Below are 60,948 nucleotides of genomic sequence, written 5' to 3'. Positions count from 1 at the left end.
AAAACCAGCGAATATGAGAGGCTGCTGTGCTGTTCTGACGGGATTCCTGACTGTGTGGTTTCCTTCCTGCACATAATTAAGTGTATTTTAATGAGACTCGCATCAGTGTCGCCGTGGAGCAGCAGTCCCCGAGCTGAACTGAATTGTGATTTGTGGCCACTTGGGCACTTATTAGACCTGTGTGCTATGAATAAATACAAGGCAAGGCAGGGCAAGACAAGTGGTTTGTAGATTCAGTCTGGAACTAGGTTTATTACAGCTACTTCAGGACGTTGTCGTTGTCGCGGTGGTGGCCGTCTTCAGGCGCTCCTTCTTCGATTTGCTTCGCTTGGCTTGTTGCGGCTGCGGTTTCTGCTCTACGGGCTTATCCTTCTCGTCCATAATGCGCTGGAAAAGCATCGCACTGCTCTGCCCATCCAACTGATGACTCCTACTGTTGCTGCTGCTGATGTTGCTGCTGGAGTCCCTTCTGGCAAAGTTCTCGTTCAAACAATCCCAACCGCGCTGGGACGCCGGCACGCTGAGCTTATCGAGCAGCCGTGTGGCCAGCTGAGGAATTATGGGCTGGAGCACAATGCCGCAGAGCCGCAGCGTGTCCATTGTCATGGCGATTATGGTCGCCAGTCGAGGCTCGTTGGCGCCTTCCTTGCCGCCCTTCAGCTCCCAGGGCTTGGCACTCTCAAAGAAATTGTTGGCCGCATGCAGAGCAGCCATCGTCGTGTCGGCCACCAAGTGGAAGTGATTGCACTCATAATGCGCCTCGCATCGTTCTGCAAAAGCGAACAGAGTACAGAATATAGAATCAGGAATACAATATACAAAATGATGGCTCCACTTTGAGCTCTCTTTGGCTGGCTTCGCCACACTCTCGAGTGCACTTGCCGCTTAGTGATTGGCCGGAAGAGAGAGCCCCACAAGCAGATGCGGATGCGGATGCAAATGCAGATTATAAAGCATCTTCAGGCAGGCACTTCAGCAGGCAACTTCAGCTCGAGGACACAGGTAGGATGGTGACTGCTTAAATATTAAAATGACAAGGAAGCTGTCTTGGTTTACCTGACAGCTGCAGCAGCGAGTCCCGCAGTCGCTTGGCCGCATCCACGCTCTGGAGCAGATCCGCCAAGTGCTCGGCATGCGGCTGGGGATACACTTGACAGGGATTCAGCGACTTGGCACAGGCACGCGATAACAAATTGCCCAAAGTGTCCGCCAGCTCCGAGTTGAGAATGCGCTGCGCCTTCACCTGGCTGTAGTCTGAAACGAGAGACACAACACACAAGGAGAGAAAACTACTTGTCAGGCACTGCTTTCTGTTGTCGCTGAATGGAATTAGATCTGCGCGCATTATCACTGCTGTTGACCCCAAACGAAAGACAGAAAAAACACCACTCAAAGCGCCGCATGATGCTAACAAACTCACCCATTATGGGGATTTGGACAGCGGAAACAGACAACCCACCAGAGACTACAGTCAAAGGCTGCTTGCTGCCCCTCCGTGTCCGCTTAAATTCGAATAACTTAACAACAACAACAGCAACAAGCTGAAAAAGTAGGAATAGGGGAGATTCCCAGTTTATTTGTTTTATTTCCCTTTAAATCTGGTACAAAATGTTGCAGGTGCCCCGGTTTTGTGGCTGAGCATGAAAGGGTTTAAGCTCGCTAATAGTTGCAAAATCTTGCTGCTGGTTCTGGGTTTTCCGGGAAATTGAATTGTGTAAAGGGATGTGGATGCTACTGGTGAGTGCTTGTTCTTGGAATAACATGATAAAGGTACCCAAAGGGAACCTATTTGCGGGCATTTAATCAAGCATTAGCTACTGCGAAGGTTCTTCGTTCTGAGAGCACGCTTGAGTCAACCACAAGTCCAATAGCCCTTTTGCTTCAAGTATGTTCAGCTGGAAACAAAAATCCAATAATATTTTGGACCAAGTCGAAACCCATTGAAACTCGAAACTGTGCCATTGATCTGCGGCAAGTTAATTACAATTTTGGTACCTATGAAAATGAAATAGCAAACCGAAAATGCGTCAACAATTTCGGATTTGATGATAGTCCCAGAACTGGCCATCGATAAACTGAGGCCACAAAATTCAATTGCTGCTGCAGTTCGCAGCTGCAGCTGGATCTGCAGCCATTTGGTAATTAAAACTACGCCCGTCCAGAGACAATAATCGGCTAATTGCTGCTGGCAAGCAATTATGCCTGTTTCGAATTTCTGACAAATTTTGATTGGCGGTTTTTCAATCAAATTAAAACTTGCAGCCCCAAAAACCAAAGCGTTTACAGTTTCCACACAAAGCAAAGAGAATACATTTCGGGGATTTCATTAGGAGTGCAGAGTTCCATGAACTTTGAAAACTTACAGTAGAGTTAGCTCCCCCGGGGGTGCAGCAGCAACTGCCAAACTGTTGGCTCCCATCATTAATGCAATTGTTGCGCAACGAGAAGAAAAACGTGGGTGGGGAGAGAACTACAAAAGTTGTGCCACCTGAAGGAGAAGTGAAGCAGGCAAAAGTCTGTTGAATTCGAGCGAATGGGCGACGGATTGAGTTGCACATGCAGAGAGACGAGTGTAGTTTTCGAAATCAAATTCATGTCAAGCAGCATGTACGACAGAATGTGACTGAGAGATGCATGAGACTTGAGGATACCTTAGGTACGAAGAGAGCATCATTAAAATATGCAAAAATAAATGTTGGGCTCTGAGTTCTGGAAAGCCCCTTCTAGAAGCTATCTCTACCGAAAATGTTTCTCTTTCAGCACAGGATATCCTTTGTGTCGTTTGGCACTCTCTCTAACAGCCAAAGTCATTGCCTTTCATTTTGAGTTAACTGAAGCGATTGGATGGCAGCACGGAGCTGCTGCTTTTCATTTTGAATGCATTGCATTTTGATGCCTTTGCCTGCCGGCCGTCGTCTGTCGGCTGTAAATCCATTGAAAATTGAGAAATGCATCAAAGTTTATTAGCAGCTCCCCCCTCCCAATCGAGTTATTGCTTTCTAATGAAATTGTTCGGAAAAAGGCGGCGCACAACACGTGTTGTATGGCAGTGTATGTGGCATTACCTGTCCGAGACGGACCCCCCTGCCAACTCTTAACTGCTTACGTGAGCAGCTACAAATTGCAAAAAAAAAAAAAGGCAACAGTTCCTGGGCCCGGGACACATGAACATACACAACACTTGTAGCAAAACTTTAAGCATGCTGCACATGGAACACGTGACAGGAAGCGAGAGGCCCTACCGGCCACAGACACGGACACGTATACGGATACGGACACGGATACGAATGCTGCTGCACTTCCTATTGCTGCCCTAAAATAAATAATACTTTTTTACGTGCCCCACGAGTTGCACTCTAGATGTTAGCTGGTTGCCAGTCGCCGCCTGCTGCTTGCCTCTTGGCTGCACCTTAAATAACCTGAATAACTTGTCGCTTTCCACTGCTGCTCCACTTTTTGCCATTTGCCCTGCAGAACTTTGACACAATTCTTCCCGGCAAAGCCCTACCACCCCTTGTATATTTTTCCAGCAAGCTTTGGCTTTGCTGGGGGGAAGAAGGAGTCTACCCCCATCAAATATTTAACCAGCCTTGCTGCAATCGGAGACAGACAGTCGGAGGTGTCATGCTAATTTGCCAGCGAACACAGGTCGGTCGCGTATGAGCATGTTTTATGTGGCAAACACTAATTTCTTGTCGACACTCTAGCAGAATTAGTTAGGGATTAGAGCAGCAGCGGATCAGCGAATGACTAAGCAAGCTCGAAGGAAGATGAGCAGCACAAGCTGAAGCATAAGTACCTTGGAGGATTATGGAACCGAAAGACTCAGCCTCGAGGGTGTACTCGGACCGTGTACAGCGAGGCACGTACTCGTAATGGACTTTTGATAGATTCGACAAATTCTTTTCGCGTTGGCAGTTGTCACTAAAACTTGTTCGGCCTTCAGCTCCATTGAGTATGGGAGGAGCCGCAGGACTTTATGGAACAGCATTCTCCAGCGACAAGTTTAAGTATTCAAATTTATAAAATTGAGTAACGCCCCAAGGAAGCTGATTGCATCAGCGTACAGTTGCCTTTTGCCCGAGGGCTGCCTCCTTTCGCTTATTTGCATTTGCAGTGAAACTTTGTCATAGACAGATGGCGCAGGTCCTTCAGCAGCGTTTGGTCTTTGGTCCTGAACCCGCACCCGCACCCGCAGCAGTTATTGCATCAGATTCGAAATGCAATTTCCATGTCCTGCACGAAGCAGAAGCTGCGCCTGTTGTTACTAATGAAAAGTTGAGCGTTTAAGGATGCAAACAAAGGGAGAAAATAAACTCTAACCCCCCACAGCCACCAATCGAATTGGGAGGCAACCTTTTTGAGTGGTAAATGCACCTAATGGGCAGCCATCTGCTTGAATTAAATCAATATTTATCCGTCATAAATCATTAATGGGACCAAAAAATATGCAAACTGCGTGCTCAGAACTTTTGTAATTTAATTAGGCGGCGGCGCTGACGCACTGCGGCACATTCTGGCCCCCTGTTTTTTTTTGCATTTTAATTTGCAGATCAAATGCAATAAAAATGCAATTAAATTAGCCGCAAGGCAGCAGGCCATAAAAAACACAACAGCAACGACAACAAAATCATCAACAAGGGCAAATTGAATAAAGGAAAACGTGAAAAGCTGCTGCCGCTGCTATCTGTCTGGGAAAGAGCAAAGTCAGCAATAATGGAAAATTAAATTTAAAGACCTGGCAGACACTGGAGGAAACTTAAGCGAAGGGTAGGGGAGAAAGTCTCACCGTAGGGGAGAGAGGCGCTAACAAGTTATGCAAATTGAAAGTTGAAAAATGCTGTGGGGTGGGAAGAATCAATCAAAACGCATCCAAAACTGGTGACAGTCCCACAGAAATCAGTCGCTGAGCATCAAGGTGTGTTAATTGCTTACGAAAGAGAGCACGAGAAACTCTGAACCCCTATGCCCTGAACCCCGAACCCTGATTGATGGCAGATCTAATCATATCCGTCAGACAATTGCCGGATTCCCTACGAAACGGTGGCTGGAGGTTGCCCTACTCCTATGCAAATCACTGGTAAGATTCCTGCCCAGGAAACGAGAAACGAGAAACTTTCAAGGCAAATAAACAAAAGTCAGACCAGAAAACTTTTCCCCCTAGTTTGTGTGGAGTCGGGCATAAAATTGAAATGCAAATTAAAGCAAACGTAACCGGAACGACGGCAGATGGTCACTCACATATGCAGGCACACCTGAACCACAACCTCAACAGTTTTGGCTCATGATTTGATGGAAAAACTATTTGAATAACCGCAAAAGATTCACCCTTAGGGACAGGCAAAGGGCTGAACGGCAAGCCACAAAGTGAACAGGCCACAGACATCAAAGGGATTTCGCGGTTTGGATTTCGCTTAGTTGGTAGCTTCACTCACTGCCATCGCTGTGGGCCACGCCCTCGCGTAGTAGGAAGTAGCGCAGTCCCTCCATGGTATACTGCTGGGCGGCCTGCACGGGATCCACCACATTGTGCTTGCTCTTGGACATCTTCTGCCCGTCGACGGTCCAGTGAGAGTGTACGTAAATCTGCTGCGGCGGCTGTAGGCCAACGGCCAGCAGGAATGCGGGCCAATAAATGCCATGGAACTTGAGTATGTCCTTGCCAATGACCTGCTGCGCAGGCGGCCAGTGTTCCAGGAACTTCCATAAGCAAGGAAACATTTAATTTGCGGATGAGAACAGGCTAGAATTTTTGGGTTTACCTTCTCATTGGGATATCCTAGGGAGCTTAGGTAGTTGACCAGCGCATCCAGCCACACATACACCGTTTGTGTGTCGTCCCCCGGCACGGGTATGGCCCAGTGGACGCGGTTTGAGGGCCGTGACACGGACACATCCGGCAGCGGTTCGCTGAGCGTGTCCAACAAAATCTTCTCGAACTTGGCCGGACGTATGCGCGCCTCCTGCTTAACCCAGTGCCGCACATCGTCCTGGAACTGCGACAGGCGGAACATGTAGTTGGTCTCCTCCGTCCACTCCACGGGGTGGCCCGACTCTAGCGAGTAGCGGGTGCCACTGGCCTCGTCCAGTCGCAGTTGTGAGTCGGTGAGGAACACCTCATCGGACACACAGTACCAGCCGCTGTAGGCAGCCGAGTAGATGTGTCCGCGCGAGTGCAGCGTGCGCTGTGGAAGCAGAAATCATCTAAACATGAACAATTTCAAAGGAATCTCCAATCTCCTACCCAGAACTGAGCCACCGCCTGCTTGTGTCGCTCCTCTGTGGTGCGAATGAAGTCGTCATTCTGTATGTGCGCCGCCTGGAAGACCTCTCGATAGCGTGACGATATCTGTTGGCAATACTGATCGACGGGCACATTGTGGCTGGCCGCCGCCTGCTGGATCTTCGTCCCATGCTCGTCGGTGCCCGTGCACAGACGCACATCAGTGGCAGGATGTCGTAGCTTCTGGTAGCGACAATGTGCATCCGCTATTACCGCCGAGTACAGGTGGCCAATGTGTGGTGCTGAAATGGAGTGCGAGAGGGGAAAACTTTAGTTTCTGGCGCGGGAGCAACAAAATCGCTGAACTAACTCACCAGCGTTTACATAGAAAATTGGCGTCGTCACATAATGCGAGCTGCTGTAGCGTGCACCCAGACATTTAAGTAGCTTAATTCTACGTATTAGCATTTTCTCGCATTACTTTTGATATAGAAATTCAACAAAATCACGAAAACAATACAAATTGCCGGCAATGCTTTCATAACAATTAACAGCTGTTTGGTCTCATTTGGCGCCTTACAGCACTGACCTTCACAAACATACCGTAAATATACCGAATCCAAAAACCATATTAACAGATTATGATATTATATTTCATATTAACAGCTAGTTAGAATTTACAGCTCAAAAACCATAATTATATCCCATTAACGAATATATTCTCCATAAGGTTGGCTAGTTTTTATGACTAACTTTTGTTGAATTCGGAAACGTTGTGTAAAAAACGAAAGTGAGAATGGAATGTAAGGTCATTGCTGCGATGAAAATTGCCTACGGGCAATTTGCCCGTTTTACAGCACAGACTTCGCATAGATCTCAGGGCTGAACAGAACACCATCAAATTACAATTCAAATTTGAATTTTAACTTTGATCAATTTAAATAATAAACAAAACAAAAACTAAGAAATAATATAAATGACTGACCCACGGTAGCCCCACCGTCCTACAGCTTGGACCCTCCTCGCAGGTACTTTCCTGGCTCTCCGAACATCCACTGACGGTAGACGGCCAAGCGGCGATTCCGTTGGGCCTTCTTTTTGGCATCGACGGCGGCACAGGCCGCTTTGTAGGCCGCCTGCTTGGTTTTGTCAAAGTCCGCCTTGGCGTCGGCCATCTGCTTGCCGAGACTCTGCACCCGGTTCTTGGCCGCCTCCAGTAGTTGCGTCTTCTCCGACAGCTCCGTCTGTGCGCCCTGGGACACGCCCTCGATGTTGGCCAGATTCGTAGTGGCCGCCTGCAGCAGTAGCTTCATCTGCTGTAGCTGTGTCTGCGAGTCGCTGGCCGCTGCCGCTGCGGCGTTCGTGTTGATTTGCGTGTTCTGTAGCGAGGCTGTGACTTCAGTGACGACGGCCTCCGCCTCAGCCATCTCCTGCGCCAGCTGCTCGACCATCTGCTGCTTGCCCGCGAGTGCTGCCTCCGCTGCACGTGCCGACTGTGCCGCCCTCTCGGCCAGCTCTGTTTTGACTTGTGTGGCCGCTGCCTCGGCTGCCGCCATTTGGGAGTCGCTGGCCGCCTTTGCATCCTGCGCGGCCTTCTGGGCTATGTTGGTGGCCTTGGACTTGGGATTGCCTTTGTTAAAGTTGCCGCATGGTTTCGACTTTGCCTCGCCGCATGCCGCCTCGCCGGTACCCTCCCCTCCCTCCATCTTCAGCTGGGAGAGGAACGGACTGGTGTCCCATTCATCCAGCTGGTAGATGCACTCCAGTCCGGCGAATCCAAGCAGCAGCACAAGATATGTTAGCAAGACTTTGTTGTAATTCATTTTTCAATATAATTCAGAGCCGAGGCCAGTGACTGCGTTCTGTTAACATTCAAGGGCAAGGCTGCTTTGATGTTTGTTGATGTTCAAATCCGATTCGAAATTATTCCAGTGTTGTTAAGATGTTTTTCAGCAAAGAATTTAAATTTGAACCGCGATTAGCCTGTGTCCGATATGCAAACGTTATCGATGTTCGGTGAAATGCTTGCACTGCTTGCCGCCAAAAAGCGATTTCGAGCACTTAAAATATATTTAAATTTAAATATTAATGATCGGGATATTCTGATAAATTGGTCTTACCCAGAATTCCTTTAGTGGCGATATGGTTACCTTTTCGCTTGGCCTTCTGGGGAAGCCCTAGGTGAAAGATCGTTTCAGATTGACTTGAGATTGTCGCACGGAAACCTTTGTTAACTACTGAATGGCACGGAGCTTGCCATGTGTTTTGACTTTGTTTATTTAACATTCATCTGACAGTTGATTGTGTCAAAAAAAATGCTCGAAAATGCGTATAGAATTAATAATATTCTCGCTGCTCATTGCATTCATCTGTCTGACAGCAGAGGCCCCGGGCTACTCCGGCAACTCGCGTTTCCCGAAACGCAGCAAGCGGTTGCTGCCCTACGGTGGTGGTTCAACGGATGACTCTAGAGGCGGCGACGGGGGAAATGGTTGCAATCATGACAGCCAGAACGGGGACAACCAGCAGCAGGACCAGGAGCACCAGCAGGCACCAAGGCCGCGCAAGCAGAAGAATAGCAACGCCAAGCAACGGGCCTCGGGCATAGCCGTGCAAGCAGCCAAGGAGGCGAAGAAGGCAAACGACGACATGGCCTCGGCGGTGAAGGTGGCTTCGGACAAGATCAAGAACGAGTACGCGGACAAGGCGATGACGGCAGCGAAGGCGGCGGAGGCAGTGCTCGCCGGCAAGGGTCAGATGCTGGAACAGCTCGAGGCGGAGGTGCGCGAGGCCGAGGTGGTGGTGCAGGAAGAGTCCCAGGAGTTCCTCACGGCGGAAGCCAATGCCCAGCTGGCCTCGAAGCAGTTCCAGCAGGCGCAGGCGGAGCTGAAGATGCTGCTGGCCACGCTCAAGGTTGCCAGGGAGAGCAAGGAAAGCGCCGAACAGATGAATTCGGTCTGGCAGCAGTCTCTGACCGAGAAAACCGCTCTCCTGGAGGCGGCTCAGAACCGGGTGGCCGTTCTGCTACGCCAGCTGCGGGATGCACGCAGCGACCACAACAAGACCAAGAAGGCGGCCCTCAAGGCTCTGTGTGCCGCCAAGGAGGCCAAGCAGCGCATCGAACAAGTCGAAGCCGTTCGACTTTAATCGTTCATTTTCGTTCATATATTTTGTATTTTTATTAAAGAAGATTTATTGTGTGTGTTGAATTTTAATCTGTAGTTTATTAAACTTTTTTCTTTAGGGAATAAAAATATAAAATTCCTCGACAGCGTGCAAAAAGTGCGCGCGCGTCTTGAATGGCTGCCAAAAATGCTATGGAACTTTTGCCTGTCCGCCGACGACTTCTCAACTTCCTTGCTCATTGATCGATCCAAAATCCAATCCGTTCGTTCGTTCGATTCGCCTTAACAAGATTATACAATATAAATATAAATATATATATATATATATATATCTATATATATATGCGCGACAAATACCAGAGCGGACTAATGCTATAAAAAAACCTAATTAGAATATAAAGGGGAAGGCTCCTCTCTCTTACAATTTAAAAAAAATTTCGAACAAGCCACAAAGACAAATAAACAATTTACAATAATTCGGATTTTAGCATGCACAAAAAAATATGTATAAGAGTAGCATAGCATTAAATATACAATATAAATGAATAAATATACAATTTAAAATTACAATTAAAAATGTTTGTCTGTCTGTTTTGGGGTTCTTTCGAATAATTTCAAGGGGGTGATGCTTGGTTTCTATATGCTACATAATACATATTATGCATGTAGTTAGATCTCCCTATATCGAGTGAAGCGGTATAGTATAGTATTGACAATTGTTAACAAAACATAAATATACGCAGAGGGGCTTCTACATAAAATAGTTTGCTTTGCTTTGCTTCCATCAGCTTCAACTCCAGCTCCACTCCAGCTTCAATCATAAATCTGGTTATACATTTTTTTTGTATATTTTGTTTGCTTAATGTTTAGGTTTAATTCTTAGCTCTATAGATGTAGATATATATTTATAATTTTTATAATTCGTATGTGATTTATATGTACAATTTAACACAAAGCCCCTGTAAGTAAACGTCCCACAATTGTCATCTAATTTCACGAGCTGCATTCTCCCACAAACCCCACCCACCCCCCATGCAACTACTCTACATATGTATATCCTATGTGTATGTGTGTGTGTGTGTGTTTTCTGTTAGAATCTGTGTGGGTGGAGAGCCCTTGTATTAGTACTATTTAGTTTTATATCTAATTTATATTATTCCTTTCCCCTGAATACTGACATCATCGAGTTTCTATATGTTCTTGTTTGTGGGGATTGCGGATATTATTATTGTTGTATCGTATGTTGCATTCGTTGCTGCTTAATTTGTGTATGTGTATGCGTGTGTGTGTGTGTGTGTGTGTATAGTTATAGATTATATATAGGATATATAATAATATCAACTGTTTAACTCTTATAATTTACTTAAGACTTTTTCATTGGGGGGGGGAGTTGTGGGTTGGGGATTGTTTGTTTGTTTGTTTGTTGTATAAAACGAAAAGTATATCACGATAGATCAAACATAGATCGCAAATAACCGTTAACTACAAGTGTTTTCATGTTTCATGTTCCGTTGTCTCCGATACTGAGTATATTTTATGTGTGTTTATATATTTTTGGGTGGCCCATCGATGGACCCCTAATTTAAGTACTTGCGACATCGCTTGGAGCCACAAGAGCAGGGTATTTTCTCATCCTCAAATGGGAACTTGTAATCGTATGTCAGCTCCTCACCCTGCACAATGCGACGCAGCGCAAAGATAATGATGTGCTTATGCCCCAGTATATCGACGACCTTTGAGTAGCAATTCGGCTGCAAAAATTACAATATAAATTAATAGCCATAAACCCAGGAGAAAATGCCAATCAAAAGTACTCACCTCACAGGAGTGATTGATAAAACGCGCCGCATTGCCACGCATGGTGGCATCCACCACTAGGTTGTCATCGATCTTGAACATGTAGCAACCGATGCCGCGACTATCGTAGTAGCGCTCCCGCTTGTCCGTCAGCGTGGAGCGTATCAGCTCGCCAGCGTACTCAATGACCATTTCACCTGCAAAACAAAATATTGGCATTTGAGGAGTTTGTACACCTGTCAAAGAGACTTTTACTTACCCGCTTCAATGTCCTTCGTGCAGTAGAGACCACGTCCATGGATATGTGAACGGAATACGCCCACATAATCCTTGTAGGTCTCCTTCAAAGTCCGGTACTTCATGGCCATGGGTAGATTGCTGCCCGTTCCTCTTCTACAAAAGCAATTTTACATCCAATATTAGTAAGAATTCACAGGGGCAGATCGTTCATCCACTCACCTTGGCACCAGCTCGTTATCCGAGGGCTGCACAAACACCTGAATGGGCTGCTTGCGATGACGGGATGCCAGCCAGCTGAACATGTCGTATTCGGATCGACTCGTGTACGGCTCACAGCGCGCACAATCGTAGGCATTCTCCTGCAACTCATCCTGATCCGAGGCATAGTCCAGCAACGCTTGAGCATCCCCAACAGCGGCGGCCAGCGCTGCTGCACTGCAGAGACTTCCTGTGACAGCGTGTCCACCGACACTTGCCGCCGTCGACACATTTCCGTTGCGCTTGTGGTACTTGGGCGTGTACTTGGAGCACTTCTCCACACCCGGCAGCTGCTCGATGAGGTACTTGAGGGCATTCGTCTTCAGACCAATCATCTGGATGCCGCCCATATCGGCCAGCGGTCCCTCGGGCAGCGGCGTGAGACCGTGTGCCCGCCTGGCCACCTGCACCGCCTCGAAGACCTTCTCCCAGATCTCGGCTATGGAGCTGGACTTGTACGTGAAGCCGTCCTCGCTCTGGATCTCGTACAGCAAATGTGGTCCGCTGATCTTTTTCGGCTCGCGTATCGGTGGTGGGGGTTCTGGAGCCGCTGCTGAAGGCACCTCCATGGCCACGGAAGAGGCTGCTTTCTCCTCCTCCTCCTCCTGCTGTTGTTGCTGCTGCTGTTTTGAGGACGTCTCCTGCCGTAGCTGCTCCTGGTGCTGCTGCTGTTGCTGATGCTTCTTGAGCTCCAGTTCGACGCCATTTTGCAGCTCCTTCAGCTCGAGGACATGGGCTTCGGCCATTTCATTGATGTAGCTGGCGGCTGCCTCCACGGCTGCCGTTTCCTCGGCCGTTGCCTCAAAGGCAGATGACGAGGCGGCGGCAGTGGTGGCCAGTACATCCTCTACCATCTGCTGATAGCCGGCCGCTGTGGCCTCCACCTCCACTGTCGTGGCGGTGGCTATCGAATCGGCACAGTCGTCGTTCGTGAGGTTGTCCAGAATCTTGCTGATCTTCTCCTTAACCGCCGGCTCCTCGCTGTCGGACATTTCGTGATCGTTGCATGCGGATGTTGCCATCTTCAGGCTAAAGTCATCATCCTCGTCATCATCCTCATCGAGTTCCTCATCGTCGTAGGGATTCTCCGTGTCCATGGGCACCACCGAAGCCTCCTGGTAGCCGCGATGCTTCTCCAGCAGATAGCCATTGCTCACCATCTGATGATCCATTTGGTGCTGGTGCTGCTGTTGCTGCTGCTGCTGGATGAGCAGCACCTCGCTCTTCACGTCCGGCTGCTGCTTCTCGTACAGTCCCTCCATGTAGATGGACTCTGTGGGCTGCTGCTCCTCTTCCTCCTCCTCGTCGTCACCCTCCTCCTCCATTATGGTGGCCATTGAGGTCAGAGCGATGCTCTCCATGACAGTGGCTGCCTTGAGCTCTGCCTCGTACACAGGCGACGGTAAGGGTGATGGCGAGGCTGACGCTTTCTGAGCATAACACTTGGAGACGCTGCCACTGGAGATCTGCAGACTCACCTGCTGTTCCACGAGGGGTTTCGGCGGCGTAGGCGATGACACCACTGGCTCATTCGGCAGCGGCGCTGGCTCCTGCCGCTGCTGCATAGGCAACACGCGGTTTGTGGGTCGACAGTTGATGCTGGTCGTCGTGCTGGTGGTGCTCGTGCTCGTCATTGTGATGCTGGTGCAGGGCGTTGCCTGCAGCTGCAAAGGATTCACCACATTGGTGGGCAGCGAACTGCTGCCAGCAAAGTGCTGCAATCGATTGATCATCTCCGGCTGCTGCTGCTGCTGTTGCTCGAGCACTTGGGTGTCCATCACAAATTGCGCGGACATTGTTGCTGGCGCCTCGGCAATGGTGATGATGGGCAACGCTGGCTGTGATTGCTGCGGCAGCTGCTGGATGATTATCTGCTGCTGCTGCTGCTGCTGTGGCTGCTGTATCAGATGTTGCTGCTGCTGCTGTGGTTGCTGCTGCTGTTGCATCAGCTGTGGCTGCTGTTGTTGCCGCTGATGCTGCTGCTGATGCGGCTGCTGTTGTATGATTGTTACCTTGGCGGGCACTTGGCTAAGCACAGGCGGTTGCTGCACCTGTGGATGTTGCTGCACCTGTGGATGTTGCTGCTGCTGCTGCTGCTGTTGCATGACAGGGATCGATTGTTGCTGCTGCTGCTGCTGTTGCTTGGGCGTTGGCTTCATCAGCTTTGGCTTCACCTCCAGCTTGTGGATGGGTCGTATCAGATTCGTTTTCTTCTGCAGCGGCTTTGAGGCAATGCTGGGCGGCGCTCCGCACGTGGATCCCGCCGTGGCCTTGCTCTTAATCTGCCCCTGAGTTCCTGCGCCCTGTTGCTGCTGCTTGCCTGCTGCTGCCGCCGCTGCTTGCTTCAGTTGCTGCTGATGCTGTGCCTGCTGTGTGGCTATGCTGGTGGGCAGCACCTTGTTCACGACCTGCGGCTGTGGCGGCACCTTGCCCACTCCCCCACCGTTGGACATGTTGTTGGCCTTTGAATTCGTCGCTCGCTTCACCTGCGTAACGGGTGGAATCTTCGCGGTGACCACCAGTGGCGCAGAGGAGTAATCCGTAGACGCGGATGAGTGAGGCACAGTCTGGAACTGAAAGTTGGCATTCTGCAGCAGCTCCTCCTGGCTCTGCTGCTGTTGCTGCTGGATCACACTGGCGGCATTGAGGAATGTGGCACCCGAACCACTGCCATCTGCCGCATTGTTGAGCACCACATAGCCAGCGGGCAGATCCACAATCGGTTCGATTTTGCTCGCCTGGAACACCTGCGTTGTGGTGGCCGAGAAGCTGGCATTCTGGCTGAGTACACCAGGCATGGCCGTGGACACAAATTGCTGCGAGGACATCACCGTGTTCTGGACAATCGTCTCGAGGCCGTAGTACATGGGCTGCGTGGCCAGTATGACCTGCGGTCCGCCAGTGGCAAACTCCAGTCCCGTCGCACCGCCGCCAGTCGCTCCCCCAAGGATAAGTGGCTGCTGCACATTCGATCCATTCTGAATGCCATTCGATGGATCTCCGCCCGCCGATGTTGTGGCCAGTTGCAGCGTCTGCGGCTGGATGAGCGTTCCAATCACCTGCGGCTGCGCCTGCAGCATCTGCAGACCCGAGTTGGAGGGCGCTGTTGTTAGCACGAGGTTTCCGCTAGCATCTGTCTGCAGGTAGGTGGTGGTGGCCCCGCCACCCGGTGCTGCAGTCAGGAATGTGGGCGCCGCCTGTTGCTGGGGCTTAAAGTCGTTCGTCGTCGGTATCGAGATGTACTGAAGTGGCTGGCCCTGGCTGCCGTCGCCCGTCACAAAGGAGATTATGTTCTGCGGCTGTGTGTGCTGCGGGAGGATCAGCTGCGGATGCTGCTGCTGGGCATTGCTCTGGAAGAGCAGCTGCGGCTGCAGCATGCCCTGCCCCAGCAGCTGTCCGTTGCTGGAAACTGTAATCCCTGGATGATGCTGCTGCTGCTGCTGATGGTGCACTTGGTGGTGCTGTTGCTGCGGTTGTGGCTGTAACTTGGCCTGAATGGGCTTCACCTGGTGATGGCCACCGCCGGACTTGAGTTGCTTCTGCTTGGCCGCAGCCGTCGCCTGCTGGCCGGCCTTGGTGGCCACAGTTTTGAGCGGTTTGCCCGCACCATTCAGCGGCAGAACAATCTTCTTGTCCGAGTTGGTGGCCTGCAGCGTCTGGTAGGTCGCAGCCGGCGCCGTTGTCGCTTGCGGCAGCTGAATGAACTGCTGTGTGCCATCCGGATTGGTGGACACCGCAATGAGTTGTGGCTGCTGCTGTGTCGTCACTTGGGGCTGCGACAGCGTGAATCCGCCGCCCAGATTGGCGGCCAGATTCTGCAGGGAGTTGGCATAGATCTGCAGCTCGTCCGTTCCGTTGCTCGTCGCCTGGTGGTTCGTCGGCTGCGACGACAGGAAGAAGCCGTTGCCCAGCGACTGCGGCTGCAGCTGAACCTGCTGCAATCCCTGTAGCCCGAACTGGCTCAAGGATCCCAGACTCTGCACCTGCGGGAAGGATGTCGTCTGTAGGTAATTGAATCCGCCCAAATTTCCGAGCGTGGCACCGGCCAGGGCCTGCTTCTGCAGCTCGTTGAGGCTCTCGGCGCTTAGCTGCTGGGCGTGGGCATGCTCCGACTCCGATTCGCTGGCGGACATCTGCTCGCAGTTGTGCAAATGCCGCTGGAAGGAGTCGTAGTTGCGGTACGTGCACTGGCACCGATCGCACTTCACCTGCCCCGTAAACTGCGCCGTCGACAGGTTTCCATCGCCGCCGATTATACGGAATTCCGTAATGGAATCGTCCACGCCGTCCATCTGCATGATGCGCATCTTTGCGGGCTCCTCCCTGCTGCCGCCGGCCTCCTGGCCGCCAGACTTTTCAAAGTAACGCTTGGCCGCGCTCCATGTGAAGCTCTTGCTGCGCATCGTCGATGTGGAGGCCTCCTCGCTGATCGACTGGCGACGTGAGACACCCGCCACGGTTGCCATTTCCTTCTTGGAACGCTGCTGCTGGCTCAGGCTGAGCAGCACGCCCTCGGCCAGGTTCTTGGAGAGTTTGCGCCGCTTAATGGCCGCCACACTGTTGCCGTCCAGCTTGGGCCAGGCGCGCGTCTTGAGCACCTGCACCTGGGCGGAGCTGCGGGCGGCAGCGCAGAGCATGGCATCCTCCACGGGATTGCTGGCGGGCCAGCAGTTGCCACCGCCGCCGCCGCCGCCACCCAGACTGGTGTTCGAGTTGCGCGTGTCCTCGTCGCAGATGGGATGTGGCTGCGCTGGCGCACCCTGTGCCGCGCTGGTGCCGTCCTTAGACTGTTCGCTGATGGCAAACAGATCGGACTTGTCCGCCAGATCCTCGTACATGAAAATGTCCAGCATGGAGATGCCGTCGAGCAGCTCGTGCGGCAGATCCTCGAATATGGCATCCTTGATCTCTGGCGGCAACAAATCAGCATTCTGTTGCGGCTCCTCCTCCGTATTCTCATCCGGTGGGACACACGAATTGGGATGTGGATGGGGATACTCGCTCCAACCGTCTGCGCCGTCTGTGGCTGCCAGCAGGTCACTCCTCGAGGCCAGACTGCTGTGCCAGCGTGCGATTTGCGCCAGTCCCAGCTGCACAACTTGGCCATTGGGATTCGTGTGATCCACCGTGTAGTTGCGTCCCACATCCAGCGCCTGGAGGGTCGAAGAGCAGCTGTTCTGGATGATGGTGCGCACCGTGTACTCGACAATCTTCCAGGGTTCCTTGGAGGACCAGTAGAGGCGGCTGCACAGGAAATTGATGGGCACCACAGCCTCGTAGGAGTCGGAGAAACGCGGCACAATCGAGCCAAGCTGCCGCACCTCCAGAGATCCAATGTGGAACTGCACCTTCGACGGTTCAATCAGCTTCTTCCGCTTGCGATCCAGCTCCACATAGACGGGGCGGGAGACCTCAAAGTTGGACTCGTACGTGACGCTGGGCGAGCCATTGGCCCGGAGGGCATTGCCATTCCTCGCATGCGTCGGACAGTACATGGACTTGTCCGTGAGGAAGGCGCACTCGATGCTCCTCGCACAGGGATAGTGATAATGCTCGCCGCAGGAGCGCACATTGCAGCCAACGGTGGCGCCGCGATTACCGCAAACGGTGCACTTGATCATCCGCCCGCGGGCCACAGCACTGTGGACATTCTGCAGCGAGCCATCAATCTCCTCGAAAACCTCGGCGGACCACATGGCGCAGTTTGTGTGCACCCAACAGTCGTGGCCGCAGTACAGCAGTCGGGCCTCCTCGCCCGAGAGACCTTCACCGCTCTTGCGGCAAAACAGGCAGACGCGCGTGTCCAGGCGCATTTTGATGCCGCAACCGCTGCCGAGATCGTCCACCTCCTCGAGGGGTATGTCCAGCACACCCGAGCGCACCATCTGCGACGAGGACGAGTGCTCTGCGTACACGGAGGAGGAGGAACAGGGGCCCGTCTCCTGTTGCTGCTGCTGCATCTGCAGTTGATCCTCGTAGCGGCTCGACTCGAACATGTCCTCCTCGAGGGCATCCGTGCAGGCCTTCGTCTCGTTCTGGAACCAGGGGAACTGCTCGCACAGCAGCTCCTTGTAGGCAATGTCCAGCTCGTCGCAGTGGCTCTGCTGTATCACCTGGCTCATGTCGTAGTTGAATTCCGCCAGCGAGACGTACGCATTGCCCGCAATCTTCTGCTTGATGTCCACCAGGCTGAAGGACTGCGACAGCGGCTGCTGCTGCTGCTGCTGGCACGAGCAGGACTTTGACGAGGATGCTGATCTGCCCTTGGAGTTGTGCAGATTTATATTCCTCGACTGCTCCTTGAACTCGTAGACATCGTCGCTGTTCTGCGACTCCCCGTCGCTGCCGAGGCCATTGTCCGAGCTGCTGCTGCTAAACTGCAAAGCCTTCGGCTGCAGTTTGCCCTGCTGACCCGCCGCTCCGCACGTGCAGCGCAGCTTCTTCCTGGGACTGAGCTTGAGGAGTGCGCACGCCTGTCGCGATTTACTGAGCAGCTTCAGGACACTGTACAGACTGGCCTTGAACTCCTCCATGACCGCCTGCCGCCACTCGTCGGCCTTCAGGCGCGAATTGTCCGAGCGGCGGGCGCACTTCTTGCAAATGAACTCAATCGATTCGGGCAGCGTGCTGAGCAGATTGTACTGCTCGTCGCTGAGGCCCTCGCACTTGGAGTGCACCCACTGGTTGCAGTCGCCGCACTCCATCATCTTCAGATCAAAGTCATTGTCGTCGTAGCACTTCTGGCAGATCGGGCAGTAGTTGCCTTTTTTTCGCAGCTTAAAGCAGCCCGTGCACATGGGCAGGTTGCCCACAAATTTCGAGACTTTCGTTGTGCTGCATGACTTGCACTTCAGGCAGTTAACGCAGATGAGTGGCCTGTCCGCTCCGAGCAGCCGCTTGCTGGTGCCCAGGCATGTGCTGTGGTAATTTTTCTGGCACTTTTGGCACCTCACCTTCGAGCCCGAGGACATGTTGCAGGTGTAGCACACGGTGCAGCGCGGGCACAGCCAATTGAGGCGCTGCGTCAGCTGATTGAGCGACGAGTGGGCCGCACTCAGCGACGTCTCCAGCAGGCTGTTCATCAGCGTTGTGTCCTCGAAGGAGCTGTGCTTCAGATTGTACTCATCCTGCACGCAATACTGATGATACGGCTCACAGCAGCAGGCACAAAAGATCAGCGGATCCAGACCCGTGGATCCGCACAGGAAGCACAGCGCCCGCTGGGCCACAGTCTCCGTGACAATCAGTCCGAAGCCCGTCTGACATACCTCCGCTGGATCGTAGTTCTCCCAGAAGTCTATCGAGATGAGTGTCCGCTGCAGCTGTTGCTGCTGCTGCTGGCGTTCCTTTGTCCTTCTGCTTGATCCAACGCCAGCTGCTGGCATCACCGACGACTGTTGGCTGCTGCTGCTGTTGGTGCCGCCTGTGATGATGTCTCCGTTCCTTGGCTTCAGGCTGGAGACGGAAGAGGTTCTAGTTGTGACTTTGATGCCTCCCTTCTTAGCCTCTGTTTGAGTATTCTTGGCCTTGGTATATTCACTGGCGGGAGACGTTGCCGTTGCTGTTGCTGCTGTTGTCGCTGCTCCCGTTCCCGTTGTCGTGCAGCTGGCACAATTATCATTTTCATCCGTCAACATAGGAGCTGCCTTGTCTGCAGCTGCTCCCGAAGATGTTGGCACTGCAGGAGCTTCGTTCTGTTGCTGCTGCTGCTGCTCCCCCTCCTGATCCTCGCCAAAAGTTGCCAGTGGCTGGCCCAGAACTATGGAGGCACTGCGGCAGACATGCTTCACCCGTGGACCCTTCAGATCGATCCTTTGCCTCTTGAGTGTGTCCCCTCCTGCTGCTTCTTCTGTTTGGCCTGCAGTTCCAGTGGCCTCCTGTTCTGGCTGCTGCTGCTGTTCTTCCCTTTGAGCGGCTTCTGGTGCAGGCGTTTCCTCGCTCTCCAAGTCCCTGGCCTTCTCCTTTTCCTTCTCCTGTTTGCTTGACTTTCGCGTGGCCTTTGCCTCTGGATTGGGACTTGTTGCAGGCTTATCCGCATCTGTGGAGGTCACCTTTTGATCCGTCGCATTGTTAATCTTCAGGAACAAAGGCTTCTCGAGAATGGCGGGTCGCAGGAGTGGCATGCTGCCAAAGGTCACATTGTTCTCCGCCAAAGGATTCGACTTGATCGACGTCATCGCAGACACTGGCGCAGATGTGGTATCTGCATTTGATTTCCACTTGACAGAGGATGTTGCCGTCGCCGTCGCAGATGAGCTGGAGCTGGAGGATCCGCTGCTGCCAGTGGAACTGCTGGGTGTGAAGCGCAAACTTGCTACACCTCCTCCTACTCCCGTGGGGGATAGCAATTCCGTTGCAGATTTCTCCTCCCTGGGCGCCATATTCGCTGGCAGAATGGCGGCCAATCGACTCCTGTGCGCCGCCGGCAGCTGGAACGACACTAGGCACTTCTTCAGCCAGCAGGCGGGGCATCGTTCCTTGTAGAGCTTCTTAAAGTTCTTCAGCAAGCTGCTCTTCGGCGAATGTATGCTGCAGGCGGTTCCTATTGGGTTGATCAAATGGGGATAAGTTGGGTTTATCCTATCCTAGAGACCTCCAGGACCACTTACCATCTGTTCCCTTGCACTGCAGCTGCGTGGAGGCACTAGCCGAAGTGGAGGATGCACTGGAGCTCGCGTTGGCCGATATGGATTTCTTGGTCATCTTTGAGATGAATTTGCGGCACACATCGCAGGCGACAATCCCGTATTTGCGCTCCTGTGCCACCTCCTTGCTGCTGACAGCTGTGCAGCACACAGCGCAGGTCGTTGGAGCGCCTAGCGGGAGGATACAAAGGATTAGTAAGGATCTAGAAATAGAGTTTTTGTTGCTGCCTCACCTGTCGATGCGAGTGTGCCAAAGGACAGTCCTCCTGTTGGCGAAATGGCACTGTGCGGGGATGTGGCACCAAAGGCTGCTGTCGGTTTTGTGTCCATCTGGAACTGAAGACGCGGCTGGCGGAGCACAAAGCTGCTGCTGGCTCCGCTACTACCTCCGCTGCTGCTGCTATTGAGCTTCAGGCCCCCAAAGCTGGGAAATGTCTCCTTCCTAGAGGCGGACAAAGAGGTTTCTGCATCCAGGCCAAAGTAATTCTTGGGCTTGGCTTTGGGCGTGGCATTCCTGCTGATGGCACCCTCCTCGAGCAGCCGCTTGTTGGGCTTGATGATTCTCGAGGAGCGGGTGCTGCGCTTGGGCAGGACAAAGTGTGAATCCAGCACAAGTTGCTTCTCCTCGGATGAGGAGGAAGAGGAGGAGGTGCCATCCTTTTCGGGCATCTCCTCGCTGGCACTCTTCTCCTCCGAGGCAGCCTCATCGTTGTCCTGCTCCTGCCCATCATCCTCGTCCAGCTGCTCGTCGGCATCATCGCTTGCCTCATCGTCATCCATGTCCTCATCCTCAGACTCATTCCGCCGAAATGTGACGCCGCCCGACTCGCCCTCATCCTCCTCCATGGGCGCCCCAAAGGCACGCGACAAACCAAATACATTTGTGCTGGAGGAGCCTCCTCCTACTGCAGACTCCTGGCCTGCTGGCGGGGCCGATCGAAACTTGAGGGAATTCAGTTTGTCAATGTTCGAGTTCCCATTGAGTATCTTGGAGAGAATGGAGGGACGCACGATGCACTCGCCGCTGCGGGAGTAGGCCATGGTGCGGTTCAGTGAATCCTTCTTCATTATCGAGACGAGGGGCGTGCGATTATCCGGATTGTAGAATCGCTTTACCACCGATTTGTCATCGCTCGTCTCGAGGACATTTCTGAATGTCACCGTTTTCTTTTGTTTGATGGGAGGTGCAGGAGCTGTCGCTGTCGCTGTGGCTGCAGCTGTGTTTGATTTCGGACTGCCTGCAGATCCTGCTGTCGCTGCTGCTCCATTTCCAGCTGCTGTTGCAGCAGCAGTGGCCGCCTCTGTGGCTGGGCCTCCTTCGGTGGGCATTTCGCTCAACCTGCGCTTCTGCAAGAGTGCGGAGACACGTTAAAGGGTGTTCAGAAATAAAGTGCAAGGGGGGGGTAAGCGAGGGGTTTCCTTCTGCCACAAATCAATAATTCATGCACTAACTACGGAGCAGGCAAAGGGGGTAAAAGGGCGGATGGCATAGCTACAGATAGGATAGGAATAGGGGGAATAAGGCAAACTGGCAAATGAAACTGAAAATGAAACAAGCGGAAAGGCAGCAGGCGAACTCCGGCTACGGTTTAAGTCTAAAAACAAGTTACTAAGTATGTGCCACCGAATGGGGTACAGACACACACCAGACATGGACACGACGCCGCACATGTGGCAGTTGCAAAGAGCGCTAAAACGTCATAAAAGCCAATTAAGCAGGTAAGCAGCAAGCAAGCGGGAGAAACATGGGAAAAGGGAGTAGACTGGGCGAGAGGGGTTTTACCCTCTTCTTTATTTACATTCTGCGAGGGGTTGGCAGCACACGCAATCCCCAGTCCAGCAAAATCTCTGACTATCAGTGGGATTGAGGGGGGGAAAGCAGGTATAAGGGGTTGGGGAAGTAGCAGTGGAAAAGCGGCTTAAACTTATTCATAAATAAAGCGAAACACAGAGGTAGAGAGCATCCAGCCACCACATCACACAGACCAACAAACGAGACTTACCAATGCAACATCTTCGACCGATTCCACCACAGACCTGGCGTTCCCAACTCCTCCTCCTCCTACGTCTCCTACTGCTGCTGCTGCTGCTGCTGCCCCTCCACTAGGTGAGACGCCACCAGGTGGCAATGTCGCTGGGGGAGACGCTGCCACAGCAGAGGAAGGTGAGCAGGAGGAGGCGACGGGCACAGAGCTGGCAGAGGCTAAGGCAGAGGCGGAGGCGGAGGCGGATACAGCGGATGCATCGGGGCAATTAAGTTGCAATTGTTGTTGCTGCTGCTGCTTCAGTTTCGATGTTGAGGGCAGCATCACCTCGCCTCGGGCCAGATTCAAGTTCTTAAACTTTTTGTTTCCCCCCTTTCGGGCACGCTGCAGCAATGCACTGCTGACCACAAAGGGACCGGCAACAGTGGGGCCTGCTGGCGTCCTCTTTTCGCCATTGTGACTGCCACTGGTACTGGCACTGTCATCGTCCTCATCCTCCTCGTCCTGGAGATCTTCAGCGTGCTCTGTGCTTGCACTCTTGTGATGTGTCCCTGCACCGCCGCTGCCATTGACACCGCTGCCATTGGTGGTTCCTCCTGTCGAACCATTGCTGCCACCGCCACTGTTACTGCTTGTGGCTCCAGTACTCGTGGAGGAACTGCCACCTCCGCTGCCTGCACCACTGATGGAGGCACCGCCTGGGGCATTGTCATCCTCGTCGTTATCACAATTGTTACCCTTCTCCCGTCCAGCCGCCGATCCAGCACTCTGTCCACTCTGCTGCTGTTGCGACTGCTGCTGCTGTTGCTCCGTGGCTGCTTCTGTAGCAGCAGCATCTTCCTCCAATTGCAGGACACTTATCCGCTTCCGATTGATCGACTTGGAGGGTTTTCCGGGAAACTTGGAGCGGCCCATAATAGAGTTGTTTTTCCGCTTGTTTGTTGCATTTGCCTTCGATTGTTGGGGGCTACGCTGCGGGTATCACTTGGATATCGGAGCAGGTTGGCGGCACTGTGCTTTCCTGGCTCCCACACACTGTATAAAGACAGAGAGAAACACACGGTTCACGTGAGAGACACTCAACAGAAATACCGGTATTGCAGCAGCAACAACGACGACAACAGCAACAATATGCGTTTTTGTCCCCCTCTGTAACCGAACCGCGCGTCTGTGGAATGCGTCAATTTTCCCCCCTTTCGGTACGCTACGACCGACTCGTTTATGCTCGTTCCTGTTTCGGCTCTAGCTGCACACCATCTCAATCTCCTTCTTCTTCGGTTTCTTTTTTTCTCCCCACTTGCGTCTTGGTTTTTTTATTCGCGCGCGCTCCTCGTTCCGTTCCTCGTTCCTTGCTTTGCGAATTTCGAATAAAGCCGAAGGTGACGTCAAAGCGCGACAACGCGTCAAGCCTCGGCTTTGTCTGAGCTCTCTCTCTCTCTTTTTCTCGCTCCGCTACTCTCTCTCCCTGACTCTTGCGCGCTCCTTCGACTGCACTCTCAAGAGTAGAGCGCGCTAAAGGTGCAATTGCAGCTGCCTTTGTTTCGCTCTGGCGTTTACGTTGCCGCTGGCACGTCTTGCGTGACCACCAGAAAACACAAACTCACACACACCACCAAGTACCACCTTTCCTACCACTAAATATGCGGCAGAGCAGCGCCCCTCCAAACACAACTGCCCCTGCTGCTCCTTATAGCACGCGCGACACACCGCGCTCTCTCTCTCTCTCTCTACCACAGACTCCTTTTTAAGACACTCTTGAACTCTCTCTCTCTCTTATGCTTTGCTCTGCTCTGCTCTCTCTCTCAGTCCTGTCCGTCCGTTTTGGTCGCTGTCGCTCTGTCCCGTGGACGTTTCATCGACGTTTTAAGTGGTTTTTCTACTTCAGACTTGAACTTTTTCTCTGCCAGGATTTTCTCGTTTTGCATTGTTGTTGCTGTTGCTATTGCTGCTGCTGCTTTTGTTTCTCTTTTCTATTTTTTTTTTTGCTGGAAATTGAAATTCTTACAGTTGTTGTTGCTGGGTGATGTTGTTGTTGTGGGCCACTATTAAGTGGTGGGTTTTTCCTTTATGACTGCCTTTTTACGACAGTTTTTTTTTGCTGCTGTTGCTCTGTCTCTATCTCTCTCTCTCGCTAGCTCTTTTTGGCCTTTAAGGCTGGGTGACAGGAGAAGGAGAGTGAGAGAAAATTCTTCTTTTTGCGCGTTTAGTTTTTCTGCGTTCTCCGTTTTTGCTCTTCTTCGTAGTATTTACAATTTTCCACATTGCTGTGTTGCTGTACTTTCCGCGAAAAACTTCGCCTTAACTTCTCTGCTGCTGTTGTTGCTAGCGCTGGCTGTAGCTGTTGCTGTGGCAGAAGCCCGCGTTCTGGGTCTGCCCCTGCGGCCTCATCATGCTCATTATCACCATCATTCCGTCATCATCATTATCGGGATCGGATCATCATCAGCTCTGGTCTACTACATCATTGCCATTCCTTCACAAAAACTATACCAACAAACGAACTCACACACACTGGCGCAAACAAGTTTGTGTCTCTGCTATTTGGCAGAGTTTTCTTCAATCTGCAAAAATGATTGAGAGTGGGTTGGGGTTGGGGTTCGGGTTGGGGTTTCGGGTTGAGGTTTGGAGGTATGTGTGGTTTGAGGGGGTTGGTACGTGTTGGGGAGAGAGAGAAAACAAAGTAGAAATTTATTAGTTCGCTTCGTCGCAGTTGGGCAAACACACAGAAGTTGAAAGTTGACTTTTAATGGAGAGTGTGAGATTGGAGAGTGTGGTGTGGTGTGGTGGTGTGTGCGTGGGAGAGTGTGAATGGGTGGGTGTGCAATGATTATGTGTGCATGGATGTGTTTGTGGGTGTTCGTGTGAGTAGATTGCAAGGAGCTCAAATGCTGCCTGACTACTGACTACTGCTCCATGGCTGCCCTCCCCCTCATTCTCCGCCCATAACCACCTATGAGCATGAGTCAGTGTGGTAATTGTTTTCCGTTGTGATACACTAACCAAATTGTAGCCCATTAGTTTTATGAGTTGCACAAAGAAAGGGAAGGAAGACTTGGCGACCATATAAAAAACTGTGATCAGAACCAATTTAAGATTTCTGAATATTTTTTTCTGCACAACGATATAAAATAGAGGTGCAAGGATCGGAGTACTACATACTGTATTTTATATAGTGGTAACAGGAATGATCGAATGCTTTGAATGAGAACAAATCCGACTTGGAACGTAAACCTACTATTCTGAAGAAAATTGTGATGATATTTGACAATTTTTTAATTGAAATAGCCCAGGCTCAGATTTTCATTGAAACCTCACAAAACTCGTATGATTCACTCCCACTGGAACCTTCCACTCTTAACGGATATCTGGAGTTCACATTTACTTTTTAAGGGTATCAATTGTTTCGTCATTCACAAGGCACATTTATTGCTTGTTATATTTTTTTTTTTGTGTTTTATGTGTTTTTACTCCTGTTTCGAGCCAAAGGTGTTTCTTGTCAGTGGTTGATTTAGTTTTAGTTTGGTTTAGTTTTTTTTGGTTTTGGATGTGTTTGCTTGGCTTGTTAGTTAGTCAATCTTGTCAACTGTACTCCGCAGTCGGCAGGGGAGTCGGCAGCAAGTCAATTTAGTTACATTTTGTATCTGTATGCATGACTGAACTGAACATAGTGGGCTGTAGTCCCCCCGCTGACTGAACCGGGACAAACAGGTCAGCGTGTGCATGTGTGCACCACCCACTGTACGTGAGTCGATGTCTCTGGCTCTGGCTCTGGCTCTGTCGCTGTCTCCGGTTATGTGTCTGTTTGCGATTTGTGATTTCATTTGTCGATGTTCCTCTATTTTTTATTTAATTTCCTTTTAGTTGTTGCTTTTGACGGGCTGTGTAGTGTCTTTATGGTCCGAACAGTTGAACGTTTGGCATGATGTAAGCCCCGGGGCTAAGCTTAATTGGATAGCACTCCTCGATGTATATTGGCATAGCGATTACACTAATTGCCGTTGCCGGAGTTGGCTCGAATGTGTGCGCACGGATTGAATTGGTTATTGAATATGCATACGAGTGGTATATGAATAATTTGCATATTCAATCGATAATCATTTGATTCGCATTGATGATTGAAGTGTTGATTGTAAAAATATAAACACTTGATTCTAAAGACTCTAATAGACTGATGCAAATGATGCAGTTAATTATGGCCTTTGGATCAGACTTACTTATGGGTTGTGGATTTTATGAGGCCTCTAGCTTCAGTACACTCCGATTCAAAAGTATGTATATGACAGTTCGCATGTCCAATAGGATGACAAAGCAGAACCGAGGGACTCTTGAATTGTTTTCATTCAAATTTCTGATCGAAAAAGATGTATCTTTCCTTTTAATTATTCACCTTATTCACAGACTGCCTCAGCTGCCTTACCAAAACGAAACGTACTGTCTATTTAAATGTCTATTCAACAATAAGCAATAAATAATTAGATATTTTGCAACGACAACAGTATAACTGCAATATTAGTATCTATTTAATGGCGACACACAAAAGCCCAACAAAAGCTCAAGCACAAAGCAAATAACATGACATAACAAACTAAAGGTTAATTCTCTCAAGCTCAAAACAATTGTCAACAATTTAATACACATTCACGGGGGGGCAGGCAGTCAGGCAGGCACTAAATAGTTGAATATACCGACCAAAAGATTGCCCATCGTTCAACTGCGATGAATATTTTGGTTGATATTTTGGTGTCAATATTTGAAAAGTCCTTTCGGTACACATAGAAAATGTGATTGATCTCCTCTATATCCAGGTGTGCATGATTTGTATGCCTGTTACATACAATATTATGAGTACAATATACCCTATTGTTCTCAAAGATTACCAGGTATAAACACTCGCCAACAAATTGCACACAAATTGGGCCTGAGAAACACAAACACACACACAGAGGCACACACGCACACAAAGACACAGTGGCAGACACAAAGCAGTGGCAAGAAACAGAATGCTTAGCACGCTGTGTGTTGACATCAATTAACTAAATCGCTTTAATTATAGTATGCTACCCAGTAGCAGTCCCAGCGCCAGATCAAACCAAGGCAAACCCCACCCAGGAGAGATGGATTGCAGGAGAGAGAGAAAGAGACAGCTCGCCCAGCCGCAAATAATCTGAACAAATCAATAAAAGGCCGCACAAAAATGACAAAACGCAAGCAGGTCCCAAACAAGAGAGGCGCAAAAAAAAAAGAGTGAATTTTGATGGGAGAATGCAATTTGAATGACACGACAGCCTATGCCTGTGTGACACTCACCTTTTTTAGATGCAACTGTTTGACACTGACTAGAGGAGTTGGATGTGGACTGACAAGTTTATGCAAAACGTTGCGAATTTGATCACATTATAGAAGTACAATTGAAATATTAACTTATTCAACTGAAATAAATGTTTTGATTTTAATCCTGTTTGTAAACAAAAATCGGTAGCATAATCTCCTTAGCTGAAGAATAATCTGGAAAGTTGTAGAAGCAGTCATTTAGACAACGATTGCTCTCCCTCTAATCAGGCTGATTATCTCAAAATGCTTTTATGGCTTTACACTCTTTTAATGAATTAATCCAATTGTGAGTGTCATACGGTCGCAAGCTATTCACGCGAGAGCTGTGACGGTGGCGGGGAGTAGAAGAGGTGGAGGATGACAAGCAACAATCTCCAACGGCGAGCCCCAGAGAGCTGGCCAATTCGAACGACATCGACAGCGACATCGAACCGGCCCGAACAGACGAGCAGCGGCAGTAGACAGAGCAGACAGCCGAGCAAACACGACGAGGCCGCAAACACACACACATATACAAACAAAGCCCCTCAGAGAGGCAGTGAGAGAGACCCACTCACACACCTTTAATTTAATTGCCATCAATTATGGTAAAAAGATTAAGAAATCAAAACAAGCGCAAAAATGTACAAAAACATGAATAAGAAGAATGGCAAAAGCAAAATGAAACGGAATACACTCAGGCACACAAGCAAGCAAGCGGGGATGGGGACTGGCAGACAGACAGGGACAGGCATACCATACCCCCGACTCTTGCCCCTCATGACCAACACCCCACCTAAGAGGCGCGCTCATACAACTTGCAAATTGCGAGTAATTGAGAAGATTAAAGTCAAGCAGCATGCCAGAGGAGAGCAAAGACAGACAGCAGGGCAGCACAAGAAACCAGAGGGAGACAGCTGGAGGCAGAGAGCAGACCAGGTAACGACGATTGAAAACCGAATCGACTGCCGAACGATTAAGAGCCATAAACACGAGCACGACAATCACAGATACAGCAGCAGCGCCAACAACACCCCCTCCCACTCACATACACAGCACAGGCACCCAATAGACAACTATCTGCATACACTCGCACACTCATAACAAACACGACTGACAAGTTGAGCAGCAAAGAAAAAAAATCGAAGTCTGCCACAAACGAGAGCGCTTCAGAGCTACATAAAATATGTAAATTTGTATGAAATTATGCAAAAATGCCTTAAATACGTGTGCAACAATAAGAGACAGGATAAGAGAGCAAGAGAGAAAGACAATGGCCAGAAGCTGAAGAAGAAGAGAAAGACGGGCACAAAACAAGCAACAATGAGCTTGGCGCTCACCTCAAAAAGAGATGGAAAGAAAGAGAGCAGCAACCTGAAGAGAGCCGAACCACAACAGACAATTAGAGGGGGGAAATGAATGAGAGAGCATGCGGGGGTGTGTGCGCTCACTCGCTCGTGTTTCTGCTTGTGTGTATGTGTAAGTCAAAACACGCAGCAAAAGGTGAAACATGAAAAATGTGCGCGCCAATAAAATGCAAAAGGTGTGAGAGAGCATTGGTGCTGGTATTGCTGCGGGCCATTAAAATAGAGTATCTCTCTGGGCCATTAATGGGCGGCATTAAGAGTTGAGCGTGAAACGCAGTTTGATGATGATGATGAGATGTCCAATTTGCCACGAAACACGAAACAGCAGCCGAACTAAATATATGGGAATGTGTGTGTGAGTATTGGGACATCTGTTTCTCCTTGGTATTGGTGGTGATGTGTGGTGGTGGTGGTGGGTAAGGTAACCCAGTTGGCCGCTGCACAGCTTCCCTCCCTCTCCACATTCAGCAACAAGAACTAACGAAAATTAATATTTTGGCGAGGGGTGTTCAAAGAGTAAGTGCTGCTGCAGCGTGGATCAGTGGAGCGTAAAATGGGCACCGGAATCAGAATTACATTAGACTCTTCCGCCCACTGGCCTGCTGTTCCTTCGGACTCCCCCTGATTTATTGATTCTTTGAGAGGCAAGGCACAGTTTTTTATATGCGCAATTACTCATTTTACGCCTCGAATGTTATTTGGCGCGTAGTTTCTCACGAACTTAAATTCACAAACAAACACACAGACACACTCTCTCACAAGATTTGGAATTTGCCTTTTCGATAGCAACAAAAATGGCGTCAACACCAGATATACATATGTATATGTACATAAATACACATTTATTTAGTAATTATTCAACAACAACAAAAACAACGAGCAGCAGCCATCGATCGTTTTAGCGGTCTGCCGCTGTGATCGTTTCTCATTTTATTGTATAATTTATTAAAAACTTCAGCGACAGCGGCAGCAGCAGCAACAGCGGCAGCAGCAGCAACAGCGGCGGCAGATCAATTTTTAGTTATACAAACACTTGGCCCTGGTGTGCGTAAGCGAGAGGGAGATGGACAATTAGAGGACAGTGGGAGAGTGAAGAGAGCTGCAGAATTCAAGATTTCAAGTACCTCCTAAACGATAAAGGAGCACAAGTGCAATTTGGGATGCATGCGTTTGGCAGTAAATAAGAGGTCCAGATCACGACATTAATTTGATCAAATATGAGCATAATGTAGCCGAATAATAACAGATCTGCTTAATGAACATTCTTATTACGTTAAACGATCAAGTCTACAATTACTCTTCCTGCAGCAATCGTGTCTGCTGTCTCGTTTCGCCAGTACTTTAATTGAAACGACCACAAAAACAATTAGCTTGGTCACATTAACTGTTATTTATGGCATGCTGTCTTGCGGGTGGGCTTGGGCGTGTGCGAGAGGGAGTGGGTGCGACTAACGTGTACCATAGAAACTCTGATTTGGTCATAAAGTAACTGTATTTGTTGTACGAGTGGGAAGGCTGGTGCTCAATTTGCATTTCACCTTTGCATTCCAGCGGTAAATCAACAATCTAAAATCTACTCACTAAAAGGTGTACGTACGGGTGTTAGTAAATATGTATGAATAATGGATAATGTATATGGATATGGAGGATGGAAATGTGTGTGTTAGAAGTCAAATCAATATCAACGTGCACAATACAGGGACCGACACTGACTCATCCGCCAAGTCCAGGCGCATCGCTCGGATCTCTTTTAATTACCTTTTGATCAGAACAGGCAGAGGGGCTGCATTTAATATATATCCTATATCCAATTTAGGCCGATTTTATACACCCTTTTTCGGTGTGCCAAACATGCACGAAACAATCACAGAACACACAAAGAGTTTGACAGGGGACAGAGACGATAGGGGGACGACGAACGGCGATTTTTCGTTTTTATTTTCGTTCACTTATTTCTTGGTTTTTGCTTTGGCTTTCACATTCGCCGCGCGCCTCTCTCACAAAACAACACCAGAACACACGAACATTTACAAATACCGACTACTACTATTGCTCTCGTTCACGCTCTTGCTCTCTTTCGCGCCCGCGCGTTTCGCATATACACACACAGCTATAGATTTATGGCTGTGTGCGTGCATGTGTCTGCATGTATGTATTTTTACGACGATGAAAAATGCCTGCTTCTTCTTTACACAAATCAGGTTTGCAGCACCATTTGGATTTTCACACTTTCTGGCATTTGCGCTTTGGAAATTCAATTATATTTCACCATCAGACACTGCCTGCAGCACTCATACACACATTTCACATTAGTTTTACAATTATTATGGATATTTTCAGCATTTTTAACGAGCGAAAACGGGAACAGAAGACGACCGAGAGAGCGAACAAAGTTTTTTCTCTCTCTCTACATAGGGATGTTACATTACTGATATACAACGAGTTGACTTCGATATGTCTGTGCGATAAGCGGAATTTAGGCCAGCGACTACATGACAACAAAATGTATCCCTGGTAATAAAGTTGCTTGACTATGAAAACTGAAATAATGCATTTATTTATAGAAACCATGTTTATTCTTGTAAAATATTTCATCACTGCCAGAAAGAAAGAATATATTATCGGTATATTTGTGCGATAAATGAAATTATCGATAGAAAGCATGCAGTGAGTACTTCGCAACGAACACGTTAGATGGCGCCTTAGTTCCTTATTCAAATTTCTGTTACAAACCCAATTAGAATGATTTATGTTTGCTTTCTTGTATAATTCAAGTTATTTTAGGAGTTCCTCTTTTTGAGATGGTGTCATGGCGTCAAGTTTCAAACGAACATCTTCATGAGCCGTCGCCTTTACGTGCGCCATGCGTTCTTCATACTTAGGTATCATTTCCACAAACGTTTCGAAGGTCTTCTGTGTCGCTTTGCGGACCGAATAGCATTCGGTGAAGCAGGACATTGCGTTCTGCAGCATTCCGTGTAACTGAATCAGCATCCAGTTCCAGCCCTTAAACTGCTCGCCCGCCAGCATCTTCTCCAGAATGTTCCAATCCAGAGGCTCATCATGGAAGTCATAATTTAGATTTTGTCCAAAATGCGTCCAGATCGACGAATTGTTGAATGGCCAAGAGTCCGTACAACGACGTAGAGAATTGACCAGTGTCTGGCTGTATGTGCGCTCGATCTTCAGATCAAAAGGTTTCAGGATAGCCTTTAAGCTGAGGCGATCAAGGACTGGTTCGACTGGTTCCAATGGTTCCACTGGTTCCACTGGTTCCACTGGGAGTGGTTCGACTTTCACTCGAGTTCCGTAGTTCTTCAGGAAGTTTGTGGGTCGCTGAAGCGCTGGAAATGCTTGCGAGATAATAGCATTTCTATCGGCGTCAGCTCGGGTAAGACTTCGCGGCCCCGGAGGTCGGCCGCGACCACGACGGGCCGGTGTCACGGGCGTGAACGGTTTCGGTTGTAGATTGGGAACGGCCTCAAATGAGGGCGGTGGATCGTCTGCCTTTAGCTGGGGCTCATCCTTGTTTTCCACCTTAATCTTTATCGGCAATGGAATGGCGGCCTTCCGCGAACACCTGGTCTTGGCCTCGGCCTTGCACTCATTGTGCAATTCCCTCTGCATTTTCGCCATGCGCAGCCAAAAGACTTCGCACAGGGTGACAGCAGCTTTAAAAACGGGCGAATCCGGACTGTTGTAGGTTCGGCAGTTGTCGAAAATCAGTAGAATGTCCTCCAGGACGTCTGCTCCGCCCCAGTAGTATGTGTACTCAAATCTTTTCTTGATTGTGTTCAAGTCCATGGGGTTTGCGATTTTTTCGTGGTAGTCCCCGATCTTCAGGTTTACAGCATTGACAGGATGGCGAAAGTGCAGCGAGGAAGGGTTGCGCAACATCGCATTCACAGCGGTTTTCAGTTTCAACAGGAAATTGGTGACCCTTCCCTTACGATTGGGTGGCGGCATCACCGGGGGCTGCACAATGCCATTAACCGGCTGCACTCTGGGCTCACACCGTGGCGGCCGCTGCTCCTTTGGGCCCTGGTTGGCGAGCACGTATAAAGCTTTCGCAAAGTCTTCACGCCGCTTATCATCCATTGTCTGATAATAGAGACTTCAATTAGATGTTTGACGGGCCAAATGGCTGTGGCAATTGCCACAGTGGCAGACTGATCCAATTGCCACATTCTATCAACCGGCAAAACTCAAGTGTAGAGCGTACTTACATGTCTTTTCTTCTTGCTGGTGGTTTAGTTAAACCTTTTTTTGGAAATTGAATGGTCGCACGACGTTAAACGTTAAACCTTTTAGCCTTTTAGAAACAGACTGAAGCAAATTCAGTTCCTTTTTTTTTGACAAGCTGCTGAAAAAGTTTAGGGATGACTTTTGATACAAAAGCCAAAGCACATCGATACACGCATTGTGTGCAATCGATATTCAGTGTGGCAAAATACGGCAAATGCAAACGGGCTCTGTCGATATATCAGCTATCGATATGCGCCAAACCCAATGGAGCACGAGCTCAAATTCATGGATCGGGTAACAAGTTGTCCTAGTGAAAGCGCCCCATGTGGCTGCAAAGTTCCATTTGTGCCGGTATTCAAGCAAGCAAAAACTGATTCTCTATGCAACCATCTAAATCCACCTCGACCAATCGATCGGACACAGCTGTAACCTATTTTAGCTGCCAGTCAGACCAACCGAATTGCTTGAAGTGAGAATGCTGTTTTCCTGCTGGTTGCTTCTGTGTTGTGGCCTCGTGGTTGCTGTGGAGGAGCAGCACTATGCCACATCGACACGACACCTGGCCTTCCTGCTCCAAGTGGAGGATGAACTGCTGGCGCACTTGCGTCAGTATGCGGCAAAGCTGCAGCAAAAGGTGCATACAATGAGAGTGTAGGTTGAAGTGTTTTTGGCAATGGAATTGCTCTAACCGCAGGCACATTCTTGCAGGCTGCAGGCCGAGTGGCTGGCCAGAAGATTGGCAGCCAGAGCAGATCCTGTGAGCTATGCGGCCAATCCTTTGAGGAGTCTGCCGCTGATGCGGAGAATGCACGTGGATGCGAGAAAGTGGCTCAACTTTGCACGCCTCGAGCTTGGACAGGGTGAGACTTTACATGAGTTTAAGATGATCTTCTCCAGACGGGTGCTGAGAGTTCCCCTTCCTATTTTGCAGAGTCTCTAAAGCAACTGTCGGAGTACGAGCTGGGTGTAATCACCGCGGTGGATCTGAAGGAGGCAGCCAATGGATTGCTGCACATACAGGAGACCTACGATCTACATGAGAGAGACATGGCACGTGGAAAACTGCATCATAAGCAATACAAGTGAGCTTGTCTGCGCATCCAAGCTACACACATTCGAATCCTTTTCTTCAGTTCCAGATTGAGCGCCGCAGATTGTCTGACTTTGGGCGCACATCTGGAAGATCTGAAGAAGGGCCCACTGGCCTGCAGGTGGCTGGAAGTGGCCCTGGAACAGTACGAAGACAAGTGGCAGCCCATTGACTGGCTGCTGCAGACGGGACGCTCTCAGATCTGGCAGCAGCTTGGCTTGACGCGAATCATGACACGTAGGCTGTGTCCCACAACTGGCTTGAGTTAGCTAATTCCCGTCCCTAAACCTCTCTTCCCCAGATGATCTTCACGGCAGTCGTGCTGCCTTCACAAAGGCCGTGGAGCTGGCCAGCGAGGGGGAGGACGTGGCAATCGCTCAGCATCTGGCAGACAACCTGGGCCACCATTTTGTGCACCAGCGGAACTGCCAGGGCAGGAGTCGCCTGCCGGTGCAGTCCTCGCTGCGCTGCCACTATGCCGCAGAGGGTTCCGCCTATCTGCGCTTGGCTCCACTCCGCATGGAGCAACTGAGCCTGGATCCCCTTGTGGCCATCTACCATGAGGTTGTCTCTGCCGCCGAGCAGCAGGATCTGTTGAGCCTAAGTCAAACCCAGTTGCAGCGCCATCGGGGTCATCGCCACGATGCGGTACGCACATTTGCGAGTGCTGAGTTGGCTTCAAATGCCACGCTCCATGTGGAGCGACTGCATCTAAGGCTGGAGGATATTACAGGTCTCGATTTGGCGGAGAGCGAGCCGCTGAGAGTTTTAAATTATGGCATTGGGGGGCAGTACTACATCCATGAAGATTGCAAGCAGCCGCAGGTACCGTCCCAAGCATTCACTTGCTACTCGATGTTGCTTACTGAAATTCTGCTCCATTTTTTTTGTGGAAATTCCTCTTCAACAGCCTCACGTGGAGCCCTATCCCAAGGAGTACCGCCTGGCCACCGTTTTGCTCTACGTTAGTCCATTGCTTTGCGATCCATTTGTGTTTAAACTTCCATTTGCTCTCCCTTTTTATCCACAGCTCAGTGACGTGCGCCTAGGCGGCTACACATCCTTTCCCGCTCTGGGCCTGGGCATCAGGCCTCAACGTGGCTCCGCTCTGGTCTGGCACAATGCAAATAATGCGGGAAACTGTGACTTCAAAGCGCTCCACGCTGCCTGTCCCGTGCTGCTGGGCACACGATGGGGTAAGCGTTTGAAAGACTCAACTCTTAAAGGGAACTCCACTCCATTTTCAACCCAAAAACAGTTGCCAGCAAGTGGATCAGTGGGTCAGGCGACCAGTGGCGCCGGAAACCCTGTCGCAAGTGAGGAGGAAAACACAAGCACAATTCCATTCAGCAGCATCCGTTTTTTGTTTGTTGTTTATTTTTTTTTTTTTGCGATAATTTATTCAATAATTTTTGTCGTTATTTATATTATGATAATAAATTTTATGCACTATTTTATAGTATTCATATTTAATTTATATGCAATGTAACATTATGTTTTGGGGTGTGGAATGGGACAGGGAATGGGGCAGGATCGGGGACTGGGACTGGGACTGGGCCTATCCACTTTGATATATCTGTGAAATTGAGATGGCCAGATCCAGGGAGGGTTCAGGGATTCTTGTGTGTGTTTGGTGGTAATGGTGGGAACAACGCGATTCCTGATACGTATGCAAATGATATCTGGCGCAGGACAGGCGCCCCTTTGGCAGTATATGTACGAGTATGCGGCGAGTTGGGGGGATATGCACTGAGGAGACAAGAAACGCAGAACGCAGAACGCAGAAATACAAAACGCAAATGGGAGAAACGCAAACAACAAGAATGCAGGCGATAGATGTCGATGTCGATGTTGTAGTCGATGTCGATGTCCGAGGGAATCGTGTAGGAATACTTGATTGCCGGCTCCTTCTTCTAGTTTTGATATCACGCTCCCCCAGGCCTCTGTCGCAGTCGCAGTCGCAACATCAGAAACAACAGCATAGACAGCAGCTGCCACGTTGTGTGCCGCCTAGTGGCCACATTCCGTGCCGCATCCTCGAGACCTAAGTGCAAAGGGAAAGAGACACAGAGACACAGAGACACAGAGACACAGAGATACAGATACGCTTAAGAGATTCCCACTCGTTTGTTCTCTTACCTCCGATGTAATTGAGATGGTCATCGTTGCTGGCTGCCGCACCAGGATGTAGCTTGATTTCTGCAATTTACAAAACATACCCGCAAAAAGGGACACACACACACACACACATGACCACAAATGAGTAAAGGGAGCGGGACTCTGCAGAGAGATTGCTTATACGCACCGTATAACCGCAGCGTACCCTCGGCACGGCCCAGCGAGTTTGTGCTGACGCAGTGATAGGTGCCCACATCGGAGGGCGAAAAGGAACGCACCACCAGCAGCATGACCCCGCGATAGCCATCGCGACGCTCCGTTATCCCATACTTGGGCCTGCACAATGGGGAGAATGGAGGGAATGGGAAACGAAATGGAATGTGAATTTCAGTTGCGAGCGCGGCCATAAATGTTGGCCTTACCCATCGAGCAGCATTTCGGGCCCCGGCGAACCAGACTCCAGACTCGCTGTGGAGACGCTGGCGAACCCGTTCGAGGTACGCGCCCCCTTCAGCCAGTAGGAGACGGGCGAGGGTGAGGCTTCCACCTGGCATTCCAGCTGCACATCGGAGCCCAGCGGCGTGCCAAGCAGTTGGCTGGGGGCACGCACCATGGGCGCAACTGTAGAGTGAAGGAAAATTATATGAAATTAAATTAATTAAAGTTTTTAGTTGGTTTTCAATTGAATTTTGTTCTGCTATCGATTACTTACACTGCACACTGAGTGAAACGCGTTTGCTGACTGCCGGTGGCACATCATTGGAGGCAATGCACAGATAAGCGCCCATCTGGCGTCGCTCCAGGCGCAGCAATCTCAACGAAGAGCCATTGTACGACTCCACTGTGTAGGATTGAGCAAAGTTTCATGAAAATATCAATTCAAAGATGGCCGGGTACGCACCTTTCATCAGCTCGCGACTGCCTGGCTTGCGTATGAGTATCATTTCGCCATCCTCGCGTCGCCAGATGACGCGGGGCAGCGGATTGCCCGTGGCCTTGCAGGTGAGCGTCGCATCTTCACCCTCCTGCACGGCCATATCCGCAGAGGAGTCCTCATTGATGATGTCGGGTGGGACTGCAGGAGAGAAGGATGCATTAATACACATGTGCATACATCGACTCGTGTGAGAGATTTACCTTGCACATCGATGCAGCCAACTTGCTTCTTCATGGGACTCGTGTTGATCTGGCACATGTAGCAGCCGCGATCGCTCTCACGCAGCTTGCTGATCTTTAGTTTCCATCTGACAAAGGCAAGAAGTCATAGGTTAAACCATCTTAATAGAAATTAAAGATCTTCCTCCGCCACTTACGTGTGCATATCTTGATGCATCACACTGATTCGCGCATTGTGTGTAACCACGCGTCCTTGCAGCGCCAATACAGTTTGATCGGAGGCTCTAAGCCAGCCCACCTGTGGAGAGTATAACATAAGTGATCCTAAAAGTCTTTGAAGATCCTCACCAAGCTCACCTTATTCTTGCCCAAATTTCGCACGGAACAGGCGAGTATGGCCTCGCGTCCAGCCGGATATGTTACATTATTGATGAAGCCAATGAACTCGGGATCGGGATCCAATTGGGAATTGCTTTCTGTGGTATGTACAGAATGATAACTGATTAAAATAACTAGCGCTGGCTTGCCTTATTTATGTTCTCTAAGCTCTGGCATGGTCTCTGCACCCCAACCATTACAAAAAATCTTTTTTTTTGTTGTGCCACTTACCGTGATGCTGATTCTGTGCGAGGGCATTGCCGCATTTTGTGGCCATTATCAAAATGACAAACAGCGTCGGCGATAGCAGTTGCTTCTCCATATTGTTGTTGTTGTTGTTGTTGTTGTTGCTTCTTGTTTTTGTCGTTGTGGTTCCCACAGCTGCAGCAGCTGCTGCTTCCAATTTTCTCTGACTATTTCTCCCACTCTCCCACTCTCTGTCTCTCCGGCTCTTTTGTTTTTGTGTGTTTGTTTATGGGTATTTTAGTTGTTTTTTTGCCTGTTTGTTGTTTGGGGTCTCGTGGCAATTTCTATTTCTATTTCTATTTGCATTTGAATGCGAATTTTCTATTTTCAATTGCAAAGCCTCGATTGCGATTTCTATTTACCGCGTGTTTGTGCCAATTGGACTTTGATTTCCAGCTGCCTGCACCACATCCATAGTGCTGGGTGTGCCACCCGCTGACGCTGCCCCTGCCACAGCCACTGACATCTGCAAGTAAACAGAATGCGAGCAAAACATCAAAATCAAAATCGGAATGAAAATCGCAAAGGGGCGTAGAAGGGTAGAAGGGTAGAGGGGAAAGGGATTGGGATTGGGAATCGGAATCATCGGCTTAAATTTATTTCCACGATAAAGTGAAGGCGAAAAACAGGAATCGAGCACAAAAGCCTCTGTTCAATGTTGAGTGCACCAAACAGTGGATGGGTTGATGGGGTGGGGGCGTGGACACGCCCATCGCTAACTTGATTATCAAGCGTTGCAACCAATTTCACGTTTTTACGTTGCCTGCTTTTAGGAGCAGCGCATCCAATATGGCTGCCGGGTAAGCTCAATCTCTCTCTCTCTCTCTCTCTCTCACTCTCCCTCTTTCTTTTCGCTTTTCTGGCTGCTTTCTACCGCCTCAGCCTCGACACAAAGTAAAAGGCAAATGCAATTTTCAACACAAACAAAAATTTATGACTCGACAGCATCCTTGGTCCGTCCATCCAGGCCAGGGCCCCCGTTTCACGGAAGTTGCAATAAAAGAAAATCCTCGTACCCGTCTTCGCCCCCTTCCTCCCCCAGCAGTGGTACACGGAAAAGTGGTTAAAAGAGGGCGGCAGAGGTGCAAAATATGAATGTAAATATTAAAAAAGTTCCAAGGCGCAGAAACTAACGAGGTGTTCGCTCATTTGTAGCACGGCTAACCCCTCCCCCCCGATGCCACCACAAAACTCTGATCCCATCCTCAGCCTCCCGTAACCCCTTCTGGTACATCCTGCCACATTTCGACGCGCTGTAATTTAATTTCAGTGTGAAATTGAGCGCTCTCCTAATAGTAAATTTGCACTAAACCAGTTAGCAAGTCTTCTTCCACGCTCCTCCCTCGCTGTCTTGCAAAACTTTTGACGAGGTGTCAATGCGATGCCCCGAGCACGGAGGCGCCACGCCACGGAGGAGCTTCGATGCGGAGCAGATTGTCTGGAGGAGCTGGTGGCGCTGTAGTTGGTGACATTCAAAAGGCGGAAATGTGATTTACTTATTAAATTAGAGTTGCAGAATGCACCAAGGGCTGGGCGGACGGGGTTTAGCTGCGACGCGGTGTTGCACTTAAACTTGCAGATGGAACGAACAACTTGCCGGCGGGCCAACAGCTCCTCCTTGGACTCGATGGCTTGTAAGGGGCTGCGGGCGGGGGTATGCCTGTGTGTGTATGTAGGTGTGTCATCATTCTTCGGATCCACTAAGTGGATTAGCTTATGGCTATTCAATGTAGTTGTTTTTTCACCGATCTAAATCGATTACGGAGCCACAAACGGCACGCATATTGAGCGTACTTGAAGGACAGGATTTCGGGGGTTGTCTCATATATTTTCAGCTATATTTTTGATGTAAAGTAAGGGCAGTAAAATCACAAGTTAGTGGCATAAGACTCAGCTGCTTGGGGCAGCTGTTTGTTTACTGTTTTCTAGCGTTTTATAGCAAAATGCCCTAAGCAAAAGAAAAAAAAAACATTCATAACGGAAAGTACCACTGAAGTTCGCCACTTAGCACAAAAGTTTCGTCCAGAAACGACAAGCAACAAGCTGCAAGCTCAGAGTTATCCTCAAAGGAAGTGCCAGCGGAAGAGAGGAGCTTAAAGAGGCGGCAGGCAGATGCCTTTAGAACATTCCTTTTCCCAGCACAGTGCAGAATTTGGAGATAATTATTTGGTGGGGATCGTAAGCACATTGGCTAGTACTGAGATCCACCAAAACGAAGACAAAAAGATGACCAAATTAAAGACCAAAACGAAGACTAAAAGAAGGCTAAATCAAATACTTAAACGAAGACAAAATGAACGCAAAACGAAGATAAAAACGAAGACTTAAACGAACACCAAAACGAACCAAAAACGCAGACAAAACGAAGAGAGGACTCACAGTCAGTCAAACCGAAGAGCAAACGTTGCCTCATGGGCTGGAAAATAAGTGAACAAAAAAAGGAAAAGAACAAGTGATAATCTCATTATGCTGTATCCTGTGGACACTCTCTCTTGGAAAATGCGCTTTTGCCTGTTGTTGCCTGTCACAAGCTTCAGTCGTCATTCGCTTTTCCTCAAGGACAACAGGATTACTCATTCTTGACTTATTCTTGACTTCTTTTTAACGTCTTCCTTGCTGCCATTTCGTCTGTTGATGTTTCTGTGTTTTTATTTTATGAATTTTCATAGCAATTTCACCAGACAAGGCTTGCCACGGCTGCAATTTTTGTTGCAACAGCCAATTGCTGTCTTTTAAACGGAGATTATTTTCCAATTGAATGACTTCTTTCAGTGCTGCTGCGCCAATAAAGGGGATCATCTGATGAGATAAGAGTCTATGCCGAAGTGGGTGCAGTTCATTTTCATTCGTTAGCTGAAGGGATTCCCCCTGACGCAGCCTCCCCCTTGGCAGGGCAGACAACATTTGCATTAGCACTCAAAAGACGGAATATTTAAGAGCGTCCCACAGTGCGAAAATAAATAAATTTGCTGTGTAAACAGAAGCGAACGCAAAAGCGAGAGCAAAGCAAAGGCAGAGCAAACAAGAGCAAAAAAACATAAAAAGTAAAACAAACTTCAAAAAACATGACAAAAAGCTGCGCCCATCAAATGAAAAGAAGAAACTGCAAATCAGCGCAGTTGCACCCAAAGGTAAACTTTAGAGAGAGTAGAGGGGAGCAGGGAAGAAAGAGAAAACCCGACAAGTGGCAGAGCGGCAGGCGGGTCGTGGCGCAAGTGAAAGGAGCAAAAGGCGACAGCAAAGCGAACTAACACAGCGGAAAAGCCTTTTGAAGTTCAGTACTAGGAGCAGCAGCGGGCAGCAGGCAGCAGCAGCAGCCAGCAGCCAGCAGCGAGCAGGAGCGTCAGCACAAAGCACAAAAACAAGAGAAAACGCTATAGTCGAGTGGCTCGACAATAAGATACCCGGTACTCAGCGTCTGCCATTATATCCACAAATGGCGGTTGAGACTCTACAATTTTCAGAGTGCCTTTGGGCCTTTGGCTTTTGCTCAATTTCAGGGCAGGAACATTGAGGCGGGAAGGATACCCGCTGCATTGCCATCCAAATTTTGGTCTGTAATTTCGACAGAAGCTATAGAGAGCGATTCGATTTTTGGCAAGTCCTTTGTGCATACAATATTCCCTGGCTAGTCCTGGGTACAACAAAAGAGCAATGATGATGACGGGGACAACGTCAGCAACGCGTCGCTGGCGGCGGACAGCAGGCGTGCTAAGCTAAACGACTGAGAATGAGGGGCACGTCATGAGGCATGAGGAATGAGGAATGCTTAACAGGGGAGTGAGAGCAGAGGCCACGGCGGCACGACAGGGGGTCAGGTCAGTCGTGCAGGCAAATGGCGAAATGTTCGGCAAAGCAATTTGACTTAAAAATGCTTAGCACTTGCATATCCTGGCAATGGCGACAGAGCCCCAGTGTCCTCCAGTTCTCATCCGTCGTCGTCCGTCAGCTAAATAAGGACAACAAAGGCGATGGCGATGGAGATGGCGATGGCGATGGCAACGGCAACGGCGACAAGGACAAGGCATTGCTGAAGGCAGCAAATAAGGAGAGTAGAGCCTTAAAGGATCACGAGCTGTGAGTGCGCTTAAGCTCATTTATTTAAATTAAAACAAACACTGCAGGCAGCAAGGCAGTGCAGGGTAGGACAGTGTAGCGGAGCGCGCTACACTGCAACAAAAATACGTTATTTTCGGTGTTACAATTTTCTAAAATGTTGAAATATTTATTTTGTAATTTGTTAACACAATTTTATTAGCGCTATTTTCCATATTTTACTCCATTTGTGTTGCTCTTTCTTGCGCACAGTGTAAAGTGTTGGCTATGGCAGAGTCAGAGGGCCAGAGTTGAGTGGATTGAAGTGGAGTGTGGGCGCGACTAAGCCGCCAAAGCATTGCCTCAGTGCATACATTGTGCACGGTCTCCTCTTCCGCTCGCTCTCCCTTTTTGTCTTTTCTCTTTCTGTTTGTCTGTCTGTGTGTGTGCCTTTAGGCCATATGAGTGCATCTGTGTGTGTGTGTGTGTGTGTGTGGAACTTTGGCAACATTTCCGATTGCCAGGAAGAGTGCAGAGGGGAACAACCGGGCGCAAGGGACACGCCCCGACCGGGGCGAAAGCAAAATATTTTGCGCCATTTGTCCTTTTTGCCATTTGTCCGGTGGCACAAACAGGGCAAATTGTTTGCAATAAAGCGCGTGGCACTGGAGTGGAGTCGAGACTGTGGCATAATGCAGGTGCGCCGCCAACTGCCTGCCTGCCCCAAAGGATACGTAGGGCCAACAATAAAGGCAAAGGAATAAACTTAATAATTAGCAGAATGAAAGCAAGAAAGTGGGATTAAGAAATGCCTAAAGGCGGAGCCTGTTTAATGAATTAGTTCGCAGCATTAAAGGCTTAGCCCACATGCGAGTGCTGCAATTCAAATTCGTTAAGCAATCCCTTTATAAGTGATCAGGATATCCCGCTCATCCGGTAAGCAATTATATGCGGCAGACTCTCAATTATTTCATTTCCCCCGTTTCACATCTATTATGCACTTTCAAGCCATTTATATTGGCTTCCAAACTGCAAAAGCAACAAAAATGACAAAATGCAATAATTTCTCGCTGGAAAGTTGAAGCGGAAAATCGCAAAATGAAAATGTTAATTGATTCTGTTTTTCCTAGTATTTTTTTGTTGGTTTTCTTCTCGATTTTGTTGAATGCTGGATGGCGGCTGCTGTTGTTCCTTTCGCAGCTTTTATTTGTTGTAGTTGTTGGGTGGGAAAAGTTTTGTCAATGGGATTTTTTATTGCAGTCGGTAAAAGTTTTTATGTGGCACCATTAGTAGCCAATTATTGGCGACTCCTGCAACGGGTGTGATGATGTGGGGGAGGGCATTGCAAATTTATATTCCATGTCAGCGGCTTTTGCAGTGAAGAAGTGTGGCAAGTGGCAAGTGGCGAACGAAAGAGAGACAGACCGATAATGAGCATCTAATAACTCAATTTGGGCCAAGACAAGGATAAGAAGAGCAGCCAAAAGAGCAGCACCAGCAGCAGCAGCAGCGGCAGCAGGGGGTCAGGGACACTAATTAAAACCGCTGCAAATGGTTGGCGGAAAAATGGCGAATGGCTGCAGTTGTCGGCGCTTCTTTTAGCTTAATTAAACATTGCCGCTTGACTTTTAATTGATTGTGAACAAACTGAAAAGCTTGCAGCAGACAAATAAACAATTTAACTAAATGCGCCGCAAAGTAGGCAACGGCAGGCGTCGGGTAGCAGCGGCTTTTTATGGTCTCCCGGCATGGCCTTTTCCTCCACTCACTCTCACTACCAACTGGCATGGAAATGATGCCCTGGCTTGGCCCTGCCGTTGCCTTTGCCGTTGCCTTGCCATCTCTTGACGGAGAGTGTAAATGTAAACACAGTTCGTGCAACAAAAGCCAGCAAGGCGTCAGAGCAGGAACAATGCGTAAGTCGAATGAATGGGGCACAGGCAGAGAGGGAGCTTCCCACTGCCCTTACCCTCAGCTCTGTGGGCGGAGGAGGGCTGCACGAACGAATGAATGAATGAATGAGCTTAGGCCTCAGTCTGTCTCCCTTACACTCTCACTCTTTCTCCCTCTTTTGCTCTCTGTCAGCGCTGACTGAGTGAATGTGAATGAGTGCTGGGGACAATTGTGATAATTGCCGTTGTCTCGCACCTAGTTTTGTGCAGGGGGGGTGTAGCTGTCTGTGGTGTGGGGCCTTCGTGAGTCGTGAAATGATGACAAGAAAAAGCTTTTCCGCCGGCAGTTTGGCTGCCTCCTGCCTCTGATCACCTTCCGGCAGCTGCACGCCCATATGAACCCTATTTATTCAACAATTTTCTACAATTTTATTGTTTACATTTATGTTCTGCCTCTCATAAGCATATGTGTCTACGTGTCTGTGTGTCTGTCTGCGTGTGCCTCATCTTTTGGGGGACAAAGTTTTCCTTTGGCCCTGTTCTTTTCGTTATTTCCAACTCTAACTCGGGGTTTTTGCCGGCTCATGTTTTTCTCCGACTCTTTTTTGATGACTTTGACGAAAGGGTATGTTGGCTATGAAGAGATGCGAGTAAAGGGAGTAACCCCTGTGTAGAATCTCAAAAATAAATCTTAATTAAAGATTCTTTCACACAGACTTTGCATAATTGTCTAAGTAAAAAAAGGTACATAAAGCGCACCCAATAATTGATCACTTGTGAGTGTATCTCAAGCGTCGGTGCCTTGAGCTTAGCATCCTTTTTGCACACAATTTTTTTGTCGGTCGTTTCTTCTGTGTGTCTTGTTCTGCTTCCTCTTTTTTCTCGCGCACAATTTGCATGCGAATTTGCCGCTGTCTGTTGGCCTCCAACTCGCTCCTGCCGCTTCCCCGAGTTCTTAGTGCTCCTTCTCCTCCTCTTGGAGTTGCGCGTGCCTTTTCCTTTTTCCTGCACGACTGCAGGCTGCCACTTGGCCTGGCCTCTCATCTGCTTTGCTCCGTTTTTACCCCCCCCAAAAACCCTCTTTAGCCGCTCTTCTACCCATCTGTTTGCACATTTTTTTGCCTGCGTTGCCCCACCGTCTTTTTCTTGTTCATTTTTTATGCCCCGTTAACAACTTTTGCTCGGTTTACTTTTCCCGTGTCGGGCGGCGACGGCGACGGCGACGTCTTTGAAAGTTTAATTGTTGTTGCATGTCTTTTTGCTGGTGCTGCTCCGTCTTTCTCCTGGCTGTCCTGCCTGTGATCCTGCCTCATCATCGTGTTCCGGCTGCTCCTGGAAGTGCTGCTCTGCTCCTTCTCCTGCTCCTCGCTTCTCGTTGTGTAAATTGTACGCCGCACGTTTTTACGCCTGCAGCGGAGATGGAGTCCAGAGCCAGAACGAAGACGAGTCGAGGACTCCCCTGTCTTTTCCATATGCATATGTGTCTTTCTCTTTTTGCTCTCTGTCTGCCTGTCTGTGTGTCTGCTGCCTGTCAGTATATCTGTGTGTGTGTGTGTGGCTGGGGTGTCCTCGCTCTCGACGGAAGTGTGAAACTGAAATTGAGCAACTAAAGGACTAAAAGGCTGTTGCCTACTTCCTGTCGCAGCGTTCATTGCCAACGTCTGTTACTGTTAAATGTGTGTGTGGGTGTATGGTGTGAGTGTTGTACATGTGTATGTGTGGAGCATATGTGTCTGTGTGTGCGGTGGGGATATGTGCGTGCCCTCGACTTTATTTGGTTTACGCAGCGTTTGGCATTTATTTGCCCACAGTGAGACACTCGCAGCCAAAATGGGGGAGAAAACTTCGTTTGTTCTGCCCCCAAAAAAAATGGCACCTTACCCCACACTTAAAAAAAAACCAAACCGGGTAAAAAGTACACAGTATATATATTTGTTCTCTTCGAAAAGTGCTCGAGGGGTGGCAGGAAGTTTGTAAAACGCATTTTGCTCAGCGATAACTCCATTGAACTGGGGGTAAGTGTTGTTCTTCCTTTAGGACTTTTTTGTGTAACTTTTCATACACTTAAATATGTGGCATTGTAAAGCAGAGTGTAGTTTTTGTAGTTATTTTTGAGCTGCGTTAAAGTCTTGTACCCATTCCATTTTAATTAGTTCCTTTTACCTGCAAATCTAAGCAGTCAATACGGAGGAGTCTCTAAGATCGCACTAATATATCCATTGGTAAATTTGTTGACATTTGTCCTAGCTTAAATCTTTGCATCTTCACGTCTGCCAGGGTATGCCACGCTTCGACTTCCAACTTTTTTGCGTGTGTCCAGGAGCTGGAAGCAGCAACGGAAGCGATAAGATAACATACACACTCGTAGACACACTCAATGGCAACGCCAATACACTCACACACACACCCACTCATGGGCACACTCATGGACACACTCGAGGACACATTCACATGCATATGATTTCTACACGCTCTTGTTCGTGTTCCAAGGGGTTTTTCGGTTTTGTTTTCCTTTTCCTCTCACTCTTCTTCACCCATTTCTACCACATTTCTTTTTTATATTTTTTTCGTGCTGGCTTTTGCTTCCTGTGTTTGCTCTTCGCTGTCTGTTATCTGTTATCTAATAGTCGTGATTGCTCAATCATTTGACAAATTTGATTGTAATTGAAAAGCTGAGCTACGGGATTGACACATTGGATGGGTTAAGATCGGACGGGATTGCGTACCATATATGGGCAGATAAAGTGCGGACTCTAGTGTATTGAAAAGTGATTCTGGAAGCCATAAAGAATACATTCGAGGCCATCGATATAAATGTGTTATTGCATCGTCAGGGGATATACGAGAGGAGTGGCTTGTAGTGATTATTTTTCCCAGTTCCCTGCAATTGGCAGGATGGAAACTTTCTCAGTATAAGGATCTTCCTGATCTTCTTTCAAATTTAACTTTTACATTAAAAAAAGGTGAGAAGAGGTTAGAATTCCCCAGGTCAAATTAAACTCTACTAAAACTATTTTAAAATAAAACCCTAACCAAAACCACAGCACAGAAGTAAGGAAGTTTTCTCAACCTGCCTCCATTACGGGTTGTCCACAAATGCTTTAACTTCTTGAAGTTCCTTGGGGATCATATAATTGGCTTCGCCTCAGAGGCAGGCCAGACCAGGCCAGAATGTGTCTAGAAAAATTCCAAGAATTGCAAAGCCGCATACTGGGAGGCATAATCGACGCTGCTAGCCGCAGTTGTTGCCATAATTGCTGTTGGCTTAATTTCAACAGGCAACTTCCGTGACTGCAACTTGAATTGGTCCTGCCTGAGTCTGTGCCTCCACCACTGAGTTGGCCATCGCTGCAACTGCTCCGCCAGCGACAAGGACAACAAGAAAATCCATTTGAGTCCACAAGCTTGCCATGTTGTAGCAAACACACCTACAGCCACAGGCGGAGGCGTGGAGGAGGCGGTGCCAGAGGTGCTTCATGTGTGTACAAATGTACACTTGAAAAAACAATTTAATTTATTGGAATTGATTGGAAACGGTACGAGTATCCTTAAGGAAAATATTCGATTTAGTGAATGAGTTTCAAAAGGAATTTTACATGGCGATTTAAATAAAGGAAAGGAATAGGTAAAACTGAAGTTTAATACTGGGGATTTCATGAATTATTCACTACGATTAATTGACGTTCTATCACATGATCACTGTCCCCATGATTTACATAATTTCTGGCAGTGTAGGACCTCCGCTACGAGTCATTTAGATCATTTCTGGCAGTGCAGTATGGTGCTGCTCATTTGGGTTTAGCTTTCTCTACATACGCCGCTCGCTTTTCCTTCCTCCCCCGAGTAGGTTCTCCGCTGAGTGCACATCCTCTATCGCTCTCTTACGCTTTGTTATTTTTATTGCTCTAGCTGCTGGCTGCTGGCTGCTGCTACCGTGTTGTTCTACTCTGGCTGCTACTGCTACTCCTACGCCCACTCCTTCTGCTTCTCCTGTTCCGGCTCTTGGTCCTTCTCCTTTTCGTTTTCTCCGTTTGCTGTTTACTTGGCTCCTTCAGTGTGTGCCCTGTGTGTGGCCTGTGTCTTGGAATCGTTTGTCCAGCACCTAGCCCCTGCCGTCGTCTGCTCATCAACGCCACATTTGTGTGCTGCCTGCTGCTCATTCTGATGCAGTTTCTCCTTTATCCTCACTGCTCACATGAGTGTGTCCTTCCCGGAGACTCCATCTCCATCTCCATCTCCGTCTGCGTCCTTGTCCCTGTGTGTGTGTCCATTTCCAACTGTGCATTTGTCTGGTCGCTTGAGCAGCCTTTCAGCTGTGCCCCAATCCAGTGCAGTGCCCCCTCCCCCGTCTTGTGCTGCAGCCCTTGCGGCAGGCACTTGTGTCCCCCCCCACCGCTCCAACTCTGTTTGCATAAATGACTGCGCCTCTGTATTTGGCATGACTCTTGAATTAATTTTGCAACATTTTAAATTGAGCGCAATTAATTGCAAAAATGTTTTATTTTTCCACTTGCACTCGTTTCCACACACACATACACACACACACACACAGTGCTGCATGTGGGTGCGCTTGTGTGTGTGTTTTGGTTTGCTGTGCATTTGGTTGCCATTTTAAATGCAGTTTTTTTTGTTCTTTTTTTTTTTTTTTTGCATGTGTTGCATGCAAGTGCGAACACGCGCATTCAAGCATATGCACGTCGCCATCGCACGCTCCCTACTTCCACACACACACACACACACACACACACACATACATACATACATACATACAGAGACGACGACGTTTTTGTTGGGCATTCCGCCTGGACGTGTTGCCGCTTTTGCCACTCATTTCATAGTTGCTGTTTCTCTTGCACACCCCGCACTCGTTAAGAGCAAAAGGAGTATGCTCCATGCATGCTGTGATATTGCTCTAAGTCGACCTCAAATTGTTTGTTTTTCTAAACCAAACTTCTACTTCTCACGAGCCACAGCTTATCCTTCTTTTGCCTTTATGCACTTCTTCCTCAGAAATCTATCTCTGCATTTCCCCATGGCTAGGGCTAATGTTCCTTACTTTTAGCTAGATAATTTTCTCTATTTTTAGTGGGTATCCCCATGGTCGTCAAGTCGACTATAAACCCAGCTATGGCCAACCAATCTTCATCGCTCGCCAGCTTGCCTTTTGTGTGTGCGTGTGTGTGTGCCTGTCTGTGTGTGTATTTTTTCTGCTGGCGTATTTTATGCATTGCTTTTATCGCGCTTTCTAGCCACGCACACAGACATGACGGCACTTTCACACAGACATCAGGACCCGCGGGCATCGCATAGCACGCACCACCCAAAAGTATGCAACATGCATTGAAAGGCTTTTTACATGACACTCTCGCCGGGCCGCTCCGCTACCCTTTCTACCCGCTCTCTCCCTCATCGCCTTTCTCTCACCCTCTTGATCGTTTTTTTCTCCGCTTTCTGTTTCATTTCGGGGCATTGTTGTCGCTGCTGTCGCTGTTAATTTTTTGGGACGCTGCTGTTGCATTTTTGTCATTTGCGCCGCTGCCTGCCCCAATCCGTGTCACTTTACATCTCTTTGCATGCGTGCCACTACACTCTGTATGTGTGTCTGGCCTTTGTCTGCGCGTGTGTGTGTGCACGCTGCTATGTCGCTTATTTATATCCAATTGTTCATTTGTCTTTGGTTTATGTTACGCATACGTCATGTCTGCCCATATTTTATGCTCTCTGTGCATGGGCTGTGCTCATTTCTGTGTGTGTGTGTGTGCCTGTGAGAGTGCCGGGGAGAGTGGTGCACCACAATGTGAAATATTTTTCGTTATATTTATGTACATTTTGTATTTTTGGCTCGGCTTTTTTCTTATTTTATGCCACCATCCAATTTACAAAAACTCAGGATGTCGCATACGCGCAGATTTGTCAGGCCTGCAGAAATTGATCAACGAGCGGTAGAAGAAATATTTGCGTATGCAAAATGTGAAATATTAAACAACTGAAAAATAATAACAATAAATTATAAATTTGCTGATCGGCAAGTTTTGAAGAACGACCTTTTGGAACGATTTTTATGGCCTCACGCTTGAAAGTGAACTTTGAGTTATGAGAATTTAGATATTTTTAGATTGGATTTTGGCATCGAATTTTCAGCAGGCTTGCTGCCAGTTTTAATCAAACGAAATTTTATAGATTTTTTCAATGCAACAAATTGTCTCTACCACTTAAGACTTTTGATCGTTTTTCAGTTTCCATTGAGTTGGCTGGCAGTGAAGTTTTATTCATGCTTGCATTCATTCTTTCTTTTGCCTTGCAAATAGAAGTGCAACTTGGCTACAAGTCGTACACAGAGAAAGTAGAGAAATATGTATTAATAAATACAAATAATTATTCAATTCCCTCACTGAAAACTAATCACCCAATGGAGTTTTTGAGATAATTTTTAGCTTATTGAAAACCCCAAGCTCATTTTTATCATCATTAAAAAGCTATAAAAAAAAGATTGCATTTATTTTCAGTGTACACAAATGAATCTAGAGCCCGGGCTCGTTGATGTCCTCGCTGTGCCAAAGGATATCCGCTTTAACTTTTGCCGCAATCGAACACAGAAATCGAATATCTCGCTGTGTGTGTGTGTGTGTGTCTGTGTGAGCGATGGATTTCTCCACTTCTCTCATAAGAAGAAAGCGATTTTTCTTATTTATTTCTTCAGTATTTCTTTATTTTGTTCGCTTCAAATTGTATCAGAATTTTCTCCATTGCTTTTTTTTCTCTTTTGCCTGCAATTGGTTTTTCTATTGCTTTCTTCTTTTCTCACTGTCGCTTCACTCCTGCCACTTTCCTCCACTGTTGTTGCTGCTGCTCTTGTCGTTGTTGTTGTTTGTTGTTGCTCATTGCTCAAATGTATTTTGCATTTTTTATGGAACTTGCAATGCCAATACAACAACAAGAGAAATAACAGGAAGTAAAGGATGTGCGCGTGAGCCGAAGCTGTGGATACTCTTGATGATGTAGTGAGGTTTTTGGTGGGTTTATGATTGAGTTGTATGCATGATATAGAGAGGAGATTTATGGCGATTTTTAATAGAAATTATTCATGCAAGATATCCAAACAGAGGCTCCTCAATACCCTCCTGCTTGTACTTGCCCTTCATGTACGTCGAACCGCAAATGTAAATAATTATACCCCTTGGTAGAGTACAGCAGAAATTTGTCTGGCAACAGAGACAGCAAAAAGAATGAGGAAAACTTTTATTTCTCTCTCTTTTGGCTGTCACATTTTCTTATTGTAGTTGATAAACTTGCCGTTCGTGCACCAGGACCATGTCCAAGTGTCTATGACTGTTTATGGCCCAGTCTGTCAGTTGGGCAAGACCCGTGCCCGCCTGCCCTCTCCCTTGCTGGGTGTGTGGGAGTCTCACTCTACCCCTGTATGTGTCTGTGCCTGTGCCTGTGCCTGTCAGTGTGTGGATGTTTTGGTTGCTTTTTTTATTATTCAGTAAATCAAATCAGTTGCCTAACAACTCAATCCAAACACTTGCAGCACGCGCCAGGGACATGGACATGGACATGCTCTCACTCGGTGCCCCATGCTGGTGGTACCGCCACCAGTCCTCTCCCCTCCCCCCTGGGGCTGTCTCCTGTCGTGGGGCTGCCTCATCTTTTCCATCTTGCTCATCTATCTGCCTGCTGGTCTTCCTGCCACGTCCTTCTCCTACTCTTGCTGCCGCTTCTGGCTTGGTCTTCATTCTCCTTCTGGGCCTGGTCTTGCTGCTGCTGCTGCTGCTGCTGCTACTACTACTTCTGCTGCTTCTGTGTATTTTTACAGTTAAGTCAATATGCAGCCGTCAAAAACAACACTTGATACTTTTGTGAGTTACTTCAGCAGAGTTCCGAGCCCCCGCATCGCCTCGCCCACTCAGCCGCTGGATGTATCTTTTCCTATCTGTCATCTGGCCATTGTGAGTTTTCCCTTCAAAGTTTTGCACAAAAATAAACAACTAAAGCCACACACAGACTCCCAAACACACCCAGACACAGCCAGAGAGAGAGAGACACAGATACAGAAGTTGGCAATGAAGCAGCGAAACAAATTTATGGTCATATCAACAAAACACACAACACACACAGAAGCACCAGCCAAAGGGAGAGCTCACACAGTTACAGCTACAGCTACAGCTACAGTTGCAGTTTGTTTCAGTGTTAACAATGCACATGCATAGGAGAGCTAAGGGCAACCATAAGCGACTTACGTGCATAAGCCCTAGCAAAGAGCTTGAGCCATCATGGTAACAAGCAAAATGGCAGCACAGTCAGTGCAGTCACTGCCATCAGTCTGTCAGTCTGTCATGCTGTCATGCTGCCAATCTACCAATCAGCCAGTCCATCAGTCTATCATCATACACACACATCACACACAATCGCACTCTCAGGTGGGTCAGGTGCTGTGTGTCAGCTGCATTTCAAATCGTGTGAAAGCGGATTGTTATCAATTCAGTTGTCGATTCGCCTTCGTGTAGCTTTTGTAGTGGCACTCAATGGCCATGGCCTTGGACGCAACATCTGCAAATGATGCATCTAATGGCTTAGATGCGATAATCCCACAGATATTCCTTCACGTCTGATAGCCTTTGAGCACATTGATGAGATGCCACATCTGATACAAAGTGATTCTTGGGGAGGAAATGGACTTGGCAGCTACTAAGAGATGTTTGAAATATCTTAAAGAAACAGGTAAAGTTTTGAGGATAGTTTCTAGATAAAATGTTACCCCAGAAGCGGCATCTGCCCTTCCACTATCCAAAATTGAATCTTCTCCACTATTTCCGTTTCATTTAAAAAAGAATCAACTTAAGTTGCGATCAATTTAATTTTCCTTAACTGTCTGCTGAATATGAAAACTTTTTCCGTAGCATTCATCATTTTGGAATCATTTTCGGCCATCAATGCTTGATCGTTTCAATCGCTTTAAGGGCCATTTCCATAATCCTGAATCCTCCGGCACCATTCCCTCAGCCAGCACTGCCCATTGCCAATCCAACAAGCGAAAGAAACTTATTTGAGGAAATCTCATAGACACGTATGCCTGTGCCTTTTTGGCCATTACCAATGGGGAGGAACCTTTTTTTACGATTTACGTGCCGCATCCCAGGGGAGAGCAGAAGGACCATGCCACCATCCCACCTGGCGCACTCTGGTCATCCACACGATTGGGACTGAAGCTGTTGCTGGGACTGTGGCTTGGGGGGTTTGGCTTTTAATATTTCTCATATTTTTATGGCACTTACTGGGAGTGGGATCAGGTCATCATCATATTTAGTGTGATTCTTTTTTTTTAGTGCCGGCAACTTTTTGCCACTGAAATTAACAAGTCTCCACCCACCCACACACACACACACACACACACACACACACACATGTAGATGTATATTGTGTATAGATATGGATTATTTGTGTATGCTTTTGACAAACATTTATGGATGTTTGTTCATTTGTAATTTGGTTGCTGGCATTTGCATTGGCTTTAGCCCAAAACCGAAACGAATTGAATTGAATCGAATGGAATTGAATTGAATTGAATCGTTGATGTCCTTCGGCCATTCTGTGTTAATAAAGCCATTCAATTTTAATCATTTGCCATACATCGTCATACAATGCAAAGCATTTCGCAAACAATACTCCACGCTGCGATAACGCAGAACGGAGCAGCAAAAAAGGTGTACCGCGTAACAAACACACTCAGCACACACAACACACACACACATATCAATGAGTAAGCGCAAACAAACGAAACGCACATTCATACAAGGGAACATACAAACAATGCAGCAAAGTATTTGCTTTGAACAAATTGGAGCCGCATTCGGCCGCAATGTTGACATTTTGTTTGGCGGCTTTTGGTAATTCAATTTGATATTTGATTAAACGCAATTTTTTTTGAGCAGCATCACCAGGAACAAAAATCCACTAACTAAGCTGACTTTCACTCTACACTGCGGAAAACAAAAATGGGAAGAGTTGGAAAGGGAATTCATTCTCCCTCCTCCCATCTTTGTTTTTTTGTTGCCTTAGAAAACATTCAACGCCCACCAAAAATCATAATAACAAATTCTTTGCAGTCTTTTATTATTTTGTATTAATTAATGCCACGATTTGTGAACTAAATTCATTCTAACTTCTACCAATTTCAATCATATTTGTGCAGCCATCACTCAGAAACTCAACGTTCTTGTGGAAAAACTTCAGGCAAACTTGTTGCTACAAAGAGACACCTTTTTGGGGGTTTATTTTTCCCCCCCAACCAGTGCAGGTGCCTTGAAAGTTCTCCTATCATTTGGGGCAGGCTCATTTGCTCTTCTGTTGCATATTTAATGTCAAATTTTTATTATCCTTTTGCTGCTGCTGTCGGAGAAAACAAAGAGCCAAAGAAGGAAAGTTGAAATAAAGTTTTTTCAAGTGAAGGAGGCATCAACGGCAAGTTCAGTTCAGTTCAGTTCGGTTTGGTTACGTTTGGTTCGGTTCGGATGTCAGCCCCAGCAGGAGGAGCAGTCAGCTGGGGAGTTGTCAGTCGTGTCCTGCTGCTGATCCGTGTCCCTGTCTGTGTCCCTGTCCCTGCTTTTGCTGCCGCTCTGCTGTGCTGTGGCCCTATCTGCTGTGCACATCCTGTGGCCCATTTGGCGCTTACTGTGGCAACTGAGGCGTCATCATGATGCTACAGTCCATTGTTGTTGCCCTACGAGAAGAAGGACACCAAAGGGTAGGTGGGTAGGGGCTGGCTGATTGTGGGTGGGAGGTTTGGTTGTAGGACTTTTGGGTTTTTCGGTAAAAATGAAGTTTTTCCCCCGTTCTTTCGTCATGAATTGATAATGTACACATGCTCATAAGGGGATGCGTGCTAAGAGTTTTGGTGGCGGTGCGGTGGTGATGGGGCAGTGGGCAGGGAATTTGCATATATATAGAGATACACTTCGTATCTTTATCTGTGGCTGTAGCTGTATCTATAATACTGCTGAATGCACATTCACAGCAGCATCAGCATCAGCATCAGCGTCAGCATTGGTGTGTATGAATTTGCAGATTATTTAGCCAAAAGTTGAAAGGTATTTCGCAGAAACTAAAATACAAAGAACAACACTCGCACACATAAATATATGCACACATGCATAAACAGATGGACACACACACACATGAATGGATGCATACATTGACAAACAGACACTCAGAGAGGCAGAGGGAGAGCTGCAGGAGCAGCAGATGAGCAGAAGAAAAACAAGGCAAAAACCCCAAAACTTTTATTAAGTTGGAAGATATTTTGTTGAAATTTATACACATTTGCTTTCTTCTTAGTCTCAGTCCTTCCCCTCCCCCACCTCCTCCTTCACAATAACCCCTCCTCACCGCTCTTACAGCTTAGAGCTGTTTTTTTTGCTGTGTGTGTTTCGTTTCGTTTCGTTTTTTGCGAGTTTTCCTTCAGCTTTTTGCGCCATTTTTTGTGCTTGGCCCGTTAAAAAACTACCAGCAAATGGTTCGGCACAAAATTCGGCATTTGTTCAGCTTCCTTTCCGTTGTATTCGTCCTTTCTTTGTCTTACTGTGGGCGGGTGTGGGCTACGTTTACATTCGTTCTCCTTTTACCTACCGGTCTCCTTTCTCCCTTGCATCCTTGCTGCTCTGCTTTCCTCCCCCACCCGACCATCTTGCATTCCGCTTCATGGGGATTTATATTTTTTAATGGAAAGTTAAGCTCGTAATAAACTGTGAAGAAAATGTGGGGAGCGTCTTAGTTTCGTTGCTCGTTAGTTTTCCGAAAGTAAACAAAAATCTGCTGACTGTCCTCCCGCTCTGCCATGCCATGTGTGCCGGGTGAACCCTCCATTCGGTGTGTTTGTTTACTGAAGGATTCGGCTCAGAAGTTTGAAGGATTTGGAGTGCCTTGAGGTGGGGGTAAGACCACTGTGTACCTGCGGCTGATGCCGTGGCATCATGATCAATGGCAAAGGCTAAAGGTCGGAGCGCCTTTGGGGTTGATGTTGGCACCGCAAAGGGGCAGATTAGGCTCTGTGATGGCTCTCCAGAGATGCGTTTGAAATGTGTGTTGGGGCATGGGCTTGAATAAGACAATTGCCTTGCATTCGCAATCCAATTAGGACAGGCACAATAGGTGGCAAGCCACTGCATATTGTACATGATAAGGGAATTGAGAGGGAATTCCCATAAATAGTGCTTCCAAATGCAAAAGGAAAAACCATCCGCTTGTAGTTGTAACCAATAATAATTGTAATCCTTTCCAACAATTAATTGTGCGTTTCAATGGTCTACCAGCACCATCCCAACCCCATTTTGGGATGCCAGAAACAGGCATTAGCCCGACCAAATTCACCGCCAACATAAAGCTAGATATCAAAATGGAGAGTCTAAAACATTCATCAGGCATACAACAATTTGCAGGATTATCACACAGGAGCCGGATAGTGCTCTGCCCTCGGGCTGCAAAATCGATAGTGAAAAGCGGGCAATGAATTTCAAAAATGATTATAATATTATGTTGGCTGCAGGGCAAAATACTGCGGAGAGTGTGAGTGGTCTGTACATATATGCCACTCTATGTATGGAGTTTTGTGTCATTTTGGCTAACATATTTATAAATAATTTCCATACTAATATGCATTTTATGTAATTAGCGGTTAAAATAATAAATACACTACATAATTATCGCTCATTGGCTGACCGCACAGAGGCAGGCGACAGCCATGGGGTGGAGCCAGAGGCAGACTCCATTCTAAGCTCTTTATATATTGCGATTATACTTACATGTGTGTGTGTGTGTGTGTGTGTGTGTCTGTCTGTGTACTTGTACTTTTGGTCACTTATCGCTGCTTGTGCAGGTGTGTGTGCGTGTGTGTCTGTGTTTGTTAGAGATTTGAACTGCTTGTGGGCGTGGCATTAAGGCATTAGCACCGCAAAAACATCAACTAATTGTGCATTTTAGCGATAATCAACACAACCATTGGCGGGGCTAAGAGTTTATTATTTCAGGCCAATGCCACACGTGCCACACTTTATGTAGGGGTTGCCCCCGGGGGGGGATGTGCTCCTTCACCCGCACCCTCAAGTGACAAAAAGTTTGACATAGCCCCAAAAGGGCGTCAGAAATTAATAAGCGTCGCATTTATTAGCAGTCAAATAAAGTGATCAAAATGTCACTCATACGCAGCGTGTGCCCGTCCGCCAGCTGATGCTGTGGCATCGGAAAAATATTTCAAAGAGAACACTGACACATGTGAGTGTGTGTGCTGGTGCCACAAACAAAGCCACACCCCCCCACACCACCAACACACACTCAAACACACTCAAATTCACACTCGCATACAGAGAGAGGGAGAGAACGTTAAATATTTCAAATAGTTAAGCGCATTAGCGGCACTTTCAGTTTGGGTTTCGCTTCGTTAGGGGCACGGGCAGGGGCAGGGGCAGGGGCAGGGGCAGGTGGCCCTGCCTCCAAAGAGCAGACAGCTGCTGCTCCCACTCCTACTCCCAGCCACTCCACTTCAGTCCGCCCTGCTGTGCAACAAATCCTTTTGCATATGCCGAGTGCTATCGCATATCAAGCATACGCAGCATGCGCCGCAGCCAATTAAAGTTTTTAATTCCCCCCCGAAGCTCTGAACAGAGCGAGAGAGCGAGAGAGCGAGAGCTGCAGCCAGTAGGACAGCCAGACAAACAGACAGACCGATGCAGGGTAGAGCCTTGGCATGCTTATCCATTATCCATGACAATTGTTAAATGAACTTTACGCTCTAATGAGCTCATGCTACATGAATTAAAAATTCCCCAACTTTGGTTGCAACACACTGACTTTCATTTAAGTTTGAAAAGAGGATGGGGAAATGGAAATGGTAGAGGTAGGAGGAGACATGAGAGTGGAAATGTAATCGGGATGCGACCCATATGGAATATGTATTTGCATAAATTGAATCAATTAATGAATCGCATTATGTTTTAGTAATGAGCCAAAGCAATCAAACCCTCCCTGCCCTCTTTCACTGTTATGCATTCCCCTGGGGTGTACGGACTCTGGCTGCTGGGGAAAAACTTGGCTTCAAATATTAATGTCATGTCAAACAGCAATTATGCCATGTAACAACAACACCAGCAACAAGGATAATAACAATAGCGATAAATCCAGACTTCATTCTTTGCATATGCACAGACACACACACACACTCACGCACACACGCACTCATACAGATGCAAATGTATCTGAATATATGCGCACATTTATACACATTTGTACACTTGAGCAATTTGGCAAATAAATCATTATTATTTCATCAAATTTGTCATTGATAATGTTACGAGAATGTTGCCAGCCATTTGCGTGTGTCTGTCTGTCTCCCCAGTATCTCAGCGTATCTGTGAGTGTGCATTCATTTGCGTATATCTCTGTGCGTGTGTGCGTGGAAGGATTTCAGAGATAGCCAAAGACAAAACAGAGGACACTACAGAGCAAAGAACAAACGGGTTCGGGGCCGAAACTGTTTGTCAAGGCAGGTTTATGGCAGGAAACTGGAACATAAATTCTGCTGCTGAAACTGAAACTCGTACGGAGAATGCGGCTAACGCCTATGTTGATACATTTTATTTGATTTCATTTAAATTGAGATTCAGCTGGCATTTAAATTACGAATTTTAAAGAAATTAAAGAACATGTCCAGCCAAAAGCCGACAACTGAATTTTGAGTTACTTCATTTGCTGAAATATGATTGGTTTAATAGAATGATAGTTAGCTCCAGCCACGCTATGACAGATTAGCCCAATAAAAAGCAAAGAATTATGGCCAAGTTGTAGTAGTTTACTTGGCATTTAATATTTCATTTGTTAAATAAATATTTTCGTTGTTGGATTGCCTTATGCACTATGATTAATGGAGGTCAATTTGTGAAATATTTTTTTGCAGGGATTTAAAGTTTGAAATGTTTAGTTAAGTAAGTGGAAAGTCTCACTCAAAGTTAAAGAAATGTACTCTTATTTGTAACTCTTTTTATTTATTTCTATTCGTACTTTTATGTTTCTTTACTTCCATTTAATTTTTTTCACCTACTTCTTTGCATTTTACCATTTGCTCTTGCATTTCCAGCTACATTGTTTAACTATTCACACACCCATCATTTAATTAACTAATTAATCTCTTCTTATGCCAATAATACTTATTGTTAGGAAAATCACTGTATACAGATAACAGCTTTGCTTACGAATCCACAACTGTGCAACTATGCAAATTTTGCCCCTTCTCCTCCGCTCCTCTTTTAGCAGGCTCTTATTCTGGGCCCTCATCGAGGCAAACCCCAAATTGAGTTCCACTTGAAAAAGCCACAACTTAATGAACCCAATTCCGAGTAAGCACACATTAATGAAAGTCAATTTTGGTTTCGTTCAGTGTATTCATTCGACCCACTTTATGTATAATTTAAGCTTGAAATAATTTCAAGGAATGTTGTGAGTTTAAGGCATCTCATAATCCCTCTTTTGGCCGAGTTTCTTTTGCCGCCTGCAGTAAGGAATGGCATCGGGAGAGTAGACGTCCCGGATGGTAGATGGAATGTTAACACACAATCGAGCATCATTATCAATCATAAATTTTGGTAAATTGCACTTAAATTGTGAAAATGTTGGCCTGCATAAATTGAGGATTGCATTAGTCATCCATGGACCTAAGCACACACACAGGCAGGTTATTAAATGGCATGGTTATTAAATTTGCATTCCAACAGAGAAAGCTACAGAGTTACAGGCAGATACAAGCACAGGCAGAGAGACGGAGAGAGACTGTTGGAGATTTTTTCATATGACTTTCATTAGTTGATTTTATGTCGGTTAATTCGCCTGAATATTTTGCCTTCATTACTCAACATTTAGACAAGCTGGCTGACTGGACTCACAGTCAGTCCCGCCTCGTAAAATCTTACAGTTCCACAATCCTTCAGTTCCACAGTCCTTCACTTCCTTTCTGGCACTAAGAAGATTAAATGCATTTCACGTAAATGAATTAAAAACCTGCTAAGTCGCTTTTGCTCTGCCATTGGATTGGAGCAAAGAGTCGGCACTAATTGAGGTGCCTAAACAGATTTATAGCAATTAAAAGCACAATAAACCAGGAGAAAGAAAGATACGCAATAATAAAGAGAGCATAAAGATACATGGACATACAGAGAGCAGGAGATGCCGTTCATAAGCATAACTATAAATCTGGAAAATGCCGCTGATTAAATGAGTGACTTCGGCTTGGGGCTTTTGGCATTGGCTTAATGCAAAAAGGAAACACACACGGGCTCTGATTTATTAGTTATTCAAGCACTTATCATGATTTATGATTTATTGATTTATATGTTTCTCAATTTATTTCACGATTTTTGTGTTGTTTTTGTTGTGAAAGTTTCTGTTTTTGTGTGTGTGTGTGAATTATGCTTTCCGAAAAAGTTTTCCGCAATGCACGTGATTTGCATAATTCAATAATTACGAGTGAAATGCAAAATGCGCAACGAAACAATCTACACAAAGCTCGACTGAGGGATGACTACTAATTGGGCTTAAGCTATGCGCAATGCAAGTAACAAGTAAAACTGGAGTTGGAAAGAGTAAAAGGGAAATCCTTTACAAATAAATAAACTGACCGTGGGCTTTTGCTCAAAATGTATTCCACAATATACCTTTAAAGACTATCCTTCTACAGGGTATCAAACAACAATAAACGACAAACGGAAAGGCATCCGCATGCCGTGAATAAACCGACAACAGATCACTTCACGCTGATGAATTTACCCCAGCATGGCCCTCTCCCCAACGAATGTCTTGAGAATTAATAACAATTTGTATTCATTTGTGAATATTACA

At 47.8% G+C, this 60,948-nt stretch overlaps 7 protein-coding genes across 8 annotated transcripts; 2 read left to right on the top strand and 5 right to left on the bottom strand.

Annotated features, from left to right (window-relative positions):
• Positions 1–221: 221 nt before the first annotated feature.
• LOC117589751 (methionine--tRNA ligase, mitochondrial) lies at positions 222–6,772 on the bottom strand. Its single transcript, XM_034281932.1, has 6 exons — positions 6,598–6,772; positions 6,245–6,525; positions 5,763–6,185; positions 5,436–5,700; positions 1,057–1,254; positions 222–770 (listed from the first exon to the last, which is right to left on the bottom strand). Exons 1-6 carry the CDS (start codon positions 6,689–6,691, stop codon positions 265–267), a joined length of 1,767 nt encoding a protein of 588 aa, XP_034137823.1. The 5' UTR covers positions 6,692–6,772; the 3' UTR covers positions 222–264.
• Positions 6,773–7,189: 417 nt separating this feature from the next.
• Positions 7,190–8,078, bottom strand: LOC117589620 (tol-Pal system protein TolA). The gene has a single exon (XM_034281707.1). It carries the CDS (start codon positions 8,044–8,046, stop codon positions 7,228–7,230), a length of 819 nt encoding a protein of 272 aa, XP_034137598.1. The 5' UTR covers positions 8,047–8,078; the 3' UTR covers positions 7,190–7,227.
• Positions 8,079–8,517: 439 nt separating this feature from the next.
• LOC117589869 (restin homolog) lies at positions 8,518–9,402 on the top strand. The gene has a single exon (XM_034282137.1). It carries the CDS (start codon positions 8,549–8,551, stop codon positions 9,368–9,370), a length of 822 nt encoding a protein of 273 aa, XP_034138028.1. The 5' UTR covers positions 8,518–8,548; the 3' UTR covers positions 9,371–9,402.
• A 433-nt stretch (positions 9,403–9,835) lies between these two features.
• On the bottom strand, positions 9,836–31,347 carry LOC117589864 (histone-lysine N-methyltransferase trithorax). Of its 2 annotated transcripts, XM_034282132.1 has the most exons (9): positions 30,709–31,347; positions 24,279–24,834; positions 22,292–23,308; positions 20,522–21,635; positions 20,253–20,459; positions 11,605–20,185; positions 11,405–11,538; positions 11,167–11,342; positions 9,836–11,099 (listed from the first exon to the last, which is right to left on the bottom strand). In XM_034282132.1, the coding sequence occupies exons 3-9, from the start codon at positions 23,186–23,188 to the stop codon at positions 10,926–10,928; spliced, it is 11,283 nt and encodes a 3,760-aa protein (XP_034138023.1). In that variant the 5' UTR covers positions 23,189–23,308; positions 24,279–24,834; positions 30,709–31,347; the 3' UTR covers positions 9,836–10,925. The 2 variants fall into 2 exon arrangements, with proteins under 2 accessions (XP_034138023.1, XP_034138024.1); XM_034282133.1 differs by lacking the exons at positions 22,292–23,308; positions 24,279–24,834 and having other exon boundaries at positions 30,709–31,346.
• Positions 31,348–31,571: 224 nt separating this feature from the next.
• LOC117589867 (bromodomain testis-specific protein-like) lies at positions 31,572–33,271 on the bottom strand. The gene is made up of 2 exons (XM_034282135.1): positions 33,177–33,271; positions 31,572–33,051 (listed from the first exon to the last, which is right to left on the bottom strand). The coding sequence occupies exon 2, from the start codon at positions 33,046–33,048 to the stop codon at positions 31,726–31,728; it is 1,323 nt and encodes a 440-aa protein (XP_034138026.1). The 5' UTR covers positions 33,049–33,051; positions 33,177–33,271; the 3' UTR covers positions 31,572–31,725.
• A 384-nt stretch (positions 33,272–33,655) lies between these two features.
• Positions 33,656–35,758, top strand: LOC117589865 (prolyl 4-hydroxylase subunit alpha-2). Its single transcript, XM_034282134.1, has 8 exons — positions 33,656–33,846; positions 33,904–34,055; positions 34,127–34,277; positions 34,329–34,522; positions 34,587–35,110; positions 35,196–35,249; positions 35,316–35,481; positions 35,544–35,758. The coding sequence occupies exons 1-8, from the start codon at positions 33,671–33,673 to the stop codon at positions 35,603–35,605; spliced, it is 1,479 nt and encodes a 492-aa protein (XP_034138025.1). The 5' UTR covers positions 33,656–33,670; the 3' UTR covers positions 35,606–35,758.
• Positions 35,692–38,219, bottom strand: LOC117589868 (lachesin). The gene is made up of 10 exons (XM_034282136.1): positions 38,129–38,219; positions 37,877–37,995; positions 37,717–37,817; positions 37,541–37,647; positions 37,305–37,478; positions 37,116–37,244; positions 36,826–37,024; positions 36,591–36,739; positions 36,425–36,484; positions 35,692–36,329 (listed from the first exon to the last, which is right to left on the bottom strand). Exons 1-10 carry the CDS (start codon positions 38,217–38,219, stop codon positions 36,211–36,213), a joined length of 1,248 nt encoding a protein of 415 aa, XP_034138027.1. The 3' UTR covers positions 35,692–36,210.
• Positions 38,220–60,948: the final 22,729 nt, after the last annotated feature.

The sequence above is a fragment of the Drosophila guanche genome, unplaced genomic scaffold (assembly GCF_900245975.1).
Source record: "Drosophila guanche unplaced genomic scaffold, DGUA_6, whole genome shotgun sequence".
NCBI lineage: Eukaryota > Metazoa > Arthropoda > Insecta > Diptera > Drosophilidae > Drosophila > Drosophila guanche.
This window is presented reverse-complemented; position numbering and strand designations above follow the sequence as displayed.

Coding starts and splice junctions, on each gene's coding strand:
- LOC117589751 (XM_034281932.1), bottom strand. CDS start 6,691: ATGCTAATACGTAGAATTAAGCTACTTAAATGTCTGGGTGCACGCTAC. Junction 6,526..6,597: donor AATTTTCTATGTAAACGCTG/GTGAGTTAGTTC, acceptor ACTCCATTTCAG/CACCACACATTGGCCACCTG. Junction 6,186..6,244: donor AGGCGGTGGCTCAGTTCTGG/GTAGGAGATTGG, acceptor CTGCTTCCACAG/CGCACGCTGCACTCGCGCGG.
- LOC117589620 (XM_034281707.1), bottom strand. CDS start 8,046: ATGAATTACAACAAAGTCTTGCTAACATATCTTGTGCTGCTGCTTGGA.
- LOC117589869 (XM_034282137.1), top strand. CDS start 8,549: ATGCGTATAGAATTAATAATATTCTCGCTGCTCATTGCATTCATCTGT.
- LOC117589864 (XM_034282132.1), bottom strand. CDS start 23,188: ATGGGCCGCTCCAAGTTTCCCGGAAAACCCTCCAAGTCGATCAATCGG. Junction 11,343..11,404: donor CACGAAGGACATTGAAGCGG/GTAAGTAAAAGT, acceptor TTTGTTTTGCAG/GTGAAATGGTCATTGAGTAC. Junction 11,100..11,166: donor TTATCAATCACTCCTGTGAG/GTGAGTACTTTT, acceptor TAATTTTTGCAG/CCGAATTGCTACTCAAAGGT.
- LOC117589867 (XM_034282135.1), bottom strand. CDS start 33,048: ATGGATGATAAGCGGCGTGAAGACTTTGCGAAAGCTTTATACGTGCTC.
- LOC117589865 (XM_034282134.1), top strand. CDS start 33,671: ATGCTGTTTTCCTGCTGGTTGCTTCTGTGTTGTGGCCTCGTGGTTGCT. Junction 33,847..33,903: donor AAGGTGCATACAATGAGAGT/GTAGGTTGAAGT, acceptor ACATTCTTGCAG/GCTGCAGGCCGAGTGGCTGG. Junction 34,056..34,126: donor ACGCCTCGAGCTTGGACAGG/GTGAGACTTTAC, acceptor CCTATTTTGCAG/AGTCTCTAAAGCAACTGTCG.
- LOC117589868 (XM_034282136.1), bottom strand. CDS start 38,219: ATGGAGAAGCAACTGCTATCGCCGACGCTGTTTGTCATTTTGATAATG. Junction 37,818..37,876: donor GAAATTTGGGCAAGAATAAG/GTGAGCTTGGTG, acceptor TACTCTCCACAG/GTGGGCTGGCTTAGAGCCTC. Junction 37,245..37,304: donor CAGTCGCGAGCTGATGAAAG/GTGCGTACCCGG, acceptor AATCCTACACAG/TGGAGTCGTACAATGGCTCT.